Below are 72,089 nucleotides of genomic sequence, written 5' to 3'. Positions count from 1 at the left end.
GTGAAGCTGATCTGCTGATCTGTAGATCACTCTGAGTAGTGAGGGTAAGTTTTAGCAACCTTTATTTTTTTCTCTTTTAAAATGGTTAACCATTCTTCTCTTTCACTCACCTGGTTCTAAGGTACAGATGATATTTGTAAAAGCTGATACAGGTTTATGTCATCAAATTTTAGAAATGGTGTTTTCTGACTGGCTAGCCAGATTACAAGCATTTTTCATAACCAGAAGAGCACATATCTGTAAGAAGCTTTGAGCAAATAACTGTACCTCTGGCCCCAATAATTAGCGTGAGGATTGTTAGCACCCTCTTCCTATGGGAAGGGGCTGTAGTCTGGTGGGTTTTCCTGGTGAGGAATTTCAACAAGAATATAAGGCTGGAGTTGTGTAGCAAAAAGGGTTTTTTAATCCAACTGGATAACCACATCCCTCCCCCACCCTTAGGAAGGTCACAGGATCACAATAGAGGCTTTAAAAATGTTCTGTGTATTGTTCTCCGTTTAGCTAAGCATTGACTTGATCAGGCACATAGGCTTTATGTTTCCACATTTCCTATCATTGGAAACATTTGTGGAGAGGAAAGATCATTATCAAGGCAATCGACCATTGTCACAGGTTAGTGGTCCCCTGTGGCTTTTTCTAAACCTGTCCCTAAGGCTTTGGTTTCCCAAAGCAAATTGGGAAACATCTGGTCTATCCAACCCAATCACCCCATGTAGCATTCACAATTACACTCACTTTTGGCCTCAGCTAATCACTAATTTGTTCATGCAGCAGTCCTGGAAAAAGGGGCCCTGGGACTTCTCTTCCAATCCAGTCTCTGGACATCTCATTTCTCTGGTTGTTCATTAATGCTTTCTGAACTCACTCAACAGTCTAGTCTCATAGGTGGAAGCAGTTTGCCTCAAGCAAAAAATATCGGGTGGATTCAGAGTTGAAAACAAGATGGAATTAAACCCCAGAAAGTTAGGGATGGCCTGGGCAAGGGTAGCCATTTTCAAGAATTAACATGAATCATCATCAACTCCTTCTTTTATTCAACCATATCTTCAGTAACTCAAATCTTTTTTACCACCCCCTCAGCCCAAACGTCATGTCCCGCCACTGTCCATGTGAGCCTAAAGTACTCTCTGCTACATTCTCTGATTGTTCTAGAACCCTGCTTAAATCTTTCATAGTCCTCCATGGCCTCCATGAGTAGTTAAAGGCCCTCCCTTAATGGGCATCTAAGACCCTTGGTAATCCAACGTTTCTTACCATTTCTTCTGTTCTACAACTCCAGTCAACCCAAACTGCTCACAGTTCCCCAGATGCCACATGTTCCTACAATCATTTATATCTTTGTCTAGACTGTTCCCTTTGCCTGGAATGTCACCCATGTCCTTAGCTGCCTAAAAAAATATCTATATCTCTAAGTTAAGGGATGCTTGGTAAAAAAACCCTTGTTTTTTTAATTTCCTCATGGCCTTGTCTTATTTGCAATAGCCCTGTATCTCTTATCACAATGCCACACAGGTTGTTCCACTTATAGGACCACTTCGGTAAACCGAGCCACTAGAGCGCCTGGCTTGGGTTTTATTCCTCTTATCCCCATATTCTAGCACAGTGCCTTGCACACAAGAGCCACTGCATCAATGCCTGTTAAATAGTTGATTAATTACTTAGCTAATTTGTTTTCTCTCCTTATTTCTTTTAACTAACTGAAAAAAAATATAACTCAAAATAGAATGCAAAACGTTGGCATGGCTACAGCTTTATAAGATAAAAGTCTGAGTCACTGCTGACATAATGAAAAGGTGTAGAAGTGTTTGTCTGTAAAAGGACACCTGAGCAGTGATTTTTTACTCTCTGCCTGACGTTACTAGATAGAAAAATTTCACTTGATCCTCAAACATTATTTACTTTCCCTAAAGGTGGCTGGACTCTATGTGTAAATACGCATGTAGAGTTTTGGAGAAGTGAATCTTCTCAGATGATTATTACTTAAATGGTTTTACTCAATATTTTTCTCTATAGTCACAGATAAGAAAGGGTCCCAGAGATGAGGGATGGACTTACTGGAGACCAAGAAACCTAACTACCAATGCCAGTCAGAAATGTCCCTTCCTGTGGAGACAGCTCGTGGAATTTCCATATTTAAGGCCCCTCATCATTCTGAAAGGTCATTGTCTATTTTGTCTTTAACTTCTTCCTTCTCAGCGTATTGACTCTTTAAACCAGAGTTCACAGAAAGAAGAAAAGAAAGTTGAGTAAGGAGCGCCCTTTCCTATCGCATCTTTAGCTCAGGAGAAAAGCTCAGAAATTTTGTAAAACAGTGTTTTGATTTGAAACTTCATCTTCTTGGCTACTCTGCAGACATCTGGATTTTACATGGTTAGTTGACCCATGCCAAACCCATCACTTCACATATTCTCCTCCAGGCTCTTCTGGTGTTGCTATTTCGTTCCTTCTCTGTTGCTGTTTATTTATTTCCACAAACCAGTTCTGTAGAGTGTGTCACTTAATTGTCCCAATGAAATTACTGTGTGGCAGTAACAAAATGCCACCTAGACAACAAAGGAAATATGTTATCAAATCAACTATTTTAAGGAGTTTTCTCTGGGAGGGGCTGATTTTGCAAATACCTCAAAGGCTTTGAACGCCTATGGACCCTGTGCTAGTTTTGTTACTCAATACATTTTTAAAGAATGGTACCTGTATGCATATCCCACCACGCTTTCTCCTGAGGGATGAACTATTGTCTGTTTGGAGGACAGGAGTGACTATTAAGTTGTTACTTACTCATCTCCCCAGGAAAATAACGTTTGCCTTTATTGCCGTTGACCCTCCATGAGAGAGTCCGACAGCAAATTTTTAGCAATCCATTTTATGAAGAGCATAACTAGAGAGAACAGAATAGAAACAGAGTGGGTGGCATCATGACCATGAAGGCACTAGAAAGCAGGGCTTAGAAAGGAAGATCAAGGTAATTGGAGTTTCTTTTTCTGATGAACAGGCAAAAGAGAAGTGGAACACCATTCAAAGTGGTGCAACAGACTTCTTGGGAAATTGGAAACCTAGGGGAAGAAAATTGTTAATGTATCTAGAATTACTGACACTGAAGGAAAGCAGACTTGACAATTTTTAATTTGCTTACATGGCGATGCTAGGTTAGAGAGGAATGTAGATCACCCAGCCTCTGTTTTCACAGAGGATCCGATGAGAAGAATTTCATCTTGTGCTTCAGTGTAAGAGATTCAGGTCAACTCTTAAGATCTTTCAGGCACTTAGGTTTGCAAGCATCGGATTAAGGTGGTGAACCGTGGCTTTAGAGTTTACTATCATTTGCAGAGAACAGTATAGGAAAAAAGGTAAAAATACTCTGAAGTTTTGGGAAGAAGTAATGCTCTCTTTAGTCTGAGTTGATAAAATGTATCCTACTCAGTGATAAGAAGTGGGAAGAAAAGATATGAGTGTTCTTCTTGTTTGAGAATTCTAGGTAGTTGGTCAAGTGAGCGGTAAGAAGGGAGGGTCCCAAAAAACACCCAAGCTTTGGTCATGGTTGAGTTTCACATGATTCTAGAAATACCTAGAAGTTTGTCTGGAAGGACTTCTGAAATTCCATTTGCCTCTGAGAAATTATTTGAGAGAGAAAGAGAGAGAAACGCCTATAAATTTGACCCATCAGCCAAAACTGAGTCATTAGAAATGAAGAGAATATTCCATATAAAGCATGACAATTACCTCTACTAAGTGTTCCTAGGCCTAAACCTAAAAAGACTTAAGTCTAGAAAAGTGAGATAATATGGATAGGGTAGCAGACAGAGAGAGGACAAATATAAAGGTCTAAGATGTACTTTGATTAAAGTTCCTTTAAGATGTTGGGCCACTGGTAAACTACCTTCATATCCACATGCCTAAAATGATACAAAATAGGGAGAAACATGTGATCCCTGTTTCTGCACTAAACAGGCTGTGGCTTTAGCACCCTCAGGAATGCAGCACATAGCACCCTAGCATGCTGAGTGTTTTCACAACACCAGAGGTACTTGGTGGAGGTAAGAAGGTGGAGGGGGTCAGTACCAAGAGGGAGGTGATCATAGCATGTGGGTGATGTCAGTCGTTCCAGGCTGCTTATCAGGCAGCTGAAGTCCTCACAGCTGACACCGAGGAAGGTCAGAGTTTTGGGGGAAGCACATGTGAGACACCTGGGAAGGTGTCCAAAGTAATTTGAAAATTGTTGCCAATTTGTCAGTAGGTAGGATGGGAGTGAAGCAAAAAGAGTTTCCATTACTCCATTTGTGCCCTGATAGATATAGATATAGATATAGATATAGATATAGATATAGATACATAGATACATAGATATAGATAGATAGATATAGATATAGACATATATCACAAGTTCTAATAATGACAAGTCCATGAAATCTTAAGACAGATGATTCTGATGCGTCGCAACCAAGTCAGGAAAACAGTAGAGCCAATATTCATGGAGGAGGGAAATGATCAGGCTGGATCCTTTTTTTGTTATAAATATTATCCATTATCTATATCTATATATGTCAATCATTATATTTTAATGTACTGCATCTTAGATGAATTCTCTCCTCTAACCCTCGTAATAACCTTACAAATAATTATTGTATCTGTTATGATCCGTTCAGGTATAATTATAGAAGCCCTAGCTAAAAGTGGCATGACATTAAGAATGGTTATTGTGGGGGCGCCTGGGTGGCGCAGTCGGTTAAGCGTCCGACTTCAGCCAGGTCACAATCTCGCGGTCCGTGAGTTCGAGCCCCGCGTCAGGTTCTGGGCTGATGGCTCGGAGCCTGGAGCCTGTTTCCGATTCTGTGTCTCCCTCTCTCTCTGCCCCTCCCCCGTTCATGCTCTGTCTCTATCCCCAAAAAAATAAATAAATAAATAAATAAAAAACGTTGGAAAAAAAAAAAAAAAAGAATGGTTATTGTGTCATAATAGATGACTGAGAACCAGAAGCCGACTGGAGGAAGGGAGGGGCCAGAGCCGGTGCACTGATTTAAAAATACCATTAAGGACCCAGCGTCCTTCCATGTCTTCATTATGCCATCCTTTGTATATTTGCTTTTTTCTCAGCCTTGTCTGTCATAGTTGCAAGATGGCTGTGGTCCTGGCATCACCATATAGCTACAGTTACTGGCAAAGAACAGGAGAGTTTCCTTCCGTGTATCTCAGAGCTCTGTAAGCAGGCTTTCCCTCAGAGCCCACAGGATTTCAGTGGGTTGAATGACGTGCTCCGGTGCTAGGTGCAAAGAGAGCTGGGAAAGTGAATAATGACATTTTCAAGCTGTACTGCGGGAGCAAGAGTCTGCCGACAAAAAGGAGATTTGAAGGGACGGAGAAGATAAAAAATGTGCCCCAGATAAAAGACCTCCTAAGTGGCTAAGCAGGGTCTAAAGTCCAAGCTCTGTGCAACCATGCTGTATAATGTACTCACTACAGAAAGTCAGTATGGGATCCAACCGTCTCATGGAATATCTTGGGGATATAAGGTAACCAAGTATGGCCTAAGACTCGGTTATGCTCTCCTGGTATTTCTTTTTTAAAAAATTTTAAATGTTTATTTATTTTCGAGAGAGAGAGAGAGAGAATGAGAGAATGAGCAGGGAGTGGCAGAGAGAGAGGGAGACAGAATCTGAAGCAGGCTCCAGGCTCCGAGCTGTCGGCACAGAGAACTATGCGGGGCCCGGACCCACAAACCATGTGATCATGACCCGAGCCTAAGTTGGACGCTTAACCAACCGAGGCACCCAGGTGCCCCCTTCTGGTATTTCTACTATTACACTCTACCCTTGTAGGTCAGCACCAGGCAAGCTTATCAAGAAGGCAGAGAGTAGGGGCGCCTGGGTGGCGCAGTCGGTTAAGCGTCCGACCTCAGCCAGGTCACGATCTCGCGGTCCCTGAGTTCGAGCCCCGCGTCAGGCTCTGGGCTGATGGCTCGGAGCCTGGAGCCTGCTTCCGATTCTGTGTCTCCCTCTCTCTCTGCCCCTCCCCCGTTCATGCTCTGTCTCTCTCTGTCCCAAAAATAACAATAAAAAACGTTGAAAAAAAAATTAAAAAAAAAAAAAAAAAAGAAGGCAGAGAGTGAGTTTGCTGCCTGCCCTAACTTCTCTTCCCAGCTTTCTGCTTGACATTGGAATATTCCTTTGAGTAAATGGAAAAGTCCATCATTGCCATCATTGCCATTCTAAAAACACATTTTAAAAGTCCCTCTTCAACATCAAGGAAGCGTCTTTGATTTTAATATTTCTCCAAGTCTTTCAAAGGTTACAAAAAGGACATTTTGCTAAAGAACTGAAGAGCATCGAAAGCTACCAGAAGAATTTCCTTTGTGAGTGCCATTGTGGATTCCTTAAATCCTCATCACTGCACTTGGAGTGTCCTCTTAGTTTCCAAATGCTCTTTTTGAGCACTGACAATTTGCCAAGACATATCCAAGAGCCGAAAGAAAAAGACATGGAAAATCTGGCATCAGTGATAGGGTGTGTGCCACTGAGTACTGAGGCACATTCCAAAATCCAGCCCGCATTTAATTGGTAGCACTGCACTCACACCTCACCTTCTCCAACAGTATTATCATCACAAGGCTGAGTCCACTGACACAGTCCAAAAAACCAGGCAAATAAGGCTTCCAGTTTGGTCGGTGCTGCCATAAACACTCTGGCCATGGAGTAAAATATTGACAGTCAGTCAAAAGAATCAAACTTCTGGATTTGTTAACTGTCACCTGTATTTGGCATTTTAGCTTTAGTCCAGAAAGGTACTCTGACTTAGTAAAGTGAGCATGTGAGAGCTTTCAAGCCCCAAAGAAACCAGTTTCAGTCACTGATAACTCTATGCTGTTGGACCTATCACCCATTATCTCTGAGAATCAGTGTTCTCAGTTGACAAATGAAAATGTTCATGCATTCACAAGAGTTTTGTAAAAATTGAGTGAGATAAATAAATAAGCAAATATCAGTTTTTATGGCAATAACACAGTAAAAGTTACTTTTCTTTCCCCAGAACACTTTTCCTGTTTTTAAGATTTAACCATCATCCATTCATTTATTGCCTTCCCCTCATTCATTCACTGGATATTTATTAAACATCTGTTCTTGCCAAGTTCAAGGCTGATTTCTGGGTATACAAATAATACACAGTCAGTGCATCGAAGGTCATTTGGTATAGCCTGCAAACTGGAGAAGTAAACCAAGGGTTGCAAATTAGCAACCAGATTAGCAGACTTTTCTTTTTCCTTTTTTTTTAAGTACAATATTGTTGGGGTTTATATATATATATATATTATATATATGTATATATAATTAATACATAAATATTTATATTTTATATATTTTATATTATATTTTATATTATATTTTATATTATATATATTATATATTATTATTATTATATTATATTTTATATTATATATAATATTTGAATGCCTTATATAGGACACTTGATCTCCAACTAGCCAAAAGCCCACTATTTCCTATGTTTTACACCCTGGTTCATCTCCCATTTCTTTTATTTTTTTAGACTCTAAAGAGGTTTTTGTGTGTGGCCTGGATGTAAACAATTATTATGACAGAGTGGAAAAAGAATTAATGGACACAGGTTCAACTTCTTAAAGGAATATTGAGACAGTGTTGCTAACTTTAGAGTAAATGAAATAGTGGGAATGCTCCCAAGTGTATCTTACTGATGGGATTTATTTTGACTTCCTGACATCTAGATACAAATTCTACAAGAGAAAAAAGCAATCACATTCCACCATCTCTGTGAGAAACATCTGTCTGCCTCTAGTACGCAGACACAGGAAAACTTGGCTTGAAATCAAATTTTCAAGATGAATAATTCAAATGTAGTATATTTTGAATGATTTTAACTAGGAAATTCATTAACTGGAAAAGAATTTTAAAGCTATTCTAATATGGGCAGTTCAACCATCCAGCAGCTTTTGTTTACATTTGAATTTTCTTTCATCTGTCGTATATCTTATTTGAACTGCATAGTGATTTTTAAGTGGTTAAAAAAAAAAAAGGACAGAATTTGCCTGGGTGGGGGAAGAGTTTAAATAGGATTCCGAATTCAAAACAGAAATTCATACTGGTCCTGGGTGTCTGTTCTGGCTTAAATATCAATGGGGCCAATTCTGGGGCTGGCAGCCGACTAGCACATCCAGAACAGTGACAGCAATTGCCCTTTCAGGAGTTCCCTGTTCTCAGCTAGAATAATACTTGGGAAACAGGGGTCCCCTGCATTTCCTTACTTACCAGACCATTTCCCTGCCAGCTTTGCCAACTTCCTTATGTCCACTTTTGCTTATCCTCACATGTGAGTGTAGTTGCTACTTGGAAAGAAAGGGCCGATCGCCAATTATAGTATGTGAAAATTGTTATTATTATGGGGTATTATCACAGAACTTTGCTGTATGTATTTCATTTTTCTTTAAAAGTTAGGTAGGCCTTTGTATACTTAAGTTTCTGAGAAATGGCTAAGTTTCTAAGGTCAGGGATTCTACCTTACATCTCTTATCCTTTTCTTCTCCAATACATTAAATATAGTAGATATTCTGTAATACTGGTTTATAAATAAGTTGATGAATGGTAACATTGGAGAAAGCAATGACCAGTCTTACATTTTTAATTATAGCTGCATCTATGGTCATCTTAATGACCTAAGGGAAGCCACTAAAAGCCCAGATCTCTCACTTAAAAAGTCAGGATCAAAAAAGAAAAAACAGGGATCATAATGTCTACCCCATTCACCACAAAGAGCTGTTGTGAAGATAGAATCAAACAATTGGTGTAAAAGCACAATCACACTAACAGTGCTAGAGAAATGTCATGTGAGCTAGTAATTTTAATAATTATTGACAAAACATGAATTGTTGGCAAACTCTGGCAGAAAATGAGCAGAGAGCATCCTCTTTTACTGGGGCCACACCACAGGCATGACATTTATGCAATGACTTCCCCAGTGATTTGTCCTCTCTAGGGATAGATTATATAGGTGGTCCCTCCAGCTGGGTTAGCCCTTCAATATATGTTTTATTACGTTTTAAAAGTTGAAAGCTCAGCTTATTCCTGGAAGAATTATCTATAATAATACACAAATAGATCAGATACACAGATAGATCGGGAGGGAAGAAAGCCTTATAGGAGAGACAGACAAAGGCGATATGCCTCAATGGAGGATTACTATGAGGATGAAAAAGTGCCCTGAAAATTGACCCTGGAGCCACGTGGTGAGCCTCCTGCAGCTGTCTGCTCAGCCCCCACTGAGCCTGGTTCTCTGGGTCTCCGAGTGACCCACCTCCTTCCCACCAGCGCAAGAGCTCCTTCCCCTCTTGCTTCCGTGCTCTTTCTCTTTCCCTCCTCTTCTCTCATACTTGTTCACTCTTTCCTGTTCTTTGGGATCTAGAGGTAGAAAAAAGGTGTTGTCAGAGCACAGTACCTTGCCTCTTTCTCCTCATTTTCGGATCATTATTAACAAGCTGTCAGCTAAATTTCTACACTAGGTGTATCAGTTTCCCAGAGCCATCAGAGCAAATGACCACAAACTGGGTGGCTTAACACAACAAAGGTTTATTCTCTCATAGTTCTTGAGGCCAGAAGTCCAAAATCAAGTTGTCAACAGTGTGGCACCCCTCTGGGGCCCTCGGGGACAATCCCTTCTTTGTCTCTTCTAGCTTCTGGTGGCTCCAGGCATTCTGTGGCTCATGGCTGCATCACTCCAAACTCTGCCTCTCTATTACGTGTTTTTTCCCCTCTGTTTCTTCTTTATTTCTGACTCTCATTAGGACACTTATTGGGTTTTGGCCCATTTGGTAATCCAGGATGACTTCATCTCGAAATCCTTAACTTAATTTTATATGCAAAGACCCTTTTTCCAGAACCTATACTCGTAGGCTCCAGAGACTAGGGTATGGACTCTCTTTTGGGAGCCACCATTCATCCTCTATGTTGGCTAAATAACTTAGAAGTGGATTGGAATTCCTCAAAGCCAAGATAAACCTGTTAACTCCTCTATTGCGTATAATAGATAAAGTGCTCGGAACATATATATGGCGGGAAACTACTAACCTTCTTGTAATGAGTATAGATAATTCCTTTACCAACCCTTCTGATAATCTTATTTAGGGGATATTTTGCATATTCAGATATATTAAAAATGTTTTCTGGGACAATTAGTAAGGTAGAACCTTGAGTCTCCATGAGCCCATTGACATTAATAAGGTATTTAGAGAACACAGAGGATTCATTCACTAAAATGAATGCAATTACAGTCCAAGAAACAGCACTGGCTTTCCAAACTCCATTAAGTGGGCAGCATATTTTAGGCAGTAGGAAGGCTGGAAATATTTACACTCAGGTTGACCAGAGCTCAGATTCTTACTCTGCCACTTACTCCGTGTGGGCCCTCAAGGCAAGTTATTTAACCTCCCTGAATCTCAATTTCCTTGGCTATAAAAGTAATAATATTCATAGATAATATTTATAGAGGGCACACTATGTGCCAGACACTATTTTAAATGATTTCACACATGTTCATTTTAAATCTTCATAACAGCATTATGATGTAGTGGAGTGAACTTCTAGCTGCCCACCCGATATCTCTCCTTCTTTCTTCTCCAGTAATAAAGTTTTAAATGGGTTTATGGCCACCCAGACAGGAGCTACATTTCCCAGCCTGTTTTTCAGAAATAGGTGACCATGTGAGTAAGTTCCCTCCAAAGGAATGAGAGCTGAATTGATAGGTGCACATTCTACAGCACTTCCTTAAAACAATTTTATTTTTCTTTGAATGTTTACCAACATAACCTTGATGCAGTTTCCACCATGTGGATGGATAGAGGCAATACCCAATGGGATGGCTGAATCACACGTTGGAACTTGTGTTGTGGGTGGGAATGTGGAGCACAATTAGTCAGGAATGTCCACTTCAAGAATGCTATGGGAAGTAAATGAATACATCTCATTTAAGTCATATTTTAGAGTATCTTTTTACAACAATTTAACCTATATCCTAAGTACAGGTAATATAATTATTCTCATTTTGCAGATGAGAAAACCAGAGTCCAAGTAAGTACGTAACTTACCCAGTGTTATACAGCTGACAAGTGGCTTCGAACCCAGCCACACATATGTTACTCTAACCTTCAACTCATGTTTCTAACTTACTTAAAGTACTACTCTAATAACACCTTGAAGGTTAGTAAGGGTTAAGCAAAATAATATAAATAAATCACCTAGTTTGCTGTCTTCCTTATCTACTTCATAAATGTATTCATTCATTCACCTCTCTGTTACAGATAATTTTAAGCAGATCCCATGGTCTGAGCACTAGAAATGACTAAGAAATTATCCCTGTTTTTTCAGATAGATATGAGTGATAAAGGGACATTTTAGGCACAGAGATATTAGCAACCCATGCGAAATATGGAAGCATGAAAAAGCCTGGAGAGATGAGGAGGATACTAAATACTCCAGTAGAATGTGACCTCTATAATGTGTGTGTGTGTGTGTGTGTGTGTGTGTGTGTGTGCATGGTGTGTATGTGAGTGGGTGTGTGAGTGTGTGTTGTGGGAAGGGTGAAGAGATAAAGCTGGAGACACAGGGAGGCAAGATCATGAAAAGCTCTGTAGGCCAGAGTAAGTGGTTTGGGCGTTACCTTGTAGGTGATAAAGACTCAGTAAAGATTTTCAGGTAAACGAGACATGTTATCAGACTTATGCTGTGCAGATTTGAGAGATGGCATGGAGCAGAATGAGCCTAAAGGCAAAGGGCTTGGTAGGAAAACTCCCAGCCGTTTAGTCAAGAGTGATGAGAAGCCTCTCAATGGCAGTAATGGAAAAGTAGTAAGGTGAAGAAGAGTTGAAAAAAGTATTTTGACCTGGAATTGAAAAATATTATAGATTAATTGGATTTATGGGATCCAAGTGAGAATGGAGAAGGACTTTCAGAGTCTTGACTTAGGTGACTGGGTAGATAATAAGGAAAATAAGAAGGAACGCGGGCCTGGGCTGATAAGGAGTTCGCCAGAGGCTTCAAGTGGAGGAAAGAGTTGAGTGAAGATATTTGACTAGGGGTAGTTAAAGCCGCAGCAGTGAATAGGAGATGGTGTCTGGTTGAAAGATAAAGGACTATAGAAAGAAAACTAGGAAGTATGTGTTAGGAACAAATAGAAGAGGAGACTGAGGAGAAAAGACAGAATGGTAAGAATTACTGAAAAAAATCTAGAGACAATATGTCAAGGAAGTGAAGATCAGATTCTCCAAGTAAGTCAAGAAAGGTGGCAATGGCAGTAGAGGTTACAGAGAGTTCAAGACAGATAAAAACTGAGAAATCTTTTTATATCAAATATTTATTAAGAAATCAATATAAATTAGATTGGCAAGTAATAAAATTTTTGTGAACCTTGTTTAACCTGGTAAAAGCCAGATTGCTTGATATTCTAAGATCCTATAAATGGAAAAATATGTTTGCTCATAAAGTTTGTGTTCTTAGGCATGAGATAGAAAATAAATCTTGACATGTGGCTAAAATTATATCAACTGCTAAACTAGATCGTGCTATTGCATTTTTACTTTCCAACTCATCAGATTAGGAGCACTACCCCGTCCAGGTATCATATTGGGAGCATATCCCATCCATCAGTGCAATACTACCTGATCCTTTCTTATTTTCTTAGGGAAAACTTTAAAACAAATTACAAACTCAGTGTTGAAAGTTAATGTTAAATCTTCTCAGTTTTTTTTTTCGGAATCCAAAATAATTTCATATACATACATACATAATACACATACACACCCGCACACACCAAGTTTTCATGAGTTAACATGTGTTTGGAAAAAGATAATAGATCATCTGAGAACAAGATTTCATTTTATACATAATATCCATCATATTATCTCTCCTCCATTCAAGTAGATACATTTCCAACATGTTTGCTAAGCAAAGGAGTGGAAGGTATATCTAGTTGTGTGTAAAATTGTCTTCGCCATGATCGGTAGGTTCTGGTGTCCTTAGTAATGATGCAAGTATATATGTGAGAGCGCACACATATGTATGCTATAAACATTTCATTGTAGTGTGATCTAATTGTGCCTCATGGTGACTACTGCCAGTGGGATGCTTAATCTGTGATTGCAACTAAGTCATCAGCTAAAGATCCGATGTGAAAGTGACTGTTCTCAACTGAGGGTTGATGGGGGGTGGGAGGGAGGGGAGGGTGGGTGATAGGTATTGAGGAGGGCACCTTTTGGGATGAGCACTGGGTGTTGTATGGAAACCAATTTGACAATAAATTTCATATATTAAAAAAAATATATTATTTCCTAAAAAAAAAAAAAAAAAAAAAAAAAAGAAAGTGACTGTTCTCAACCAAGCAAAGGGAATATACCTTTATCTTTTAGTAGGCAGTAGAAAGACAACATATACAAAGATCAAATGTGATATAGAAGAGTCATTCTCTGAGTAATAATACTGGTCATTTGCCAGAATACATAGGAAAGATGTGATGATACCAGTTTACAGTAAGAGTACTAAAGCAAATTTTCAGTGACATATACCAATTCAAATAAGTTAGATATAACTCTTTTATTTAAAAATTATTTGTTGAGCACCTAATATTGGGAAGCGTCTATTGGTTAAATATCTTAAGGTGTCCATGAAGATTAGATTAGATTAGTTACCTATCAAATTAGCAAAGACATTTGACAGCCAGTGCTGGTGAGTGCACATAAAAATCACCATTAGTTGCTAAGCTAAAAAAAAAAAAAATAAGCAGGCTATTCTGTATAGCATAAGAGATGTTTTTACATTTTTTGTTGTGAAATATAAAACACATACTAAAAAAAACATAAAGGAAGAGTTTAACAAATTTCTAAATGGAATGTCCATTCCATCATCAACAGAAAATTACCTGTATCATGGAACCAACAAACTCAACTCCCCAACTCTCTTTTTGAAGTGAACACCATCTTGAATTGCACATCAATTACTTCCTTGCTTTTTATGATAACTTACCACCTAACATATATCCCCAAACAATATAGTTTAATTTTGTCTGTTTTTTAGTTATATGAGTCTATTCATGCTACGAATATCCTTTTGTGCCTTGCTTCTTTTCATTACATTTATTAGATTTATTTGTACTTGTTCATATCCAAAGCTGAAATACATTGCACAAAAAGGCCACAAGTACTGTATCCATTCTATTGTTAATGGGCATTTGCTTTGTTTCCTGATTGGGATCTACTGCAAATAATATTGCCATGCCCATTTTCTGCATAGATTATGTTGCATGTGTGCATGATTATCAAATTTGCTGAGTCCTGGAAATGCTTTTTCCAAAGTTGTTTAGTGAATTTTCTCTCCCACCAGCAGTGTATGATGATATTTACTATATAATATGTAGTGTGACTACACACATGTAAATCATTAGGGATTTTGATTGGATTGTATGAAATTAAGAGATAAATTTGTAGATATTACCTTATGGAAAACTTCATTTTTGTTTTATATTTACATCAAAGAAAAAAAAATATATATATATGATGGGAGTACTTTTATTTCTATTGTTGAAATGAACTTGAAGGAAGAAAAGAAAAGAAAACAAGTACTTAACCATGACATGAAGGAAGCAGCAGGTTTTGATGAAGGAAGTAGAGAAGTTGAGACTGATGAAGCAGGAAAGAGATGAAGGAACCCACAGCAAATCTGAAGATGAAAGTTCAAAGGGGAAAGAGAGGGAGCAGAGAGAAGGATCCAAATCCGTTCCCCAACAAAAGGAGCATGAGAAAATGAGAATGGAATAAAGTGTATACAGAGGTCACGAGCTACGGGTCTAGTGCTTGAATTCTTGAATGAAAGAGACCTGAGACCCAGAAAGGCAGCCAAAGACAAGCACACGTAATGCGTGTCGGGGAGAGCCACGCGTCCTGGAAGCATGCAGGAGAATCAGAGCACTGAACATCTGACCCTACCTTTCAGTGGTTTACAGTCTGAGAAAGTGAGACACGCAGCAACAGGGAACCCACAGGAAGCCATCTCTGGGTTACTCACAGTAGTTCTATGTGCTTATATCATAAGTTCCAATTGATAACCGAAACCTTATTTTGGGTAGAAGACAGAAATTCTATTATTATGATTGTCTCAAAGGATAGTCACTTGTTTTATGGCGCTTACAACAAGCTAACATTTTGGACCTATTCAAAAATGTTTGGGGCGCCTCGGTGGCTCAGTCAGTTAAGTGTCCGACTTCGGCTCAGGTCATGATCTTGCAGCTCTTGAGTTCGAGCCCTGTGTCGGGCTCTGTGCTGACAGCTCAGAGCCTGGAGACTGCTTCGGATTCTGTGTGTGTGTCTCTCTCTCTGCCCCTCCCCTGCTAGTGCTCTTTCTCTCTCTCAAAAATAAATAAACATTAAAAAACTTTTTAAAAATATTTAACAGTATTGTGGAGGTGTAGTTGACATAATAAACTGCTCAAATTTTTAAGTGTATGACATATGTACATACTAATGAAACTGTCAACGCAATCAAGACAAAGTGTAGGCTTCCTCATTGCCACTTCTAATCCTACCCTTCTGGCCCTCCTTGTCCCTTTCCCATCCTCAGACAACTGAGGTTATTAATAGTAAACACTTCTGTGTTACTATAGATTACTTGGCATTTCTAGAATGGGAAATATCAATGGGATCCTACAACATGTGCTATGTTTGGCTATTTTTACTCAGTATAATTAAAGATCCATCCTTGTTGCTGAATATCAGCACCGCATTCCTTTCTTATTGACTTTCGGTATATTGTATAGATATATCACAATTTTTTATCCACTCACCTCTTGATAGATGTTTAGGTTTCCAACTTGCATCTACTCAAGTAAAAATAGTATGAACATTTGTGTACAAACTAAGCATTCATTTCTCAGGAATAAATACCTAGAGGTGGAATGGCTGGGTTATATAGTAGGTACATGTTTAACTTAAGAACATTCCAAGCTATTTTCTTAAATAGTGGTACCATTTTTACATTTCTATCAGCAGTGTATGAGAACTGCAGGCATCCTACATCCTCACCAACATTTGCTATTATCCATTTTTTCGACTGTAGACATTTTGATCGATGGGTGGTATCTCATATGGTCTTACTTGCATTTCTCTAATGAACAAAGATGTTGAGCATATCTCTGTATATTTATATATGCTTATATAGCTGAAGTGTCCATTCAAATTGGCTATTTTTTTATTAGGCTCTTTGTGTTTTTATTGTTAAGTTGTGAGACATATTTATACATTCTGGATACAGTGCATTGTTAGATATGTGATTTGTGAATATGCTATTTCAGTATGCAGTTTCTCTTTCATTACCATCACAGTGTCCTTTGAAGTTTAGAAATTCTTAGTTTTGATAAAGTCTAATTTAAATTTTTATGAGCGGATCGTGTTTTTGGTGTGTCTAAGAAATCTTTGCCTAACTCAGGTCACAAAGTCTTCTCTGTTTTCTTCTGGAAGTTTTACAATTTTAAGTTTCACATCTATGCTTATGATCCATTTTGAGTTAATTTCCATATTTATTTTAAGGTATCGATCAAAGTCTTGTTTTATTTATTTATTTATTACATATGGGTATCCAGTTTTTTCAGTAACATTTGTTGAAAACACTATCGTTTTCTCCGTTTAATTTCCTTTGTAACTTCAATGAAAATCAATAGGCCATATATATATAATTTTATTTCTGGTCTCCATATTCTGTTCCATTAATTTATTTGTCCATGTTGACACAAAATTTACATTGTATTGATTACTATATATATATATTATATATTATTATATATTTTATATCTTGGAGAGTCAGGTAATATAATTTCTCCAAATTTATTTTTCTTTTTCAGAGTTATATTATTTTGCTATTCTAGGTCACTTACATTTTTGTATGGTTTTTAGAATCAATTTCTAGCAAAAATTGAAATTAAGTTGCTTGTCAATTTCTAGCAAAAAATATTTATTATGATTTTGATTGAGAATACATTAGGTCTATAGATCAATTTGGAAAATTGACATCTTAATGACAATGTCTTCTGATCCACAAACATGGCATATCTATCTATTTACTTCAGTCCCTGTTAATTTCTCTCAGTGATTTTTCATAGTTTTTAGTGTACAGGCGTTGCACATTTTTTTGCCAAACGTATTCCCTAGTACTTAATATTTTAGTGTTTTTGGAATAGTCATTTTTTTATTTCAATATCCAATTTGTTGTTATAGAAATAGAGTTCATTATTCATATTGGTATTGTACCCAGCAACACTGCTGAATTCACTATTAATTCTCATAGTGATTTTGTGTGTTTCATTACATTTTCTACGTAGTTGATCATGCTATCTTGCAAGTCAGACAGTTCCTTTCTTTTTAATCTGGATGTCTTATTTTTCTTCCTCATCTTCCTCTTCTTCTTTCCTCTCTTATCCCACTGGCTACAGCTGCAGTACAATGTTGAATGGAAGTGATGAGAGCAGGCATCCTTTGCTCCTGACTGTAGAGGGAAAGCATTCAATTCTGCTACTGAAAAGGATGTTACCTTTTTCACAGATGTTTTTCACAGATTTTATCAAGTATTTTTCACAGATTTTATCAAGTTAAAGAGTGTCGTTTCCATTCTTAGTTTCTTTGTTTTGTTTTGTTTTCTTCAATAATGGAATTTTAATCTTGGAGAATACACTTCGTAGATCTAATGATCATACTTTTCTTTCATAGTCTGATAATATGGTGAATTACATTCAAGTGTCAAATCAATCTCACATTCCTGGGATTAACCACATTTAGTTTTTGTAAAGTTAAGAAACTATCCACAGGACCACCCTCATTTCTGACATCAGTTGCAAGTCTGAGGGCTCCAAGACAACCCCCTAAAAGGACACCTCACTGAAAGCTGTTATATTCATGGTTATGGTTTGTTAGAAAGAAACGATGCAGACTAAAATCGGCCAGGGGAAGAGACACAAGGCACAGTCCAGGAAAATTTCAAGCATGAATCTTCCAGGTTCTGTCTAGCAATGGAGTAATGGAAAACGCTACTCTCCCAGCAACAATGTGCGGAAGTATGCATGGAGTACTGTCCACTATGGAAGCTCACCCCAGCCTTGGTGTCCAGACTCTTTATTAGGGCTCTGTCACATAGACATAATCAATTGCCCAAATGGCTGACCTTTGTCATCAGCCTCTCTAGAGGTTGATTTAATAGCATATAACCAAAAACCTCCACCCTAAATCATATCATCAGATTGTTTGGCATGACCCAAGGCCCCCAGGTAAGCAAGGGCATTTTTATCAGGTAGTATATTCCAGGGGCTTAAAGATGATCACTAAAGAGTCAAGGGTAGAGGCCAGATCTCTCTTTGGGCAAGGGTAAATTCTTTCCTACATAGCTGTGATATATTACACTTTTTATGTTGCTAAATTTGATTTGTTAAATTGTTAACAATCTTTGTATTTATGATAATGCATGTTATTAGGCTATATTTTTACTTTCTTGTAATATATTTATTACAAGAGTTATTTATTACAAGAGTTATTACAATATTACCAGAGTAATATTACTTACCTCATAAAATGAGTTGGAAAGAATTCTCAATTCCCCAATTATCTGGAGAAACTTGTGTACAATTGATACTATTTCTTCCTTGCATATTTTGAAGAACTCTCCAGTAAAGCCATCTGGGCCTGGAATTTTCTTTGTGGGAAGGTTTTTAAATACAAGTTCAACCCCTTAACAGATACAGAGCTATTCAGATTATGTCATCTTAACTGAGCATAGTACTTTGTGTTTTTCAAGGAATTCATCCATTTCATCCAAGTTGTTGAATGTATTGGCATAACATTGTTTATAATATTCCTTTATTGTCCTTTTTAACAATTCTGGAATCTATAAATTTACCTCTCTTATATGTGATACTGGTAAATTATGGTTTCTGTCTTTGTTTTCCTAATCAGTTTGGCTAGAAATTTTACCAATTTTTGATGTTCTCAGAGAAAGTATTTTTTTTTATTAATTTACTATTTTTACTACTATTTTTTCTGTTTTCTATTTTAGTGATATCTTCCTTGTTATTTCCTTTCTGTTCCTTACTTTGCACCTATTTTTATATTATTATTACAGTTTCTTAAGGTAGAAGATGAGATCATTGATTTGATAGTTTCATAATGCCAAATATAGGAATTTAGTGCTGTAAATTTCTATTACTGCCTTCATTGCAGCCCACATATTTTGAAATGCCTTGTTTTTATTTTTGTTCAGTTTGTTTATCTTTTAATTTAATTTTTGATGTCTCTTTTTTTAATTTTTTAAATGTTTATTTTTGAGAGAGAGAGACAGAGCGGGATGATGGGAAGAGAGAGAGAGAGAGAGACACAGAACTCAAGCAGGCTCTGTGCTGACAGAGTTGTGCTGATGTGGGGCTCGAACTTGAACAGTGAGATCATGACCTGAGCTAAAGATAGAGGCTTAACTAACTGAGTCACCCAGGTGCCCCTCATTTTTGATCTCTTATTTGACTTATGGATTATTTAAAAATTGTCTTTTCTAGTTTCAAAATATTTGAGGATTTTCTAGAAATCCTCTATTATTACTTCTAATTTAATTCTATTGTGTTTAAAGAGTATGCTCTATATGAGTAGAATAGTTTTACATTCATTGAGACTCTTTTCATGGTCCAGAATATGGTCTGTCATTAAATATTTGATGTGCACTTACAAAGTGTGTGTATTCTGTGATTTTGAGGATGGAGAGATCTATAAATATCAAATAGGTCATGATGGTTGATAGTTTTGTTAACATCCACACTCATACTGATTTTTTGACTTGTACTAATCACTAACCGGGAAAATGTTTTTGAACTGTCAAACTATAATTGTAGATTTACCTACTTCTATTTGAAGTTTTGTCAGTTTTCGTTTTACGTATTTTGAAGCTTTGTTATTAGTTGTATAAATACCTAAGGTTTTTATGTTTTTGATGAATTATCTTCTCTTTATGTGCTCTCTCCTGGTTTATTTTATTTTTTAATGTTTTATTTATTTTTGAGACAGAGACAGAGCATGAGCAGGGGAAGGGCAGAGAGAGAGGGAGCCACAGAATCTGCAGCAGGTTGAGGCTCTGAGCTGTCAGCACAGAGCCCGATGTGGGGCTCGAACTCACAAACCGTGAGATCATGACCTGAGCCGAAGTCGGACGCTTAACCGACTGAGCCACCCAGGCGCCCCTCTCCTGGTTTCTTTTAATTAATGTTAGCATGTCTTATCCCCTCCCCTCCCCCCATCTTTTTACTATAGAATTACTGTGTCTTTCCAGTTAAAGTGAGCTTCCAGTTAAAGTGGCAGCCTAGTGGGTCTTGATTTATATCTGATCTGATAGTCTCTACCTTTAACTGAGATATTTAGACCATTTTTATTTAATGTGATTATCGATATGGATATGCTAAAATATACCACCTTGCTATTTGTTTTCTTTTCCCCTGCCTGTTATTTATTACTTTAAAATAATCTGCCTTTCTTTGGATTAATTATGATTCTATTTAATCTCTGGTGTATTGCTTTTAGCTTGTGTTATTTTAGTGTTTACTTTAGGATTTATAATTTTCATCTTTAACTTACCCTTCAGTAATAATATCTTTCAGTAATAATACCATTTCATTTGTACTAGAACCTTTTGTATTCATTTCTCCTCTCCTGAATTTTGTGCTATTGTTGTCAGAAATTTAAAAAAAAAATTTTTTTAAATGTTTCTGGAAGAGAGACACAGAGCATGAGCAGGAGAGGGGTAGACAGAGAGGGAGACACAGAATATGAAGCAGGCTCCAGGCTCTGAGCTGACAGCACAGAGCCCAATGCGGGGCTTAAACTCAGGAGCTATGAGATCATGACCTGAGCTAAAGTCAGATTCTTAACTGACTAAGCCACCCAAGTGCCCCTTGTTGTCAGAAATTTTACTTCTACAAATATTATAAACCTTGTAAAGCATTATTATTTTGCTTAAAACCATTAATTTTCTTTTACAGAAATTTAAATGACAAAAATTTATATTACCTACATAGTTATTATTTTTGTATTCTTCAGCATAGATCCATATTTCTAATATCACTTTTCTTCTGCTTGAAGAACTTCCTTTGGCATTTTTTATAATTTAGGTCTGTTAGAAATGAATTCTTTCAGCTTTGATGTGATTGAAAAAAATCTTTATTTTACTTTCATTTTTTGCAAGGTATTTTTGGTGGATTAAGAATTCAAGTTTGACTTTTTTTTTTTTTTTGGTACTTAAAAAATGTTACTAACGGGCGCCTGGGTGGCTCAGTCGGTTAAGCGTCTGACTTCAGCTCAGGTCACCATCTCACGGTGTGTGAGTTTGAGCCCCGCGTAGGGCTCTGGGCTGATTGATGGCTCAGAGCCTGGAGCCTGCTTCTGATTCTGTGTCTCCCTCTCTCTCTGTCCCTCCCCCGTTCATGCTCTGTCTCTCTCTGTCTCAAAAATAAATAAACGTTAAAAAAAATTTTAAAAAATGTTACTAAAACAATGTTCTCTTCTATCTTGCATTGTCTTCAAGAAATATGCTGTCATCCATATCTCATACCTCTGCATATTGTGTTTGTTTGTTTTATAGTGACTTTTAATATTTTCTCTTTTGCACTGGCTTTAAGCAAATAAATTATGATATTCCTTGCTGCAGTTTTCTTCATATTTTTTTTTGCCCTTTGAGTTCATTGAGTTTTTGTATCTGTGGATTTATAATTTGTGTCACATTTAGAAAATGTTTAGTCTCTATGTCTTCAAATATTTTGTCTGTTTCCCTTCCCACAGTGAACTACAATTACATGTGTCTTAGGCTGCTAAAGTTGTCCTACGGCCCACTAATACTCTATTCATTCTTTTGTTTGTTTGTTTGTTTCTTCCTTTTTTAATTTTAGATAGTTTCTCTTGCTAGGCTTTTGTGTTCACTAATCTTTTCTTCTATAATTTCCAATTTGTCCTTAATGTAATTTTCATCTTTAGAAGTTTGATTTGGGTCTTTGTAAAATATATATCCTCATGTCTCTACTTAACACATTAAATCTTTCCTCTAGTTCCTTGAACATATTGATTATACTTATAATAATGCTTTTAATATTCTTTTTGTTAATTATTATTCATGTCATTTGGAACATTCTGGATCATTTTAATTGACTTATTTTTCTTCACATTTTAGGTGTATTATTCTGTTTCTGTACATACTTGGCAAGTGTTGACTGAATGCAGACATTATAAATTTTGCCTTTTAGATGCGGGATATTTTTGTATTTTGATAAATATTCTGGAACTTGTTCTCAGATGTAGTTAAGTTTCTTAAAAACAATTTGATCTATTTAGGCCTCACTTTCAAGCTTTGGTGGGTGAAATGAGGGGTAAAACTCTTCTCAGTATTATTCCTGATACCTCGTGAATTATGAGGTTCTCTACTCTGGTTGGTGGTAACAGACAGTATTCCTGGCTCTTGAAGAGCTCTGGGTATTGTTTCCTCTAATTCTGTTGAGTGGAGGATTCTTTTTTAAAAAAAATTAACGTTTTATTTTATTTTTTGAGAGACAGAGGGAGACAGAGTACGAGCAGGGGAGGGGCAGAGAGAGAGGGAGACACAGAAGCAGAAGCAGGCTCCAGGCTCTGAGCTGTCAGCACAGGGCCCGACGCGGGGCTCAAACCCACAAACGTGAGCCCATGACCTGAGCTGAAGTCAGATGTTCAACCCACTGAGACACCCAGGCACCCCTTGAGTAGAGGATTCTTCACAAAAATTTTCTAATCGATACTCAGCTGAAGACCCAAGGGGGTGATGCCTTTGCAGATCTCTGGAGATCTCTCTGTAAAACTCTCCTACTTGGTACTTTGTCCTGCACACTCTAGACATATCAGACTTCTTGTACACTCACCTCCACACGTCCATAATTCCAGTAGCGTATTTATTAACCCAAATACCTATCCAATGTTTACTCCTCCCATAAACATGTAGTGAGAATTCAGTGGCTGTCATGTCCTTGTGTGCAGTACACAGCTAACAAGTACATGGGGCAATGCATTCAAACTTTTTAAAGAAATGCACATAAAAAATGAAGCAATACACGTGACAATTAAGGTGATCATGTTGATGATGTCATCTGTTATATCCAATGACTAGGGCACTGGAAATAGCTATACATACAATATGTTTCACCACTGATTTTGGTATATGAGAAAATCAACGTTTTGCAGAGGGATGCAGCCAGAGTAGAGCACACAAACTTCTGTGCTCTCTGATTGTATACTTTGGACACAGAAAAGACAGACCTTGAGTGAGATCACTATGGATACCCTTCATAGCTAATCTTTGCATCTCTAGTATTTAGCAGTGATAGAAACATGCTTAATCTTCAGTGAACATTTGTGGACTTACACATGATAAAAATTTGAACTGTAAAAAATCTATTAGGATCTTATATTAGGAAACTCATGGTCTATGTAAGGAAGACTAAACTCTTCATAGAGTTACAATGCAATGAGCTTCAAGCTATAATACACATAAGTAATAAGGAAGCAGAGTATAAGTACATAGGGCAGAGAAACTCCTTGCCTGAAAACTTCAGAGACACCTCCTTAGGGACAGAGTTAATGGAAATGGCCCTTGAATGAGTAAGAATTTTCCTGGTGATGGAGCGAAGGACACAGCAGGATAGAACTGACGGTAAGTACACACAAAGATGCCAAAGTCAGACAAGTGTGTGGCAAAAAGGAGCTGGATTTTTAAGGGAACTGGAGGTGTTGAGCCAGAAAAGAAAGTTGAAAAAGAAATCTGAGCCAAATTGAGAAGACTTATGTACCCTGCTGAGAAGCTTTGACTTTGTCCTTGCTCAGTGGTTTCAAGCAGAGAGATGGCAGGGTTCGATTTGCATTTTAGGTAGATAAAGCTGGTGACAGTGTGGCAAATGGATGTGATGGGAAAGAGATTAGTTAGGAGACAGTTGCAGTGCAATATGTCACTTGTGCTAAGGGGTGATAGTGGGACTAGAGAGGGAAGAGCAGATTCAGAGATATTTTGGAAGTGGTGCAATTAACAGAGGTAAAAAGAGGGGGAGGGTTATTGACACCTGTCAGCCATCTAGTTTGGGTGGTGGACTGAATGGGGAATGAGATTGGGGATCCAACTTTGGGGATTTCCAATATCAAGTCCTTTAGACCACTGTGCCGGCACTTAGGAGGCAAGACCTCATCTCCCAAGTTCTGTCTCTCTTCACTACACTCAGGAGAGGAGAGTAACCAATATTTCCCTTTAAGGAACAATGTCCTTAAAAATTAAAAAAAAATAAGTGGAGGTCAGTTTCTTGCATGTTAGAAAACTACAGAGTTCTAAAAATTTTTATTCCCGAAGGCATTTCATTACTTCTGTCCCAGATGGTGTTTATGTGTCTGACCGGACTCTTGTGGTCTTCTTTGATCACTGAGGGTGCCACTCACTAAACTTTGTTCCCTAACACACCTTGTCTGTGTTGGGATCATCCATTTCTCACTTACTTTTCCATCCCCTTCTGACAGGTACAAATGATGTGATCAGATAGGAGAGCAGATTGGGAGTTGTCTCTGCATTTGCTCTTGGTTGTGTCAAGTGGGCAATTAGAATCTCGGAGAAGCACAACCTAGGGGTCAGAGGTCTCAAGGGAACACAGCCTTACTTCGGCAAAATAAACTAAATGGGAAGAAAATGAATGACTTGATGAGAAGGATGAGGAAGAAGAAAAGAAGTTGTTCTTTGGCAATTTTTGATTCCGTAAGCATCAGAACAATTAGTGAGTGTTTTTGATAGGCAGCTAGAAATAGGGGTTATTAGTGAAATTGCTTCCCTAATGGTGTGAATTTAAATAAGTAATGTTGTGAGAACTGCCTCTGGTTCTCACTAGCATTCTATTAAAAATAGAGAATGTGAGATCTCTTAAAATGCAGAGGACAATAAAAAGTTATCCAGAAAGAACCTGAACTAAACATCTGAATAAGTGAGTTAGAGTCCTAACACCCACACTACCAAGCTCATTAACTCTGGAATGCATAATGTCCTGGCATCTTGATTTCTTAATATCTACAATGAGAGGTTGTGCTATTATTTAAACACTTGTCCAGTCCTGAAATCCTGTCATTCTCTCTTTTCCTTTTCCTCTAGTGTTTCAAAGTGAATGGAAATTGGCAGTTACCGCATGGCCATCCAGAATTAGGTTGCGCCATCAACTTCCTAGGGGTGATTTTTTACTCTTCATCTCTAAGGGAGTTTAACTTCAATTTGATCTCCAGATACCCTGCTCCCTTGTTTTTAATTTTGGAAATCAGCTCTGTTTCTCTCTGGAAAGTTTAGGACTCTGTGGTGATTATTAACACAGCAGCCAACAGGTGGCACTGCGGGTCCGTGGAACTGAACTCCATGGTCCCGGCCTTCCCTGATTGTTTATGGCAATAGGATATCTGCTCCTCTGTATTTATTTTTTTCCTATTCAAAATACAAAGAGTCCAGTGAAATTGCCTAATAGGCCTCCAATGTGTATAAACCCCCAGGATCAATAATATGTGGTAGCTGCTTGCAAATGAATCTGACTATGGTAGAGAAGACATTCTCATAGGAATATACTACCAGAAAAGTTTGAGTCTTAACGATGCTTGTGTATATTAAAAGAGAGAAATCTGTGTGCATGAAAAGGTAGTATTCCAGCCCAGGAACCTACAGCATGATTCCATACGTGTCATGATGGTAACCAGGGAAGGTGTCACAACTATTCAGGTATTACCATTCAGCTGAGTTTTCAAGACTTTTTTTTTTTTTTAATTTTTTTTTTTTAACGTTTATTCATTTTTGAGACAGAGAGAGACAGAGCATGAACAGGGGAGGGGCAGAGAGAGAGGGAGACACAGAATCTGAAACAGGCTCCAGGCTCTGAGCTGTCAGCACAGAGCCCGACGCGGGGCTCGAACTCACGGACCGCGAGATCGTGACCTGAGCCGAAGTCGGCCGCCTAACCGACTGAGCCACCCAGGCGCCCCTCAAGACTACTATTTTTAATCAAAGAATCCTAACATTTTGATCTGGTAGTATCCTTGGTGACACTGAATCCAGGCGAACTCATGTTACAGGTGGGGAAGCGGAGACCTAGAAATGCTTTGTGACCTCCAGGAAACAATGACTATTTAATAGCATATCCCAAATGATAACTGATGTTAGGCCCAAGTCCAGGCAGTCTCTGGAGAATAACAGCGGGTTCAGGGTAATTTCTGGACTCAGGCAAATCCCCAAGCCTCAATTTCCCCATTCACTGAAATCTATCTATCTATCTATCTATCTATCTATCTATCATCTATCTAATATGTCTTTGTAATTTACCTGTCTCATGCATTTCATATTTACTAAGATAGGTTATGAAGTTACGAGCCTTGGAAACTCTTATTCTGTGGTTGTCAGAATAAAAAATCAGCTTGGTTTATAATTCAGTGAAACAATCTGGCAGACATCCTTTTATGACACACTCTATATCTCTTGGACAAGTTGTACCAAATACAGAACTTGCCTAGAATTCCTTTATTCAAGATCAATAAACTAACCAAGAGGGCAGCTGTTTCAGCTTTTAATCTATGGAGGAGCAGAGAGTGGTGTGGAGGGAGGGTGAGTGCACATCTGCTTTTCCTCTCTGTCATTAAGAATAGGGCCTCTTGAGGGAACTTCTGGGCTTTCACTTGCTACCTTTGGATTTGTAGCCCCAACTTCCAAAAGGGATTGGTTCTGACCTCCCCTCCACCTCTGACTTTCAGCCTTGCCAACGTCTTTGTCTCTGGACAGAGGGTAACAAAGATCATCTTCACTCAGATGAATATGTCTGTTTTCTAAATTGCTCTTGGTCAAAATGGCTTAAGCAGCTGCCTGGGAATGTCAGGAGCATGGACTGAAGCTCTGGCTCCATGGTTCCATTTATTCTCCTTCTTCCATCCATCCAGGATAGCGACCCGGTGGAAAGTTCCCGCAGAATGCAACGTAGAAAGAGAGAATATTTAATCTGCCAAGTGCTAATTCATAACGATAATAGCTGATATTATGTGTCAGGTATATTTCTCCACTTCTTACCACAACCTTGATGACAGGTGTTAGTAATTTTTTCCAGCTGAGAATGCTAAGATTTAAATAGACGAAATTACTTGTCCAAAGTTATGATCTTAACGAGTAATCAGTATACTAGCTGCTAGTGCCTCGTATAACTATAAATGGTAGACCTAGGATTCAATTTCAAGTTTGTTGGACTCCAAAGCTAGCACTCTTTGCTTGTGAGCAGACACAAATATAGAACCATAGCCTGGAAACATAATGACCTAGATGAATAGGAAAATTTTTAATATTAAGCCCAGCTGTCTTAGGCTAAACCAGAACTCGTTAAGATGAATCATTTCATTAATAGATTTCTTTCTTGGTAAATCTGCTGTGTTCTTAATGAAGACACATATACCAATTTAAATATGGAAAAGAAATAAAGTGCACAGCCCTGTTGTGGCAACAAAGCAGGTTTTCAAAATCAGACATCTGGGCCTGTGAAATCTGAGTGGTGAGCCAGCTTCATGGCTTGGGGCACTGGGCACAGAGGAAAGTCAGACACTTGAAATTTGAACCCCAGCCTTTTCTTCTCTATGGAGAATCATTTTTCTGTATTTGTTCCTGAACTCACAAGTAAAAATCCAGAGCAGCCTTACTCTTCATCTTCCCTGCCTTGAACACCTGGAGAAAGTATCATGCAGATGTGAATTATAAATGTTTATATTGCAGAAAGAAAAATGGTGATTACTTTCCAACTCAGATGTGAATTTCCACTGGGGTGATGTAGTTTCAAGATATTCCTCTGTTTCCTTACCAGATATATTCTATAAGAGTCAAGAATGTTAATGGCTCCACGTAATTGAAATCTCCTATTAGCTTAAGCTATGAGGGATTTATTTTTCTCATGTGGCGATAGGGATAGATGTAGGCAGTTCCCTGTATTGGTTTAGTGGCTTAAAGGTGTCAGTGCTGACATTCGTGACTGTCTCAGTCTTGGCTTCAGATAAGACGGCTGCCCAAGTAGTAGACAGAGTTCTGCATTCAAGGCAGGGAGAAGAGGGAGGGGTAGCATGACTTACATCTGTCCTTTGTATTAGTGGAGGAAAACCTCTTCAAAAACATGACAGCAGGCTCTTATTAGCCCTGAGTCATAGGGCTACCCTTAGAAGCAAGGCAGGCTGAGAAAGTGAGATTTTAGCTTTTGTGGCATTGAAGTGAAAGGGGGCATCACATGAGTGATGACCCAGGTGGTATGTGGCTGCAAATAAAAACAAGTCCTTGCAATTCACAATTCAGAAGCTCTTAAAGAATAGGCAATACATGCAGGTTAGTATTCATGCATTTTACTCAACAAATACTTATTATGCACTATGTTATACATTGAAAACTATGCATACAGTGTGCTGATATATAGGTCAAATGCTGCCACTAGTAATGTCCCTCCACCCAGGCCTTAACTCGTTGGCTCACTGGGGTAATGACATCAATAGCCTGGGGCTGAACAGGTAGAGTACAAGGAAGAATGATCTAAAGTGTGACGATGCCAGACGCTTGCTCAATACCTTCTCAATCAAAGGTCTCCTTCACCTTTCTAAGCAAATGCCCAAAACTCTGATAGGGAGAAAAGACATGTCAACCTCTTCTCCAGTTCCACTGCTCTCCTCTTTCCTAGTTCCTTGCAATGAGAGAAGAATTGCTAGCATAACTGTTCAGAACTTGGGATGTTAAGGGGTCATGATTTCTAGCAGGAAAAGAAAATATCTCTAAATAGGTCCTGCAGAGAAAGTGCAGGTTCCTCTTTATCCCACCTGGTGCATATCGGTGTGCAGGGAATTTTCAGCAAGATATTTAGTGTAGACATGACCATATTGTTCTCTGTATTTCAGTTCCTACCTCTGTATGACCATCCAAATAGCACAAGCATCCCAGGATGTAAATTTCAAAAGAGGCGACCTTCAGCCTAAATTGTATGTACCAATCCAGCTTTTTAATGTGGGGTTGTCCATTCTAGGTATTGGATTCTTAAACAGCTATTGATAAAGTAAATTTGGTTACCCTTCTTATATCATTCACTGTGGTTATAGCTCCTTTGGGAATCCCCTGGAGGGGAAGTTGATACACAGGGCAGGATTAGGGATTCCTAGGTCTCTTAGAAAATATCAATATAGACCCAAACCCACATTCTCATCCAAATTAAATTTGTACAGAGGATGGAAATAGAAGAACATAGGGCTCAGGGAACTTAGCAGGGTCCTATGTTCTTTTCATGCCTCTGCCCGCCATTTTCTTAGCTTCTTCCCAGAGCATGAGGGTAGATTGGATCACGATTGCCAGTGGGCAGTCACTGTGCTTTCAAACAAATCAAACAAAAAACAAAACACTGCGAACTCAGGCTTCATGCTGCTTTTGCCTAATTTCCTCTTCAAGTCCAATAGATAAAAATGTCAGTGAGGGTTCTCCTTAGGAGGGTTTGCAAACTAATTCTCTCCTCTGATACTATGTATATGAGTGGATAAACTTAAGTCTTCTTACTGTTTTCCTATTGTTCTTTTCTTTTCTTCTTTTTCTTTTCTTTTTTTTTCCCCATAGAATGGCCTAAGCTTCATGCTCCAAATGGGACATTAGACATAAAGCCTGCCATTGACCCACCAAGTTCATATGCAGCTATTAATAACATTGTGTTTCTTATTTCACTTCTGTTTGTGTTCAAAAGATTCAACTGTCCCTTACAATTCCACCAAAATCTCATCACTCTGACCACAATCTAATAATAATAATATCAACTATTATTTACTGAATGCCTTTTGTGTGCAAGAGACTGTGTTAAGTGACTTACTGTTTTTATTTTCTTTTTTTAAAGTATATATTTTTTTTATTTTGAGAGAGAGATTGCAAGTGGGGGAGGGGCAGAGAAAGAGGGAGACAGAATCCCAAGCAGGATCCATGCCATCAGTCAGCACAGAGCCCGATGCGGGGCTTAAACTCACGAAATCATGACCTGAGCTAAAATCAAGAGTCTGATGCTTAACTTACTGAGCCACCCAAGCACCCCAACAATAATATGCAGGCTTCCAGGGGCACCTGTTTTTCTTAATTATCCTGCAAGAGTCATCCCCACCCCACCCCACAACATGGCACTCTCTTCTTGTGATCCGAGGGGTGTTTGACAGCATGCAAGTAAGAGGAAGTCAGTGAACTTAGAGGTTCTTGGGAAGCCCCAATGACAAATATGTAAATAGGTGTTTAAGGACTCCTTAATTATACATTTGAGGCTCATCAAAATCTGGCTTTAATCTATTCACCAAAACTAAAAACCTTACACTCTCAAATACAGACCTTCTTCTCCTTTATTGTTCTTCACAAATGTCACCATTCATACCCCCATTCGTACTTCTCTTCCTTGCCAATTGTCTTGTTGCTTTTGTCCATTTTCCTATATTCTGCTCATTTGTCAAGGATCGCTTTAAGATATCATCTCCAAAAATAATTCTCTGATACTTCATTACACAGAGGTATTTCCTTGAATTTCTGGAACATTTAGGGGTATAGCTTGCAAAAGTAATTTTTTATTTAGGGTGAGTCTGAGTTTGGGTCTATGTGGTGAGCTCTGAGAACTTCTGTGTCAATATCACTTGCATAAGACTTTTGATCACCTATGTCAACATGACTTAGTGGTTTTTTCCAGGAAAACTTTGCCCAGGAAAGATAAAACTGTAAACTAATAAATAACTTCACTGTTTGCTTGAGGAAATTCCTACAGATCAATTTATCAGAGACAACAATCTTCTCACCTCAGCAAACAGCTTGCTTAGCAAACAAAAATGTGCCTATCAACACATATTTCAAGGGTATTGCCTGACTGACAGCCAGTTTTGAACTATTATAGCATTAATTTTACCCAATTCTAGCCAATTACCTACCTTGAAAAGCCCACCTTAGACTACCTAAGCCCAGACCCGAGGTGCTACAAATATCCTACTTCTACCTTTCCCTTGAGTTGCTTCTGAAATCCTACCATGGTGGTGTTCTCTCCAACTGCAGTAAATTCAAATAAGCATAGTTTTACTTTATTAGCAGATTTCTGATGACATTTTGAGGAGGGTAACACTGGAAGTGTATGTATCTGAGTATATATGACAAACTGGGAAGGGCTGTGTACCAGAGGTCCATGTGAATGAGGACCAAGAATCTGTAGGAAGGGAAGAAGGAGTTTCACATGACACACAGAACACAGTAACGAAGACTTCATCAGCAGAGAAGAATAATTTCAGGTCTCTGAAGAGACTCCCTGAGCTCATGACAACCACTCCTCAGCCTTTGTTCCAGGAGAGATTACTTTTAGACAATATGGGGACTTGACAGAGAAGAGAGGATACTGGAAAGTGACAGTATTCCAGCTATCCATACATATCCCTTCATGGTTCAGAAATGGGAAACAAGAAATATATTCTTGCTGCATCTCAGACGGGTCTGAGACAGACCCACTAAAACCTACTGAGGCAGCCAGCCTCATCAGAGAAGAGAGGATAATCATGTTTTCCATGGCACAAGAGATGGCCCTGATAGTGTGGGTCCAGAAGAGGTCTCGCAGACAGTGCAGTGAGGGGGGCAGGTTGAGCGGCAACCCCTGGAAGCTGGAGACCATATGGGAAAATACATATCTCTGGGGCATCAACACAGACGACAACGGAAGACTGGATGCCTCCGTCCTCAAAACTGTAACTGTTGTGCACACACATGCCCTGTGGAAAGCAGATGCAAACCCAAGTTAAAAAGGAAAAGAGGGGTGGGCACCTGGGTGGCTCACTCAGTTAAGCATCCAACTTTGGTTCAGGTCATGAGCTCATGATTCATGAGTTCGAGCCCCATGTCCAGCTCTGTGCTGACAGCTCAGATCCTGGAGCCTGCTTCGGATTCTGTGCCTCCCTCTCTCTCTGCCTCTCCTCCACCCACACTCTGTCTCTCTCTCTCCCTCTCTCTCTCAAAAGTAAATAAACATTAAAGAATTTTTTTAAAAAAGAAAAAGAACAGAGTGGGCAGGGTGAGTGGAACAGAATATTTAATTGTGAAAGCACTGAGTTGACTAAATTTAAGTTTCTGTCGTCAGGTGCAACGTGAGTCAATTAGACATTGGTTTCCGCTGTAGAATATTAGACCAACAGAAAAATAACTTTATGTTTCTTGTAAACTGAAATGTATGGCCTCGAATTTAATACCTACAACCTACATAAGGAAAAGAAAAAAACGACAACAACAACTTAAGAGGCTGTTTATTTAGAGCTCTGAAAGTTGGTTAGGTTTAGAAATTCTCAAGCAGACCATAATATTTCCCCACCTACAGGGAAGCGTCATGCAGCCTGGGCATCTTCAGGCCTCTAGTGCTGCAACTATGCTGGGCAGCTGCCTGTGAGCCACCACCAGTAGCTGATAGTGGGCGCAAGATGTTTAACTGAGACGGAATGTTCGTGAGTTCATCGAAGACACCGTCTGAAGACAGAGTGGCTAGAAAGGGGGGGATGTAGAATTTGGAGTCACTTTATGCATCAATAGAAGCACAGGCCAGATTCACCAGCATAATGACTGTAAATGTGACCCTTGGCCATTCTAAAACTTTGAGGCCTGGAGAGTTTGGATTCATATCATGTCTTCTCTGAAAAGATAAGCAAACTGTGATTTCCATATAGTGGAATTCTACTCACGAATAGAAAAGGAAAAAGGTTTTAATCCCGGAAACAATACAGCTGGGTTTCGAAATCTTTATGCTGAGTAAAAGAAGCTAGACTCTCTCCCCCCAAAAGAGAGAAGGCGGTGAGTCTATCTATATAAAATCCTTTAAAATGCAAACTAACCTATATAAAATTCCAGAGAATGCAAATTAAGTAGGTTCATGAGTACCTAGGGAGGGAAAAAAGGAGGGATAGATTATAAAGCAGCATGAGAGAACTTCAGGGGTGACACAATGCTTATCTTTTACATTTTTTTAACATGTATTTATTTTTGAAAGACAGAAAGAAAGAGCATGAGTGGGGAAGGGGCATAGAGAGGGAGACATAGAATCCAAAGCAGGCTCCTGGTCCCCAGCTGTCAGCACAGACCTCAATGCGAGCTCAAACCCTGCAAACTGTGAGATCATGACCTGAGCCGAAGTTGGATGATTAACCAACAGAACCACCCAGGCGCCCCACAAACGCTTATCTTGATTGTGGTACATATTTTACACATTAGATATTTGTAATTTATTGTGCATCAATTATCATCAATGAAGTTCTTTAAAAGTTATATGTGTGTATATATATATATATATATATATATATATATATATATATTTTTTTTTTTTTTTTTTTTTTTTTTTTTTTTTTTTTTGAGAGAGAGAGGGTGCAAGTAAGCAAGTGGCAGGGAGAGAGAAGGAGTGAGAATCCCATGAAGGGCACGGGTTGGGGGGGAAGCAGGGCTCACCCAAAGCTGTGCTCATGCTCACCCAAAGCAGGGCTCAAACTCATGAACTATGAGATCATGACCTGAGGCGAAGTCAGACGCTTAACTGACTGAGCCACCCAGATGCCCCCAGTTATTTTTTTGCACTTCAATTGTACCTACAGTTCAGTATTTTCTTACTATTTTTGACTGTTTTATGTAGTCCCATCAAATGTGGCTCCTGGGACAAAGATCTGGTATGATATTTGATACCTTAATACGTTGAAAGAAGAATTGTGGGTGTTGCTTCAGAAGGTCTTTGTTTGTTGATTGAATAAAAAACTGGAAATAGTCTTTCAGAATTGATTCTATCTAAAAATAGGAAAAGAAAGTAAGGATAGCAATAACAATTAAACAATAAGTTGAAGGGTGAGCATGAGTAACCAGGAGGGAGATCATGCCCAGCAAGGTGAAAGGGTGGGTAGGCAAGCACGTCGAATGTCTGGAAAGGCTTTGATGGGGACCTTCTCCTCTGGGGAATGTTTAGGACAAAGTTATGCTAAAGGTCAAGGGAACACCTTTTAAAATAAATATTGCAAATCTCGGGCATTGTTGTTCTCTCAAAACAACCTTTACCTGTCTATTTATAGCTTGGTAACAGGAACCAAGCTCCTCATGTGTTAACACAGGGCAGTTAATCTGAATGCCACTCAGAAACGAAATTTAATCAACCCAGCCCAGTTTCCCAGTTTACAAAGACATCAGAAAGTCCGTATGTGAAACCTTCCATTGGATAGCATAATACCTACTTTCTTTGTTGTTTATATTTTGAAATATATCACTTAGATAAGGTTATATATACCATGTATGTACAATTTAAACAATAATGATAAAATGGACACTGTGATCCAATCACCCAGCTTAAGAAAACATAGCCTTGAGGATCCCTGGGTATCTGTACTTGATTGGTTCCTCCTACTCTTTGCTTTTAGAGAAAATCAATATCCTGAATGCCATTAATCATTCTCATGTTTTCTTCATAGCTTTTTATGTGAGTACTTGTAAAAAATATATCATTTCATTTCACCTTTTTAAAACATTTTTAAAAGTATTAAATCATAGTGGCTATATTTTTTCTGTATTTTCTCATATAATATTATGTATTTGAGATTCATTTTTATTGATAAATATAGCTGTAGCTCCTCCATTTACATTGCTTTATAATAGTCCATAAGATTTTATAATAGTCCATAAGTGTATTTATTCATATTAAGTCTATAGAGATTTAGCCTGGTTCCATCTTTTTTGTCATAAAAAGTGCTATAAATCGTATTTTTACATGTCGTTTTGTAATGTGTGTCTAAGTTAAATCTGGAGGGAGAATTGCTGGGGTTATAGGAACTGCATATGTTCAAATTCACTAGATTATGTTAAATATTTTTCCGAAGTGATTTTCTCATTTACATTTCCACCACCAATGTACAATATTTCCTGTTGGATCACTGTCTTATCAGCAGTTGGTATAATTAGACTTTACTCCTTGCCAATCCAGTGATTTAATTTGGTGTATTGTTCTGATTTTAATTTTTCATTTTCTGACCATAAACAAAATTTAACACCTTTTTTTTAAATTGGTTGTATGTGTTATTTTTCCTGTGAAATATTTGTTTCTATCTTTTGCCTATTTTAGAATAAGTTGTCTTTTACTGATTTTAAGGGTCCAAAATATATTTTTAATTATAAAGCTTGGTCAATTCTATTTGTTTAAGTATCTTCTTGCACCTTGTCATTTATGGGATTTTTTTTTTTTTTTGGTTGTTGTTTTTTTGGGTTTTATTAAGCTGTCAATGTTAATGTAATTATATTCATCAATCTTCCTTCAATTTTATGTATTTTGTATCCTTTTATAAGATCTTCCTCTTCCTTGAGGTCATAAACTTTTTCATCTATATTTTTGTCTCTAAGTTTAACATTTGCCTTTCACTTTTTAGTAGTTAACCCATTTGGAATTAATTTTTTTGCTACTAATTAATTGATTGCATGAGATACGAACCCAATTTCTTTTTTGTTTGTTTTGGATATCTCATTGTCTCAACATAATTCATGAACATTTTATCCTTTTCGCAATCACCTGCAATGTCACTTCTGCCATTTATTCAGTTAACTTATATGGGTTAGTCTGTTTCAGGGCTCTCTGTTTTGTTAGTCTCTTATTTGTCCCTCCTTGCCCTGATATCAAGTTGTCTTAATTCAGATTAATAGTGAGTTTTTATTTCTGGTTAAACTTGTCATCCCACCTTTTTTTCTCCTACCTTCCTATTCTCCGTTTATCCTATTTCTATATTTCAAAATAATTCTTGCTTCAAGAAACTTTATTTCTTGAGGAAGCCATTGCCAATTTATAACCCCATTTCCCCAGAAAAGGGATTCTTTCTCAACTCTGAGAGACCACAGACTTAGAAGAAATTATCTTATATTGTTGTGAGTTATTTCACTAGCACCAATAAATCTTAAGTACCACTTACATCCATAAGATAGCATTTTGCTCCCAAGAGTAATTAACTCATTGTAGACCACATCTAAGACTTCATAAATCAAAAACACTTGGTCTGGAGTTCCTTGGTGAGTTTATGTGACACATATTCTGCTTTAATGGCGGACAGCCAACATAAAGAATGGTGCTTCTTCCTATAAAAACATATGCCTGATTATGAAGAGATTGGGCTGGTTCACAAACAGAACTGGGGTCTGGCGAATAGTGTTTGTGACTCTGCCTCCCAGGATGGTCTTTAAGGACATGTCAAAGTTATTTATTTTTTCACATCTTCATCCATACATAGTGATTCATTAGATATGAAATTATGTGAGGAAAAGGAGAAAATTGAAGTTGAGGTTGAAATCATCCAGTCAAGTTCAGGTATGAAAGGAGAGACTTATTTCACTACTAAGTACTGAAAGGCTAGGATCTATTTCAGTGATGAATGTGCTATTCAGTTACTGGTCCTTTCAGACGTAGAAGTCCAATTTGTTCAGCGATAGACAGTAGAGTTATCTCTAAGGAGCTGATTCATATTTAAGTTGTTTACAAAGACTGATAAATAAATACAGAATGCCAGTTTATTAATTGGCATTGTTATAGGGTTTGACTAGTTGCCAAACCAGATTTGGAACTTCTTTGTGAGCATGGAATAGATTAAATCATTATTAAATAATAATTATTGCAAATCTAGTGTGAACCAAGTATGATCACAAGAAGTTGTAGAATTCAAAAGTTTAATGATGCCAGGTGTTACAGTCATCTACTACTAAGTAACAAAGCACCCAAACTTAGTGGTTTAAAATCATCAATAATCATTTATTTTGTTCACAAAGTGGTAATTTGAGAAGGACTCAGCAGAAACTGCATGTCTGTGTTCTTCGGGGTATCAGCTCAGCTGGAACAGCCTGAATGCTGGAAGAGATTTGATGCCTGGGGATTGGACTTATCTGCAGGTTCATTCACTCGCATGTCTGACAGCTGATGCTGGCTTTCTATCATGACAGTAGCTGGGGGTTTTGGCTGAGATACCTGTAGGTGGTCCATTTACGTTGTTGTTTGGCTTCCTCATAGTATGATGGCTCTGTTCCAAGAAAGAATGAATATCCAAGAGCAAAAAGGCAGAAATGCATGGCATTTTTATGAAGTACCTTGGAAGTCACACACATCACTTACACCATACTCTATCAGACAAAGCGTTTGAGAAGGTCTTCCAGGTTGAAGGGGAGGAGACATAGATCTTATCATTGAAAAGAACACATAGGATGGGATATTGGTGGCAGCCATCTTTGTATAATACAATTTGCAACATCAGGCTGTCAAAATCTAATGCATCCGTCTCTCCCCATTGAGATATAACTGCTACTTGGGTAAACAGATGACATTCTTAGTCCCATTTGGGGAAAAACCCAAAAGAGCCATTAATTTCTAATGGTTAAACTTGACATTACTGAATTGGATCATTGGTTATTACTCACATTTGATAAAATAGATTGTCTAGTGGAAAGAGCAATGGGTATATAGTTAAGAGATATTCAATATTAGTCCCAACTCTGCCATTATCTGTAAGACCCTGGAAAATGTCAACCTCTGAATCAGTTTGACAATAAGGTTTCTCTTACCCTAAAATCATGACTTACACATACATGTTGATAACTGAGTAGTTTGTTCATTTGATACAGTTTCCTTTCTACTTTGTTTTAAGGAAGTATTTATTTAGGGGAAGGTTGTTAAGAGGGATGGTTTTGAAACTGCTGGGAGATGGAAATTTTAAAATATGTGATCCATTACAAGTCTGAAAACCCTCAAATGATGTTTCAGTGTCTTTGTATTGGTGTTTGGAGAAGAAACCGATTTTCTGTTAGCCAGCGGAAGAACAGATTGAAATAAATCTGTATCATCCCCACCTTTGCTAAAAACTCCTTAGAGTGAATGAGAATATGAAGATGATTTAAAGAACTCAGCAGTGTCACTCACTAATTACTCTAAAAAGAAATGTACTAAGCCTCCTTGGCCTTTGGGGAGCTTTGAATTTCAGTTCAGTAGATCTGACAGACAGGGTCCTGGTCAAAGGAGAAGGTCATCTTCTTTTAGAGCAGGTTTTCTCAACCTCAGCATTATTGGCAATTTGGGCCAGATAATTCTTTGTTGCAGGAAGCTGTTCTGTGCATTGTAGGCTGCTTAACATTTCTGCCCTGTACCCACTAGTTGCCAGGTGCTTCTTCTTCTCGTCTTGTGACAATCAAAAATGTCTTCAGACATTACCAAATGTCTGCTGCAAAAGCATCCCTTGTTTGGAAAACTACTGCTTTTGTATGTCATGCTGAAACTTTACAGGTTTGTTCTGCTGACTCATCTCAATAGACAATCCAACATTTGCTAATGCAGTGGGTCCTGTGTGTTGTGATTGTATGAAACTGTAGATTAGTGGTTTTCAGTAGTCATGGGCTCAGTCCTCAAGATTCTGACTTAGCTGATCTGGGATGTTACCTAGGCAGGGTGGTGTTCCTATTGTTATTCTTGTTTGTTGATGTGTCTTTAGCTCCCCAGGTGTTTCTAATACTCCACCAGGGATAAGAAACACTAGAGAAAAGCAAGCATCTCCCTCTGAGCCCACCTAGGTTTGGGGGCAAAGGACTGTCATCAAAGTACTGAGCAAGGGCAAGCTTTGGCAGAATTCCAATTCTTTTCAGGCCAGCAAGACTCGTTCCTGGCCAGTCTTAGGAGTCATCTGGCCTCTGTCCCCAACAGGAAAGGGTACAATTGGAAAGAATTATCTGTGGATTCAGAGATCAGTCCTAGGCCTGGGGGGAAGAAAAACGGAAAGAGATCTTTATAATTAATCTGACAAAGAGAACTAATGGGGGAATTGAAATGCATAACAAATAAGTGACAAAGATAAATAACTGATGGTGGTTGTTCTTTGTGTGAGAAGATGCTATTACTGACAGTGATATTGATATCTATTGTTATAGGCGCAGTTAAAAAGGCAGATGTGATGTGTGCTTAGTAACAGGGATTACTTTCAATGGGGCTATTAATAACACTGTGAATTTGTATGCCCATTATTATCAACTAAGACTAAGATGGATTTGATAAGAAGTGGCCTGGGAAAACCTCACAGATTTCCTAGTATTTAAACTTTCAAAACAAGCATTTTATTTGCCATAGATACTTGTAAGAATTTTTCAAGCACACATCAACAAAGGGACGTGTTGTTTTTACCATGATGTAAGTTAACCTAATGCCAGTTCTCCAACCAAATGGAAATCTCTAAGAACTGACCAGGTTCTGGCTCCCAGGGGCCACTAAGGAGGGGAAATTTTTGACCTTTAGAATTACAGAAATCTTAAGTGGAGTGTTGAACATAAGTTATGAAAGTAAGTGGCTCGCAGTGGCAGGAACAGCAGCATTTCAGAGGAAGAAACGGGCAAGGGCTTTCTTGAGAATAATGAAGTCGCTTCATATTTGTGTTTAGGTTGTCTGAAGTTCAAGGCAGTAAAACCATCCTAAGCAGGTCATTCCGCATTTTTCTCAATACTCTGCCCATCTGTGCATGACATGGTTCCCACTATAGTAATAGCAACACCGTGTTTTTCAGAAAAGCCTGAAACTCACAAATTCCTCGAAGAAACAGAAAATCTGTACGATAACAAAGCAAGCAGAAACACCTCCCCCTCTTCCACACTTCCCAAAGACTAAACATGACTCACACACCCCCTTCATCCCTGACAAGAACAAATAAGCCCCCGTGTGTGTACTTCCATGGGGGAGACACAAGTCAACAGAAGAGGGTCCCTGAAATCAGGATTCCAAAAATCAGTTCAATTATCCTAAATAGTAGACTGAAACTACTACTAGGTAGTTATCAAAGATTTAATGGCATGAAAGAATGGAGAATTGTATTGGGTTCAAGTTTCTTCTCTAGAAATTACAGGTTTGCAATTTTTGTATCAGACTCAAAGGATGCTCTATCTACTGATGAAAGATATCCTACACACCTACCTGATCCTCTTGTCTCGGGGGGGTTAGGTGGGGGAGCTTCTCCGCATCAGCCTGGTTTTGCTATATCGCCCTTGTCACTGGCCTGAGATGGAGAAAATTGTGTGATCCTCCAACTCTGTGGTCTAGGAAGCAAAATACCCAGAACCTTTCTCCTGCCTTGGCTCTGATTGTTCGTATGTCATTATCTAATTAGATTCATCTTGGTGACCTTCAGTTACCAAGTTTACCAGTTACCAGCTTACTAGAATTGGCAAGCCCCTCGCTGATGTGTTGTTTCTAAGGGTGCAGAGTTCCTAGGACTGAAAATATTTTTAAATTCAATGGGGTAGGCATCCAGGTACACTGAGAGTTTAAAATCCTGATTGCAGTAAATGTGATCCAAGGAATTTTTGTTTCAGTCTGTATGATTCCACTATCCTAATCAGATTATAGTCTTCAAAGATGCTTTAGAGAGCAGTCATTGTCATTTCTAATTTGATGTTTTAATATAATAATAATTACTAATATTCAGATGGTCATTTCTGAATACAAAGTACTTTTAGAGATATCTGATCCTTGCAGTCGCATGTGAGAGAGCAGGGACAGATTTTATGGTAAGTGACATCTGTGGCTTTTGCCACTTGGGGACACCTACCTAAGAATAAGGAAGGCATCATAGGGGAAAATTAGAGCCAAGAGATGGAGAGACTGATATTATTTTTTACCCATATCCAGTTGTGTCTGAAGGTCTACTTACTTTGCTACTCTAAATTAGATGAGACTGTAAAGTCCTCTCCTGCTTAGTCCAAATTACATTGGATTTCTGTGCAAGCCAAAGTATGACCAATACATTATCATCCCTACTTAAAATATAATAAGGAAAGAAAGTCACAAAAGTGAAACAATTTAAACAAGTCCACAAAGAGGAAGAAACAAGACTTGAATCTACTAACTCTTGTGTTCTTTTTACATGTACCCAATGGAGCCAATAATATCTGATACCATCCGATAAACATGTAACACATCTGTTCAGGAAGCTCTTCCATTCATCAACCACCAAGTATTTCCTGAGTTTCCTCCCATGATGATAAGCAGTTTTGCTAAATTTAAGGTAGGCTGTCTTTTCTCACATCACACAATCCAATTAGGAATAAAGCTGTTAGTCTGCAATGGGCCCGGGCAGAGATAAGTGCCAAAGGATGGTGTAGACAACACACAAAAAAATGAGGTTTGTGAAAAGAGGCCAGTGGATGCCAGGGCTCTTGTTTGTAAATGACAAACACTCCGTCCTAATTAGCATAAGGAAAAGCATTTCTTCAGTTAAACTACTGGAAGGGTGGCGTCAAGTTGGCCTCAGGAATGACTCTGTGTCTTAACCCCGCTTATCTCTTGTCTTTGCTTCTCAGTTCTATTTTCTACTACTGCAGATTGCCTTTCTGTGCAAAGCAGATTGACTTTTTCCAGCTAGTATCTGGCAACTAGAAGGGGCTTATTTGCTCAGCTGGTGACCAGGAAAGAAAAGGCGCACCATAGCAGTTTAGAATTCCTAGGGAAGAAATTGCCAGTGGCTAATCATTGTGATGAGGGGCATGTGCAGGTACTAAATGTTTCCAGTTAAGTCAAGTGTCATTCCCTGTGGTCAGGGAGCTGGAATCTTATTAGTTCTACTGATAACACAGTAGTGAGAGGCAGGAGGTGGAGAAACAGGGAGTTCCCCGAAAGGAGGAGATGATGAGGTCGCCCAAAGGGGGCTGTTAATGAAGAAGCTTCTGGGCCAGTCAGAAGAGTTTCATGCAGGGGGCAAGGAGCCATTGGAAATGTTCAATGACAGAAATGTCAGAACAAGATCAGTAGTACGTGCCTTTCAGACAGGGCAAGTCCTGGAGACTGTTGGATGGAGAAGCTGGTGTTGGAATCAGCAGCACCAAAACAGTAGGCATTAGTCATAAATCCTTTTTAGGGGAAGGGAGATAAATGTACAGGAACTCCCTAGGATTCTTTGCAAAGGCCATTTGAGGTCTCTTTGAGGAAAGAAAGGCCTTTTATTTCTCTATGGCATGATAAAATCATGTTCTCTAGCTTATGGATGGTAACTCTGTACTTGAAAACAGACAGTTTTCCCCCTTGAGTAGGGAAAAACACAAGCACAAACAGAAGCTTTCTGTTGGGGTCATGCTTCAGTCAAAAGCTTTAGAAGCTCAGTGGGCATTTGCTCATGCAGAAGTACAAACAGTGGCAGTTTGAGATGAAGCATATCTGTTCCATACAATCCGGCAGGAAATGGTTATTAATCATTCTTGGGTCCCTTAAAATTATTTTCTACCAGTTCTTGAAACATAATGGAGGCACCTGAAGCAAAAGAGGTTTTTTGTTTTTTTTTTTATCCCTTCAAAACTGTTTCTTTCGTAGTTAATTACAGGTGAGGGTCTCTTTCCTGTAAGTTCTAAGGGACGCTGGATTTTATTGTAAGGCACCAGGCCTCAGGGTTCCTACGGTCAGTGTGCTTTATTATTCTGAAATCAGCATATCAATAATTGAATCATGAATTTATGCATGTGTATGAGTTTCCCATTGCTGTTGTAACAAATTACTATAAAAATAATTACTTAATATAATACCAGTTTATTATCTTACAGTTCAGGAGGTAAAAATTCTGAAATGTGTCTGGAAGGATGCATTCCTTCTTAAAGCTCTAGGGGAGGATCAATTTCCTTTTCTTCTCCAGCTTCTAGAGAATGTCTGTGTTCTTTGGCTCCTGCCCCCTTCCTCTATTCTCAAAGCCAGCAGTGTAGCATCATAAGATCTCTCCATCTGACCTCCGCTTCTGTCATCCCATCTCCTTCTCCGACTCTGAACCTCTTTGATTGATTCTGCTGCCTCTTTCCCTTATAGGGACCCTGGTAGTTATATAGGGACCCAATGGTAATCCAGGATAATCACCCCATCTCAAGATCCTTAATCACATCTGCAAAGTTTACTTACCCCAGTGAAGGGATACTGGCTGAAGCGTATCTAAGTTCTCATTAGTGAAACAATCCATGTGATTTAAAAAAAATACTGTGATACTCAGAGAGTGAAACATACCCATAAGCAGTATGGGGTTTGGGATCATGACTTCAAAGAGAGGGTGGAGTGGGATGAGGTGTCTAGAGGGCATCAATTCTGTTATGCTGGGTTTTCTCAGCTCAGAAGGAATAAGGGAAGAGACTCTTTTGTCTTCCTCCTTTGTTGGAGGGTCCCCAACATCCCCCTTGCTTTACTCCATTCCTATGCAATACGGCTGAACATTTAGAGCTATTTTTTTGGACATTTTCAATCAGCTCTTAAAATTTACAAGGGCAGGAATCAGTTGGGTTTCTACTTTTATGACTAACAGTATGTGCTGAATTTTTTAAGAGACACAAACTTGGCAGTCTGTAAGCCAGTATAATTCCACAGTGAAAGAAAGGAATCTATTAACTAACAGAAGTGGGGGGAAATGCCCACACCTCTGTGCACACTAGTGTTTGATCATCCGGGGGAGACCGATGACTTGATGTTGGAAATTCACAGCCTGGGTCGGTGGTGGGCTTCTAGGAAGCCTCGCCAAGGTTCCCTGCCCCAGGTTCTGAGCAGTCGGGAGGTAAGTGTGGTGATTGTTTGTTTAATATATCTCGCCTAAGGAACATGTAAAAGATACAATCCTAGTGCTAACAGGAGCTCAAATGCTGCCTCTACAGCTGTCTGACCTTGAGCAAGATACTGCAATTGTGCATCTGTTTTCCTATTTGCAGAAAAGGGAAATGCCCACTGATAGCACCTCTAGAGCCTTTTGATACACTTACACTTAAATTGCCAGCGTGTTTGTTGCTCTAACAATAAATAGAATCACCTTAGACTCTCCAAGTCCTGTGTTAGAGGTTATAGCAACAACTATTAACCCAAAATCGGTTTTTATAACCAGTTTTTTACCTGCATACATATTGTTTTTTACAAACGAGGTTTCATTATTAGTCGGTGAAACCCAGCATTTCTGGAAGTTTGATGAAGACGACAAAGCTATCACTCAGAAGCATTAGAGAGGAATTAAGCCCGACTGTTGAGGGCTTTCAGGCAATGATGGGAAATTGAGTCCCCGCCACCTGATATTATCCAATGAGATATGTGAACGTCAAAATAAATTTTCAATCAACGAAGAGAAGGCAAACATTCAAATATGGTCACAGCCCAATATTGTAAATACCAAAAAGCACGGGCAAGGGAAGAAAGAGAAGACTCTGAAATGATTCAGCGTTGTTTGTACCCTGCACTCCAAATAGTACTAGTGAGCCAAGCAAACCTTAAAAGTACCAGGTTGCCCCAAAGTTGGAAATAAAGAGATATCCCTATATTTTTTCTATTGTGGCCCGAGGAATGGCAGGAGAAGCAGAAATGTGTACTAGTAAAGATGGGATAGAATTAGAAAACAGATAACCACAGTGAACTCTGACTTAAGTGCAGACTCTGCAACTCCATGATCAGTTGGTAGAATAACCTGAATCTTAAGATAACTCTCAACCATGGAAATAAGAGATATTTTTACTTCCAGTACCACTGCTATAAGGTAGAAAGTTAGTAACTTTTATTAAAGGAGACTAGTTCCAGTTGATCTTATCTTAACCCCATATCTCAGGGTGTGAAAAATGAATCGAACCTAAAACTCCATCCTCACATTGTAGATTACAGAGGAATACGGACATGTCTTGCATAAGGTGAGAATAAAGGAGGCCCAAGAAAATCCAAGCATGCTATATTAAAACAAAACAGCTGGAGAGTAGAACCTGTGTTAAACAGGAATCAGATGAAGAGTAGTCTTGTAGCAATGTATAAATATTTAGCAGGAAAATGGAATAAAATGAGAAAAAAGAGAGGAAAAGAAGGAATAAATGGATGAAGAAACCATTCTAGAAGAAAAAAAAGTCCAAAAAACAGAAGTAAGTTTTCACGAGTATTTTATGGTTTGGAATAATAACATGAATTCAACAAAGACACAGGTAACAAAACAATGGAATGAAATAAAAATGGAGATTGCAAAATTGAGGCCACAAATTGAGAAGAAAAACGATTCCATTATAGACCTAATAAATTAATTGAACATAACAAAACACAGCAAACATGGTTCACAGTAGAGTAACATAAAGAAAGTCTTGAGAAACTCACAAAGGAAATGACAGGATGATCAAACCAATTCCAGAAAGAAAATATTGTGGGAGACGGAGGAACTGATTGAGCGTAAGGAAAATCACTACCCCTGAATGTTCTTGGTGAAGTAAGAAGCATGATAAATGAGACAGAAAGGCATTCAAAGAAATGCCTTGAAAAGGAGGACTTGACCTGCAAGTTGAAAAAAAAGTTTTTTTTAGAAGAAAAAAATGGATTCACCATTTGAATGTGACTGACATTCAAGCAAACTTGGCTAAGCTTTCAAAATTTATTGAAAATGAGTTCTTCAAGCATTCAGATAGAGAAAGGGGGAGATGTTAGCCTGGCTTTAAACCTTTCTACTTCAACATTCAAAGCCAGAATACAGGAGTGAGGTCTATAGAATTCCTAGAGAAAAAAAAACTGTGTCCCACGAATGCTGTGTCCAATCAAGTTGTCACTGTAAAGGTCATATTCATTTTTTTAAATATTTATTTTTTATTTTGAGAGAGACAGACAGAGTGTGAGTGGGGGAGGGGCAGAGAGAGAGAGGGAGACACAGAATCCGAAGCAGGCTCCAGGCTCTGAGCTGTCAGCACACAGGCCAGTGTGGGGCTCAAACCCATAGACCATGAGATCATGACCTGAGCTGAAGTCAGATGCTTCACTGACTGAGCCACCCAGGCGCCTCGGTCATATTCATTTTCAAACATGCAAGAACTATAGCCGTGCAGTACTTACAAATTCCTCACGGAATAGAAGTACTTTGTGAGTTTCCAATAGCTAAGAGAATTTTGTTTTTGATGAAGTTGGAAATGCAGAAGACAAAGCAAAAAGACTGTTGGTGAACAATAAATTCATAGAGAATGGATCTAAGAAGCAGTGGAAATTATGATCAGAATAGAATACATATGTGCACACATGCACATAACAAAAACTAAGTGTTTGGAAGAGGAATTAGTAATTATGGGAGCTTAATCCCATCATCATTTGTAGCAAGGAATTTAAAATAGAAACACATTGAAAAGACAAGAAAGAAAGAAACACATTTTAAAAATACAAAAATGACATCAAAGTCTTAATTGTCCTTATAATCTTTTTTATAATCTTCTGCTACATTAAGTAGAGTGTAATTGCAGTTTAATTTATAGATGACTATAGAACTTAATATCTTTGTAAAAACCCGCTCCATTAGACAACCGCCTAGGGGCGTCAGAGCAGAAGTTGTGCAATAGGACGCCAACACAAAATGCCTAACTGGGAAGACAGGTGGCCATTCTTTTCTACAGTTGTTCAGAAAATAGAATACTTGTGGCCCTGATTAAGTAAGATGTAGTTCTAATTCAACAAACATTTAGTGAGTCTCCACTATGATCGGCTATTATGGTTCTATGTTAGATGCCGTCGTACATAGTGTTTGGTTTAGTAATCAAAACAAGACACCACTTATAAGCTTATAGAGACTCTATTAAAGCAGACAGAAGTGACTCTTGCAAGTAACTACAAACACTTCATAATTTTTCACCCTTTCTTTTACATCTACTGGATGGTTTAAATGACTTGACATACACACAGTTTCTCCTTTTTTTTTCTTTCCTCTAGTCTAGTTTAGAAAGCCTCAAGTATGATGTTCATAAGAATTAGTGAGGCATCATTTATGCATGAAAATAAATATCCTGTATGGGCAATGTAAAAATCATTAGAAAAAACAATAACTTACACGCACTTGCTTTATTTATTTATTTTTTCAATAAATGAAATTTATTGTCAAATTGGTTTCCATACAACACCCAGTGCTCATCCCAAAAGGTGCCCTCCTCAATACCCATCACTTATTCTCCCCTCCCTACCACCCCCATCAGCCCTCAGTTTGTTCTCAGTTTTGTTTTTTTTTTAATCATGGGAAGACTCGGAACGTTATTTTTTTTTAATATATGAAATTTATTGTCAAATTGGTTTCCATACAACACCCAGTGCTCATCCCAAAAGATGCCCTCTTCAATGCCCATCACCCACCCTCCCCTCCCTCCCACCTCCCATCAGCCTTCAATTTGTTCTCATTTTTTAAGAGTCTCTTATGCTTTGGCTCTCTCCCACTCTAACATCTTTTTTTTTTTTCCTTCCCCTCCCCCATGGGTTCCTGTTAAGTTTCCCAGGATCCACATAAGAATGAACACATATGGTATCTGTCTTTCTCTGTATGGCTTATTTCACTTAGCATCACACTCTCCAGTTCCATCCACGTTGCTACAAAGGCCATATTTCATTCTTTCTCATTGCCACGTAGTACTCCATTGTGTATATAAAGCACAATTTCTTTATCCATTCATCAGTTGATGGACATTTAGGCTCTTTCCATAATTTGGCTATTGTTGAGAGTCACGCACTTGCTTTAGAATCAATTGCAAGGTAAAGTTTAACATCACTAAAAATTCAAATTATTAATTAAAATGTAAATTATATACTATAAATCCATTTACATAGATTGGAATCTACTCCCCTTGTTTACAATCTATGAAACCAGTGATTCATCCAAATGATTGGAGAAATGGGTAGAATGACCCTCACCTAAAGGCTAGAGTTTTTATTTCTGAGCGATAGGGAGTTAGATGATTTTTTAAGTTTTACCCTCTTTTTCATACTTTGATATTTTGTTAGAATGATCTATGATGATCATGTATTGTTATGGATTGAACTGTGTCCCCTAGAAATCCATATATCCCTAGTCCCCATTGTGACTGTACTTGAAGACAGACCCTTTAAAAAGTAATTAAGGTTAAATGAAGTCATAAGAATGGGTCTTAATCCAATGGGATTGGCATCCTCTAAGAAGAGGAAGAGATCCAAGGAGTGTGTGCTCACATAGGAATGATCATGTAAGAGAGCAGCCATGTGCAAGTCAAGGAGAGAGGCTTCAGAAAAATCCAGCCCTGCTGGTACCTTGATCATGTACTTCAGGATTCTAAAACTTTGAGAAAATACTTTCCTGTTATTTTAGCCACCTGGTCTGAGGTATTTTGTTATGGCAGCCCAAGAGGACTAATACAAAAAGCTCATTTTACAAAAGCTCCTTCTCTCTCTCTCTCTTTCTCTCTCTCTCTCTCTCTCTCTCTCTCTCTCTCTCTCTCTCTCACACACACACACACACACACACACACACACACAGCTGATAAAATGCCTGAAGGCTTTTTGAGAAAAAAATGCTCTGTAAATGTAAAGATATAATCACACTAAAATCCTAAAGAGCTGAAAGGGACTTCACTTTATCCACACTTACCAGGACTGCAAAATTGGTCTGAAAGTTTCTTAAGAACAGGCTCTCTCCTGAGAGCGTTCTGAGCTGTCAATCCCCAGTCAGGGCACAGATCACCAAAACAACTACTCCTTTTACAATAGGCTGACACTTTCGCCATGGGTCCTCTCAGGACTCAGAGTACAGCGATCTGTTTCTTATTTCCCAAGTTTAAAAATGTTTTGGACTGTGTGAAGGTGATGGTTCGACTTAAGATTGAAGGGCTTTCCCTTAGTATCCTGAGTATATAAACTCCAGGCGAGGCTATTTCTTCCAAAGTATGTTGCCACTGGCTGCTCCAAAACTACATGGTTTTAAAGTCAAAAGCATTTGAAAAAATATTGTCTGTTAATTATTCACAAATGGATTCCTCAGGATCCTTGGACATAACGGCAGAGCTCTGGGAGTTCTCCATAAGGATTTTTTAACTTTATGTTTATATTTTTTAATTTTATTAATCATCGACAAATTCACCTTTTCTAGATTATGTATATGACCGTCTTATAGAGACTTTGTCGCAAGATTTCAGTGCCAGTGTTTCCATTTGTGTTTATTAATCCAGGCCTTTGCCAAGATTGCATGACACTCTGGGATCAAAACAAATTACATTTTAGCAGCATTTCCAGAACAGGAAAATAATCAGAGAATTGAGTCATTGTAAGACACATGATAGTAGGTGATGCTAACCTTGAATGAATCCGCCCGTAGCAAAGTGCACCTTACACATCTTGAGAGATTTGATGGGAGCTTCTCATTTTAGTTTACCACTGTGATTGGTGTATTAGCAGTATCAATATGGGTTTGCTCATATTCAGTCTGCCACATAGTAATAGTATTAAATACACCATGAAGAATTTTCTGTTCCTGTTTCCGGCAATAATTGGATTGGATACCCAGAAAAGAAATAAGTAATTAAGGGCTTGCATTTTGAGAATTACCTTGCCAATTTTCTCTTATAATATCATTTATCTTTTTAAGACGTCTGTTGTTTCTGGAGCTCACATATGCCCTCATTTGCTCTTGCGATCTCCTTTTTTTTTTTTTTTTTCTATTCTGGGAATTATAAACATTGAACAAGAACTGTGGAAAAGTGGTAGACTTGTGGCTATCTTTGAAGCCTAAGGCCGTTGTGTTTCAGAAAAGAAAGGCAAAATTTTGGGAGGGACGCTCTCTTGGCCATTGTTTTATGCTTCCGTTTCTGAGAGTTGCTCAATTCTTTGCATGCTGTGAAGCTCAAAAGCTAACGTAATGAAATTATAGGCAAGGAGATCATCTGTACCCATTCAAGGTTAGCTTGGTTCCTCTTCAATCTCTCTTCCTATTGAAAATTTCTTTTTAATAAGCATCTAGAGGAAGTATATTGAATATCTGCTATGAGGATAAATGGTCTGCCACATTTCTTGGAATTCCAGGAAATACAGATCAACCAAAGGTGTTTTACCCTTCTTTGTGGTTGTTCTGAAAGTGTTCTAAGATCTTTCTCACAACAGCTTCTCAGCTTTGTGAAAGACCTGTTTTCTTTGACTGAAAATATGGGCCCCAGCCTTCCGTTTATTTTTTTCCTGCTGTCCTTTTGGGCCAGAAGTTGGCAAACTTCTTCTGTAAATAGCCACATGGTAAATATTTCCCACTTTGTGAGTCAAATGTCCTGAGTCACAGTTAACTCTGATGTTGTAGCAGAAATGTAGACATAGATAATATGTAAAAGAACGGACATGACTGTATTCCAATAAACATTTGCTGACGAAAATGAATGGGGGGAGAATTGGCCAGAGGGCCAGAGTTTTCAATCCCTGTTCTAAATTTAAGAACATAATGAAAATACTGATATTGCAGGATAAGCCTACACGGATGTCTGTAGCTCTTTCATTATCAATAACACAAAAACTGAGTAAATACTCTTCCAGTATTGGAAAACTATTATTCAATTTGGCAAAGAACTCGCTCACATTATTGATGAATAATAAACAGGGATTGCGGGTGGAGGGAAGCAATCAAAACCCCAGAATCCCTGAGGGCTTTAGAGAAACAAAGCATTGTGGGTATTCAGAAGATCATTTTTTTAAAGGTGAAGCGGGAGCCTTAGGAATTGTAAAGAAGGGGCTCACAGGAAGTTGGGGAAGAGACTTACTACCTGTGTAAAGTGTACAAAGTCAGACGGAAATCAGAGAGCATGTTTTCTAATAGATACTTCAAGGGGTACATGGGCCTTGATCAAGGATCTTTCAAAGATACCACAGCACAATATCAAGCAGCTTCTGAGATGTATGGCTTTTTCGGCTCTGTGACTATGATGCATACTCTGGAGTAGGAGGAAAATCCTCAAACTCAGGATAGCACCCCCCCAACCTGGCCTCGCTGCACCTTTTCTCCAACACATAACATTTTTATTGGCTTCATAAATAATTCAGGAGCTCTGGGGAAATACTGCTTATAAGAATTGTTATATATGAAAACTACCAGATTGAACCATGTGAAATTTTCTTTTTTATAGGTCAAAACATTTTTAGTGGAAATTTTGCAATTTCACATGGTCTAACTTACTGTAAGTTAGGGAATTACTTTTATTATTCATAATTCACATAAGTTTACAACTTGGACTGTCTAAGATAGAGACAGGTAAGGGTGTTAGCTCATAAATGTTAGCTTTAATTTGGGTACTGAGCTAATTCCTAAGGGAGAAAAAATATGTATTTGCAATGTCAAGAACTTTGTATTTATTCTTTGTGTGTTTTTAAGTAGCCACAGAACAAAAATAACTATTGGGTAAGAAAAACCAGAGGGACTCAAGTAAGATTTTTAAAACTCAAAATTAATACACCGAGAAGGAATACGTTAGGGATAAAGACAATTCTTCAAAGTGATGTGAGCTAAGCAAATGATGGCATAATGCAAAATATTAGTATTAAAATCTGGACATATCATTTACACACAGACCCAGAGCCTCCCTCCCACCCCCCACCAAAATAATGTTGTGTCAAGGTAGCAGAGCTCCGAAAAGTGTATCAGTGGGAATGTCTTAGTCGTTTGGGCTGCCATAACAATTAACATACATTGGGTGGCTTAAACAAGAGAATTTATTTCTGAAGGTTCTGGAGGCATTCAGTCTCAGGTTAGAATTCAGGTATGATGAGGTTGTGATGGGAGCACACTTTTTGGTTTACAGGGATTTCTTCTTCGCGGAGTCTTCAAGAGAAGGGGCTCTGGTCTCTTCACCCCCTTATTATGGCACTGATCCCATCAAGGCGGCTCCACCCGCATGACCTCATCTAAACCTAATGACGTCTCAAAGGCCCGCCCTCCAAAGAACGTCACACTGGGGATTAGGGCTTCAATATATGGGTTTTGAGGGGACATAAACATCCAGTCTATAGCAGTGAGTAGTTTTAGTTTGATATATAGAGAGACTGAAGGCCCATCGTGGGATAATATCTTTATACATCTGATAAGCTTTCAGTCAATCTCTGTAACTCTGCATGTAGTAGGAGGTGGACAGGAGTAGTAATGCTTCCTAAAAACACAAAAACAAACAAAAAACCCAAAAGATATCAAAGAAAGATAATCATCTTAGAATAAAACCTTTACATCAATCTTTATGGGTCAGAATAGAAATGTGTAAAGATTTCCTGAAAATGGAGAATGTTTTTTAGTCCAGGAGAACTCTGATGGAAGGTATTAATCACATCCATCAGAAAAGAAAGATATGGGGTACCTGGGTGGCTCAGTTGGTTGAGCGTCTGACATCGGCTCAGGTGGTGGTCTTGTGTTCATGGTTTCGAGCCCTGTGTTGGGCTCTGTGCTGACAACTCAGTGCCTGGAGTCTGCTTTGGATTCTGTGTCTCCCTCTCTCTCTGCCCCTCCCCCACTCACACTCTGTCACTCTCTCTCCCAAAAATAAATAAACATGAAAAATTTTTTAAAAAAGAAAGAAAGCAGTTAAAAAAAGAGATTCTTTGTTTCTGTTTTTGATTTTTTTTTTACCCTGGTGGCCAATAAAAGATGCATAGATATAAATACTTGCAATATCCACTCAAGCATCATCAAGAGAAAGGATTCCCTGACATGTCTATCTTCTTCCCAGTGGTGAGCTGCCAGAAGTTATCAACCATTCAAATCTTGGAATCCCGGAGCCAACCTCAAGTGGTTGAAAAAACTTACTTGCTCACTGGCCCCTCCCTGTTGTAATTTGGCACCAAGGAGGGTATAAGTTCAGGGAGAAGCAGTTCTGAACTTAATTATCTCATCTCTTCTGCAGTTAGAATCCAAACTTTAATTTAATCAATTGATATTTTTGTTGTATGTGTACTGTTGCATTTTACAGGTTCATCTTGATTCATGCGAGTCTACCCCAAGTGAAGTAACTACTAACTCACACTTGGTGTAATTTCTGAGACTACAAGGCTTGAAGCCAGAATCTGAACTATGGCAACATCAACATGGTTTTGCTTTCTGAGATTTTCTAGAATGATTCAGGCTTGGCTTTTATAAGAAAATTAATCCCTAAGCAAGCAAGCAAGCAAACAAACAAACAAACAAGGAAGCAAATAAGGAACCGACACAGGGTCGCCCACTTGTCTTTTACGTGGTAAAAACATTAAGGAGAAAATAAGAGACAAAAACATCTACGTTGCACACACACAACAATGTATGTTAACATGAAAGAAAGTAGGACATAATTTTGGAATAAAGGAGAGTCTCAGGAAAATATTATTGACCACCTTACACCTTTATATAAAAAAACAGAAACCAAGATATGTTGATAAAAGTTAAAGGTAAAACAATCTCAACATAAAAATGTCTTTCATGATATGGCATTAGATGAAAACCTGTTTTGTTTGAGTTAACACACAGTGTTACAGTAGTTTCGTGTGTACAACATAGTGATTTGACAAGTCTGTATATTATAATGTGCTCACCACAAGTTCAGGTGTCATCTGTCACCATACAACACTATTACAATGCCATTAACTATATTCCTTATGTAGTATCTTTTATTCCCATGACGTATCCATTCCATAGTTGGAAGCCTGTGTCTCCCACTTCCCTTCACTTATTTTGCCCACCCTACCAACACCTTCCCCTTTGGCAACCATCAGTTTGTTCTCTGGGTTTATAGGTCTGGTTCTGCTTTTGTTTATTCATTTGTTTTGTTTTTTTAGATTCCACAAAGAAGTGAAATCATATGGTATTTGTCTTTGTCTAACTTATTTCACTTAGCATAATATTGTGTAGGTCCATCCATGTTGTCACAAATGGTACCATACTGTCTTTTTTTATGGCTGCATAATATTCGTGTGTGTGTGTGTGTGTGTGTGTGTGTGTTTATATATATTCCAATGTGTGTATACATACCACATCTTCCTTATCCATTTGTCTATTGTTGGACACTTAGATTTCCTCCATAACTTAGCTATTATAAATAATATTGCAATAAACACGGAGAATATATCTTTTTGAATGAGCATCTATATTTTCTTTGGTTAAATACCCAGTAGTAGAATTATTGGATCATATGGTATTTCTGTTTTTGATTTTTAGAGAATCGTCCATACTGTTTTCCACAGTGGTTGTACCAATTTACACTCCCACCAGCAGTGTACAAGGGTTCCTTTTTTCCTTTGCATCCTTACCAACACTTGTTATTTCTTGTCTTTTTTATATTAGCCATTCTGACAGGTGTAAGGTGATATTTCATTGTGATTTTGATTTGCATTTCCCTGGTGATTAGTGAGGTTTAGCATCTTTTCATGTGTCTGTTGGTCATCCATATGTCTTCTGTGGAAAAATGTCTATTCAGGTCCTCTGCCCATTTTTTAACTGAATTGTTTGGTTTTTTGATGTTTAGTTATATAAGTTCTTTATATATTTTGGATATTAACACCTTATTAGATATATGATTTTATATAAACCTTTTTAAAAACAAAGATGTTGATTTGTATGTTCATATTTGACTGTATAAAATAAAGTGGAGATTGACTATCCAATTTATTCGTGTAATTTATCTTTATTACAATCACTGCTAAAAATCCAGCTTTATCAATTGCAAGTTGACAAATTGAAATCAATATACCTAACATGATTTCACTCAATTTGGTAAATTTTGGGCGAAGTAAGCAAAGTTGAGAAACAGGAATCCCCATCCTTCTAGCTCGTTCCTGAGCCACTTGCACAGCCTTGGACTGAAGCCACCTGGGAGTGGGACGGTCTCTCACTAACAAGGTGACCGGTCCTGAAATAACGAGGATAGAGTCAGGGGAAGGGGATTTCTCAGAAAAATGTGAATGGTAGGGAGGGAAGACACCATGTGTCCCATGAAGAAATTATCCAAAGTTTGGAAATAAAACAGAAAGATTATTATGACCTGTAATTTCATGCTAGGACATTAAGCTTGCCTAAGGATCATCTGATTCTCCAGAAGAATGTAGCTGACTGATACTATTAATTAGGGCATATACATATTACAACTGCAAAATTACAGTTCTATAAAAATGTTAATTTCAAAAAAAAAGAAAGCAAATTATTTCTATCTCATAGGTATGCAAAAGAGTTTTCTTGATAGCAATGCAAATGACTTGTGTCTATTAGGGAAGATAACCACAGAGGCTGTTTTATTGTGTTGTGCGACATTAATCAGCTTAGTATTTAACATATAAATATTACTTGAACGTTTTTTTCATTCAATGACTATACATTTATTTTCTCTTTTGAAGTAACGCATGAATTCATTTCCTTTCATCTGCGTTCGAACTGGCTTTGTCATCCTGCTGGTTCCCTCGTTAAAACTTTGACACATGTTCCTTATCTATTTGTATAATTGTGTGGGTTTTAAGAAAAATTTTGGAAATTATATTTTTGAGAGTCACAAGAGGTGTGTATCTCTCTTGATGACAGCTAAACCCGGGGCTATGAAGATTGGAGCCATGAGCACTCAACAAAGGAACAAATGACTTGGTCTGAGCAGGATGACATAAATTAATAAAAAAAAGTTATCTTGGCATCGAACCTGGAACTTATTTTTCCAGAAGACAGCTTGCACCCATATGAACCATTATTACATTTTCAATTTGTTCACTAACCCAGGCTCTTAATTGTGAGTTACCCTAATTTCCTCCATCTCCAGTCAACAAGTCACTACACTCTGTCTTTTTAGGTTTAGTTATTTCTCTCCCATCTATTCCTTTTTCATTCTCTTTGCTATTTGCTTTCTGCTTAGGCTTCCTTCTCTTTACCTCTTTCCTACTTCCAATTATTTCCCAAACTACTCCCAGATCCATATTTTTTTAAATTTTTTTTTTTTAACGTTTATTTTATTTTTGAGACAGAGAGAGACAGAGCATGAACAGGGGAGGAGCAGAGAGAGAGGGAGACACAGAATCTGAAACAGGCTCCAGGCTCCGAGCTGTCAGCACAGAGCCCGACGCGGGGCTCGAACTCACGGACCGTGAGATCATGACCTGAGCCGAAGTCGGATGCTTAACCGACCAAGCCACCCAGGCGCCCCAGCTCCAGATCCATATTTTTTTAAAGCATAGCTTGAATTAGGTCACTATTCTACCAAAAATAGAAAAAAAATCTTTGATGAACCACTCCCTACCTATAAAATAAAGCATATGGTCCTCAGATAAATCAAATCCATTTTTCCAAATTATCTTCTTCATCATTCTCGTGGTCTAATGCTGTAACAAATCAAACTTGTTACTTGTGTCAAATACACCATGGACTTCCTCCCATAGCTCAGTGCGCGTGGGAGGTACACCTGTGCTATAGGAGGAATATGGACTTTGGTAGCAGATGGACTTTGGTTAGAACACCGGGTCCTCTATTTGTAAGTGGATAGACCTTGAGAAGTTTTCTGAACCTCTCTAGGTGTCAGTTTTCTAATCTATAATCTGGTGATAATGTCCCACTGGGGTGTGGTGGTAAGGATTAAAATGTGTCACAGGTTCATTCACGCATTGTTTTTCATGCAGTTGTTTGTTAGTTAATTTCAACAACTAGAGAATGGGCAACCCACTGTGTGACAATGTGCAAAGCCCTGGGGTTATAAAGTCCAATGAACTGAGGTCCCTGTAGCCAGGTTCAAGATATGTATAATTGTCTTTAAAATAGTTTAGCATGAGAAGAATGACATTCTCTGAATGTTAGTTGGATAAAGCTTCAACCCAGGTACAGAATGCATTCTACTCAACAATGCTCACTCCAGGGGGCACCTGGGTGGCTCAGTCAGTTAAGCATATGATTCTTGGTTTCAGCTCAGGTCGTGGGTTCAAGCCCTCAAGTCAGGCTCTGAACTGCCGCTGCCTGTACAGAGCCTGCTTGGGATTCCCTCTCTCCTCTGTTTCTCTTCCCCACCCCTGCTTGTGTTCTCTCTCTCTCTCTCTCTCTCTCTCTCTCTCTCTCTCTCTCTCTCTCAAAATAAATAACTAAATTTAAAAAAATAAAAAAAGAATTCTTACTCCAAGGTTGCTCAGCTAAGCTGTTAATCTGATAGCCTATTATCAGAAACCATTTTTATTAAAGTACATCTGTTATCTTTACCTCAACCAACAACAAAGGTTTTCCAATTAGCATGGTGACTATCAGCAATGAGTTTCTATTCATGAAATTAGTACCTTGATGCTGTGATACATGTTGGGAATTGGTTTGCATTGGTGAAACTAAAAGTGTTCAGGATCTATGGTTTGGCTGTTGAGAACTGTTCCCCAGGCTTATGTGAATAGATGTGGGAATAGAGTGATGTGTGTACCCTTTATACTGAGGAATGATATCAAGAGTTAACCTCTACACGGTTCTGTGAAATTGGAGGATTCTTGTTGCCCGATGCCCACTGAAAGGGTACCATCACCCTGAGTCTGACACATTGGCAGGTTTCCTCAGTTGAATCTTCCCCACACAAGGTTAGAATACCTAAACAGACTAAAAGGTGAGCCACTGGAATGATTTATGTGGCTTATTTAGGGGATTACGTATTTATCAATAGATTTCCAGTTAATAACCATATATATGCCTATTACAATATTATGAGTGAAGATGGGGAATATGATGTAGCTAAATCTCATCCATTTCATACTTTTAGCTGTCTACCTTGTTTACCAAAAAGCACCCAACGCATGTGCACCTATGAAACTGGCTGATCATTTTGCCTCATCAGGATACTCGTGGTCAAGAGGAGGAGACAGGTGAGTAAGCCCATAATCACAGTGAAATATTACAGGTGTACATACAGGGAGTTATGAGAGCATAGATAAGGAATATTTGAATCAGAGAAGGAAGGGTCTTGTTATGAGCTAATGCAGCCCTATTCAGTTATTCACAATTATTAAGTTCTTTTTTGGTAAATATTTATAGTCAGTCTCCAAGAGTCAGAGCAGGGGAAGGCTGTAGGATTTTGCCTTTTTTCATTTTTGCCTTTTGTTTGTTTGTTTTTTTGTTTGTGTGTTTTGTGCCTACAATTCCATTACCAATTGGCATGTTAAAAAGATAGCAAGTGTGAAACCCAATTCTCTGCCAAACAGTTAGCCATTTATTAAAAAGGCAGCACAAAAAACTGGTCACACGGATGTTTTACAAGCTCTATGAAGTCCCAGTTCTCCATTGTTTCAGGCCTTCAGACAAGCTCCATTGTGTGAAGGAATCAGTCAATGACATTCCAATACTGGAATTCAGCTAACCTTGATCTGTTCAGGCAACAGAATTCCCGGAAAAGCGGTGACATATGTTACAAGACCTGTAGGCCTCAGAGTATAATTTGCAAGGTCAGAAGTGCCTGTGCAACATTTTTAATCAGTCTGCATATTTAGAACACCAGTTTTTTTTCACTGATGAAAAATAATTTCTAACATCCATTAAGCAAATTAACAATCCCCAGCCTCCATGGTATTGATCTGAGATAGTCGACAACAGCAATCCCTAAAAAGTAGGTTTCTGAATCGAACCTAACCACCCACCCCTTGAGAGTCTGTTTCCCTGATGAAAGCACCTCAATTGGTAAATAACCATGCCTAATTAGATTAACTAACAAATTAATATGGCACCAGTTGTGATTAAGTGTTTAAAATAAAATACATACAATATAACAAAGCCGGAGGACAAAAAGGTAGTGGCAGCATTTTAAGAGGGGGCTTCGCTTAAAATGACTTTTTTTTTATTTTATTTTTTATTTTTTAAAATTTACATCCAAATTAGTTAGCATATAGTGAAACAATAATTTCAGGAGTAGATTCCGTAACGCCCCTTACCCATTCAGCCCATCCGCCCTCCCACAACCCCTCCAGCCACCCTCAGTCTGTTCTCCGTATTTATGAGTCTCTTCTGTTTTGTCCCCCTCCCTGTTTTTAGATTATTTTTAAAATAATATAAAATGACTTTTAAATGCGAAAAGATCACTTGGAAATACTGTGGTGACTGGAACTTTGCGGAGGGCACCTCATAAAGTTGCTTGCCCCCCGTTTTTTCTTTGCTCGTGTTTGTTCTTTCTCTCCAAGACATCCTTCCCATTCCTACTGCTCCAGATCCTTTCCCTCTCTGACAGCCTGGCATGGATGCTGTTCCTTCAGCTGAGCCCCCATGATGCCCAACAGCAGGACTGCCTTGATCCACTAACTCCCCACTCCTGTCCCAGAGCCAGAACTGACCCATTCTCTACCATGGGCCCCACAGCACATGCTTACTTCATATCAGAGTTGTTGTTCATGGCCTTTTCCAGTAAGGACCTCATGTCATATTTTCAGGGTGCCTTCTAGGTACTGGGTGCTCCACAAATGTCTGTAGAGTAAATAAATACATGTACAAGGAATTGTTGTTACACTGACAGCTTCTCCTTCAGTATCTTTCCCTGTGCCTTTCAAGCTTTCCACCCAAAGCCCTTTTTTTTTTTTTTTATTTTATTTTTTAACGTTTATTTATTTTTGAGACAGAGAGAGACAGAGAATGAACAGGGGAAGGGCAGAGAGAGAGGGACACAGAATCGGAAGCAGGGTCCAGGCTCTGAGCCATCAGCCCAGAGCCCGACGCGGGGCTTGAACTCAAAGACCATGAGATCGTGACCTGAGCTGAAGTCGGATGCTTAACCGACAGAGCCACCCAGGCGCCCCTCACCCAAAGCCCTTTAAAGGAAGTGTGGAGTGCAAAAGAAACTTGAAAGTACACCTGAAAATAGCTTCATACAAGCAAAGATGATTTTTGCAGGTTCTGGTTTTATCTGAAAAAGTCATGCTACTATTGCATTCTATTGAATATTTTTAAGTAGACATTCTTTTTTTTTTTTTTTTTTTCAACTTTTTTTTTTTTTTTTTTTTTTATTTTTGGGACAGAGAGAGACAGAGCATGAACGGGGGAGGGGCAGAGAGAGAGGGAGACACAGAATCGGAAACAGGCTCCAGGCTCCGAGCCATCAGCCCAGAGCCTGACGCGGGGCTTGAACTCACGGACCGCGAGATCGTGACCTGGCTGAAGTCGGACGCCTAACCGACTGCGCCACCCAGGCGCCCCTTAAGTAGACATTCTTAATGGTACCAAGTTAGACCACTTTAAAAGAGAAGAAAAATGGGATGATGCTCCATGCTTATTTTGCAGTCGAATGCACCTTGGGAGATGAGAACCAGGTTTGTGAAACATGACTTAGGGCAGTTCCTGTTTAAATCATGGTTTTCATGGTTCTCATCTTTATCATGGTTCTTCCAACGTTGTCTTTTAATATCAGCTGAGGGACTGTTTAAAATTAAAGTTGCAGGTGGGGCCTTTGAAATTCCAAGTCAAGATGTCCCCAGGAGGCCCCCAAATAGCACTTTTGATACGCAGTTTAGGTGATTCTGATGCAGGTTTATGTTTTTACATACGTCTCTCTGTGAAGGGAGACGGCTGGTCAATTAACACTGAAATTACCAGACACAGATAGATTGATACTTTCCTACCTGTTGTGCTCTTTGAAAAACAGAACCCTAAGGTATAATTTTGCACTGAGCTTTAGGTAATTTTGTACTGACTAAGGCTTCTTGAAAACACAGGGATCTTAAAACTTCGATAAAAGCAAACATGCACTATGGGCTCATGTAGATTATACATTGTATGGCTCAGACTTCTCTATAAATGCTAAATAATTGTCCATTTCAGTCACTTTCTTCTTGCTTTTTTGCTTCTTATCATGGGAAAAAAAGAGACTCCAAGAAGTTGTGACATTTGCCTTGTGTGGCACTGTGGGTGTGGGGGAGAGTATGTGCAGGTCAGGGAACTAATTTTATTCATCTGGGAGCCACCTCCCCACATTCTCACCTAAGGATTGCCATGTATGCCATTTCAGTGACTCAGTGACCTCGATGCTACCTTTCCATGGCCAGTCAAGCTCCTTTATCCCCTGCACTTCATTCAACCTTGGTTTTGACACAGTAAATCCCACAGGATCTTATTGCGACTATGGCAAGATTTCTACTTAAAATCATCCTGAGACCACCAGTTCATTTCATGACTGTCAGAAACTGAAGGATTGCCATCCTTCTGTACAGATTTGAAACCACATGTGAGCTGAAGCTGTACCTTCTCCTGCTTATTACAAATCTCTTGAATCACTCAGCAGACAAAGCCATGGCGAAGAATCAAGGAGAGGCTTTTGTTCCATTTATAGAACAATATGGGCTTCCTCTAGGGCCAAAGTCACACTTGTATATTCACTTAAAAAAAATGGCTTATGACCAAAGAGTCAATTGTGCCCCCCAAAAAATGCATTGCAATTTCACATGTTTTCTCCATCATGTTGAAAAGTAAATAAAGAAAGACATAATTAGCCTTATAGTGTAAGTAGCAACTCAAGGCATAGAGAGATCAAGAGATATGCAAAGGTCACATGTATATTCCAAGGAAATGATTAGACTGTAAATATTCTACCTTCCTATCCACTATTCTTTGCATTATTCATGATCTTTCCTCCTTCTGTATCTCTATTTTCAAAAAAAAATATTTGTGAATTTTGCAATAAAGGCACAAAGAGAATAAGGCAGATACATATAAAGATTTTATGAAGAGCTTACAATCCTGCAGAGGGGGGAGAAACATGCAAGAAACCTAGAACATCATGGCTCTCTCAAGTGAGCAATACAATCAGCTTTGAGCTTGGCTACTGTGAAAATGGGTAAAGGAACCCTCCTAACGATGGAGTCGGGAAGCCCTGAAGGGGGAGCTCTCGTGCACGTAGCCCTCACTGCAGCCTGCCTGTCCTGCAGGAAGAAGAAAATTCTTACTTTGACAAGGGTGGACACTTTTCTCATAGCAGTGTCATCTCTTGCCTTTTTTTCCCTTCCTGTATTTATGGGAGATATTTTGTAAGATCTTATCTTATTTTTATTTATTTAAATCCAAGTTATTTAACATTCAGCGTAGCATGGGTCTCAGGGGTAGAATGTAGTGATTCATCACTTATGTATGACACCCAGTGCTCATCTCAGCAAGTGCCCTCTTCAATCCCCATCACCCATTTAACTCATCCCCCTACCCACCTCCTCTCCAGTAACCCTCAGTTTATTCTCTGTAGTTAAGAGTCTCTTATGGTTTGCCTCCCTCTCTGTTGTAATCTTATTTTTCTTTCCTTTTCCCTATGTTCATCTGTTGTGTTTCTCAAATTCCACATATGAGTGAAATCATACGATATTTGTCTTTCCCTGATTGGCTTATTTCTCCTAGCAAAATACACTCTAGTTCCATCCATGTTGTTGCAAATGGCAAGATTTCATTCTTTTTGATCACCAAGTAATATTGTATTGAATATATATATATATTTAATACATATATACATATATATGTATATATATAATATATATATACACACCATAAATTTTTTATCTATTCATCAGTCGATGGACATTTGGGCTCTTTCCATAATTTGGCTATTGTTGATAGCACTGCTATAAACATTGGGGTGCATGTGCCCCTTAGAATCAGCATTTTTGTATCCCTTGTGTAAATTCCTAGTAGTGCAATGGCTGGGTCATAGCGTAGTTCTATTTTTAATTTTTTGAGGGAACTCCACACTGTTTTCCAGAGTGACTGCACCTGTTTGCATTCCCACCAGCAGTGCAAGTGGGTTCCTGTTTCTCCACATCCTCGCCATACTCTACGGTCTCTGGATTTGTTCATTTTAGCCACTCTGACTGGCGTGGGGTGGTATCTCAGTGTGGTTTTGATTTGTATTTCCCTGATGATGATTGACGTTGAACATCTTTTCATGCGTCTGTTGCCATCTGGATGTCTTCTTTGGAAAAGTGTCTATTTATGACTTTTGCTCATTTCTTAACTGGATTATTTGATTTTGTGGTGTTGAATTTGATTAGTGCTTTATAGATTTTGGATACTAACCCTTTATCTGATGTGTAATTTGCAAATATCTTCTCCCATTCCATTGGTTACCTTTTAGTTTTGTTGATTGTTTCCCTCACTGTGCAGATTTTATCTTGGTGAGGTCCCAATAGTTCATTTTTGCTTTGTTTCCCTTGCCCCTGGAGACAAGTCTAGTAAGTTGCTACAGCCGATGTTAGAGTTTGCTGCCTGTTTTCTCCTCTAGGATTTTGATGGTTTCTTGTCTTGCATTTAGGTCTTTCCTCCATTTTGAGTTTATTTTTGTGTATGGTGTAAGAAAGTGGTCCAGGTTCATTTTCTACATGTTGCTGTGCTGTTTTCCCAACACCATTTGCTGAAGAGATAGTCTTTTGTCCATTGGATACTCTTTCCTGCTTTGTCAAAGCTTAGTTGGCCATACATTTGTGGGTCCATTTCTGGGTTCTCTATTTTGTTCCATCGATCTATGTATCTGTTTTTGTGCCAGTACCATACTGTCTTGATGATTATGGCTCTGTAATACAGCTTGAAGTCTGGAATTGTAATGTCTCCCACCTTTGGTTATCTCTTGCTTTTAAGAAACAGAAATATCTCTCCCAGCCCCTGCAGGAACCACTAACCACCACTTGCAGGCAATGAAAAACCATCATAACCTCCAACTTTTGTTTTTCTCCAGTGAACTTTTGTTCAAAACAATCTTTCTAAATTTCCCCCTGAAATGTAACCAAAACTGACCTTTCCTTTGTCTCTTTGGACTCACCTATGATTTGCCATAATTTGCTCGTCCCAAATTGCCATCCCTCTGCTATTCCTGAATAAACTCATTTTGCTAGTAAAATAATTGACTTTTATTTTTAAAATTGACGTTACCAACATGAAGTGGAATCAAGATGAATTAGAGATGGGGAGCCTGGGTGGTTCAGTCTGTTAAGTGTCCAACTCTTGATTTTGGCTCCGGTCATGATCTTGGAGATTGGAAGATTGGGGCCGAATTGGGGCTCTGTGCTAGAGCCTGCTTGGGATTCTCTCTCTCCCCCTCTCTTTCTTTCTGCCCCTCCCCCCACCCTTGCTGGTGCTTCCTCTCTCTCTCAAAATAAATAAATAAAAAAGATGAATTATAGATGTCTAATGTCTAATAAAACAGACCCTATTTTTTTTTCAGAACACAGTATAAATGTCTGGTCTAAATTCTAAGAATTGATAGAAAGGATCCTCAGTAAAATGAAAATAGAGTAAGTTAAAAAAAAAACACATCTTTAACAGTGATAAGGCAGAAAAAGCAAACATTATCTTCATAGGACCATTTTTTAATACCACCCTTATAGAAGCATGGGGCATACTACTAAATTGTGGTTCAATAAAGAGCTTTGCAAAAGATGGGATTATTGTTCCAACACTTAATTCCCACGTTTGCTACATAGTTCTTCCCACCGGAAGTGTTTCTTTCTCAGCCTCTTGAATTTGGGCTAAATCATTGACATTCTTTTGCCAAGGGGAATTTAATAAATGGAATAAAAGCAAATAACTTGAAATATTCTTCTATAGTTGGAACTTCTGTAGTTGCTGTTGTGCCCCTACTATCAGCACGAAAACAACATGCCCCAGCTATTCTGAAGGCTCAAGGGGGATGAGAAACTTACTGTTTGGACTGAGACCTACAGACCACCAGCAAGAAAAGCTGAGACGGCTGCGTCCAGCCAAGTCCACGGTCCACAACCACACTGCCAACCCACAGGGCCTTGACAATAAGTGGTATTTTTTAAGCCCGAGTTTTGGTGTGGTTCATCGTGTAGTGCAATGTTATTAATATACGAGTTCTATGCAGTATAATTTGCCGTTTTTAGGTATACCATTCTATAAATTGTGAAAGATGCATATTGGCATGAAACCACCACCACATCAAGATACAACATTTTCATCACCCCCCAAAAAGTTTCATTCCTCTTGGTAGTCCATCCTCTCCGCCCCTCCCAGCCCATGTTAATCACCGATCTGTTCTGTCTCTATAATTTTGCCTTTTCTCAGATTGTCATATAAATAGAATCATAGAGTAGTTGTACTTTGTGTCCTTCTCTACTTAGAATGAAGAATTTGAGGTTAGTCCACATAGTTGCATGCATCGGTAATTTGTCTTTCCTATTTCTGAGCTGTATGCCCCTATGTTGTTATGCCGGTTTATCCATCCAGTGATGGACGTTGAGTTATTTCCGGTTTTAGTGATTATGAATAAAAGCGCTACAAACATTCATATAGAAGTTTTGATATGGACGTATATTTTCGCTTAAGTTGGAGTAAATACCAAGGGGTAGGATCATGGGGTTATATGGAGGTTTACATGATAAGAAACTGCCAAGTTGTTCCCCAAAGTGGCTGTCCCATTTTCTATCATCTCCAGGATTGTATGAGCGTTCCAGTTGCTCCACATCTTGCTAAGACTTAACAGTGTCAGATTTTATGATTTTTAGCCATTTAAATTAACATGCCATGGCATCTAACTATAATTTGAGCAACATTTTTGTGCCAAGGCTTAAGTGATACAAAAGAATTAAGCCAATATGATCCAGGTACAGTGTTCCCTGGTGCTCTGGACTCCACAGCTACTATTGCTATTCAAATAAAGACAGCAGAAATTTATCTATGCCCTAATTATTCAGTCTTTCAGAGACCTTTGAAAACCTGTTAGGACTTCCAGAATGTCCAGTGGTATTTCCCATAGCCGCCAATATTATACGGACAACGTGTCAGCCCTTTGAAATGCAGTAAGTGCTGTAGATTTTTGTTCTGTCTCTTTTTTCCTTCATTTTGTTTTTATAGCTATAGCTCATGCCTGTGTGTTTCACTGATTGTATTTTTTTTCTTTTTTAAAAACAATCTATCATTGTTTCACTACTTATCCTTTCTTTTTTTTAAAGTTCATCTATTTTGAGAGAGGGGAAGAGAGAGAATGCAAGCAGGGGAGGGGCAGAGAGAGAAAAAGGGAGATAAAGAATCCCAAGCAGGCTCCCACTATTAGCCTGACATGGGGCTTGAGCTCATGAACCGTGAGATCATGACCTGAGCCAAAATCAAGAGTCAGACACTTAACTGACTGAGCCACCCAGGTGCCCCCCCTCCACTTCTCCTTTCTAAGAAGGAATAAAATCCCAGCTAGAATCAAGCCTTTTGGACCAGAGGCATAAAACCTGAGGTAGAAGGAAGAGACATCTTCTATGTTCTAGTGCTTAATTTCTCCTTCACAGCTCCAGGGAACTGAAGTTTCGTAAAGGTTGTCTTTTCATTTAAAATGGTTGTAAAGGGAAGGTATTTAGTGTTTCCATAAACTCCCTGCAGGATGTAGTATTTTAAATGAAAACTCTAATTATCTACCACAAGGTACCATTTAGCATATCTGTTTTAATTATTGTCAATTCTAAAGGAAATGAACCTAGGGGAAAAAATTAAGTGGGATTTATGCATTACCAATTAGTTTCTAGTTTAGTAGGTGCAAGAGTCAGGTAACCAATATCTGAAATCACAACAGTGCAATGACCTCTTCTTTCTGGTGAAAGACCGTCAGAGATCTATGATCATTTCTCTCTCTCTCTCTCTCTCTCTCTCTCTCTCTCTCTCTTTCCCTCTCCCTCTCCCTCTCCCTCTCCCTCTCCCTCTCCCTCTCTCCCTTCCTCCCTCCCTACCCTTTTCTCTCTCTCTTTCTTTTTTCACATGATAGACTCCAATCAGCCTTGCAACACTTTAACACAGTATTGGTCTGACCTTAAGCAAACGTTCTTTCCACCAACCCTGATGGCTGTCTCATATCCTAAAGTTTATCTCTCAGTAATATCTAATGGAATGCTTCTGGTAGGGCTGTTGGTCCCAAGGAAGAAAGGACTTACAAGGAAATAAAAACCTTGTTCAAATATTATAATCCTCTTACATGAATAGGAAGGAAACTGATAATTTTCTAGAAGGAAGGGCTAGGAATGCTGAGGAGACATCATTAAGTCTGATTTGCTTCAATATGAGGCAGAACTTCATCATTACAGATATTGATCACTTCAGGAGAAATGGCTTCACTGGGTCCAGTGAAGTCTAGGCAAAGTCTGCAATCATACCATGTGAATGAGATCTGAGAGGAAATGCTCAGCCCTGGCACCCTGTGATTCTGTGACTTGCCTTGTTCAGACTAAGAAGTAACCTAAGATTACATTTCTTCAGGTGTCTTTTTAAAATTACTTCTACTTGGGGCGCCTGGGTGGCTCAGTCGGTTGAGCGTCCGACTTCGGCTCAGGTCATGATCTCACAGCTCGTGAGTTCGAGCCCCGCGTCGGGCTCTGTGCTGACAGCCCAGAGCCTGGAGCCTGCTTCTGCTTCTGTGTCTCCCTCTCTGTCTGCCCCTAACCCACTCACATTCTGTCTCTGTCTCTCTCAAAAATAAATAAACATTTAAAAAATAAATAAATAAAATAAAATAAAATTACTTCTACCTTCCTTACACCCCATGGTCGATCGATGTCTCTCTCTCTCTCTTTTTCTCTCTGTCTAGCACAAGTTGGAGAGGAAGAGGGTAGGGGCACAGGGAGTTATATTTTCTAGTGAATGTTGGTCTTTTTCCAGTAAAATTAGTTTTTGCTTTTGTTTTGTTGTTGTTGTTGTTGTTATTGTGAGTGACATAAACCTAATATGAACTGGTTGTGCCCTTCCTCCTGTCCCAGAAAGGGAGCATCTTAATTCATGTAAACAAACTGCAGAAAGGGCATGGACATGGCTGTCTTAGAAACTTAGAAAACTCGGAATGGGAACACTGCTTAGAACTTTGCATCTCTTGTCTCTGCTTGTCTCTGCACTGGGTTCATCTCTTCTATGGGTAACCGGCTTTCTCCACAAAGCAGGTCACATGGCTTCTGTTAGTATCTGGATTCATAACTCACAGCATTAACCTTAAGAGACTGACCATCTTTCCTTTGTACCCATTCGAAAAATTCAAAAGAAGAACTTGGATTGATAATGTATCTCCTGTGGTGTGAGGGGCAAGAATGTTCCTATAATTGGCAATCTATCAAACCCCATGGGAAGACTGAGCAATTAATGCTCACTGCAAGTTTGAGTGTCTTTATATCAAAACAGACACCTTTTATATGGAAGGGACTGTCGTAAGTGTTTTGTAAATATTAATTCATTTGCTCTTCATATCAATCCTTCAATATCCTATTAGTATTTTCATTCTTAATATGGGGAAACTGAGGCAGGGGGCATGTACATAATTGAGCAAGGAAGAACTGGACAGAAGGGGCATATCATGTGCTCACATAGCATGGCCTGCTTGGTATTCACAGAGGACACGGCACTCAGTGCTACTTTCTTACTCCTTTTCCATCTCCCCTTCCTTTTTCTTCACACATTTTCACCCTCTTACTGTGTTGCTTTCCCATATAACATCCAGCATGGCAGTCTTTTTTGCCCATTTCCCTGCCCCTATCCCCCAAATGACAGATGAATAACCTCTATCTGGCTGTGATGTCAAATGCTAAATATATTGGCATTCCTTAAAGAAGCAATTTGTTTTCTTTTCTCAAATGTATCACATGCAGTTAAGTGGCACTGACTTGTGCCCTCGCTGACCAAATTTCACAGAGATGGCCTGTCAGAGGCTAGAGAATCTTTTGAGGAATGGGTATCTTCTCTATGGAAATATCCCAATTACCATTTCTTGTGGGAAACCCAGCATCACCCTAGAGATCTGTGGCCATCAGAAAAAGTAACCAAGCTGAAGGGACATCCATCTTCATTCCCAGTGGGGATACCACCATTTTCTCTAACGTGTTCATCTTGAGCGATAGAAAACTCTAACTAAATAAACGAAAAAAGATGGCAGAAAATAATCCACAGTGACTTATGCATCTTTCTCCATCCATAAATAACTTTATATTTCACTTCTGGCAGCTGAGCTGAGCCAGAAGGTAATGAGCCATTGTGGAAAACCCATCTGTTGCTCATAAGGGGAAAGGCCGGATTTATTGAGGAAGAATCTGGAGCGTAAGTCCTGTTATTGTTAATGGGAGTTGCACATCTAATTGGTCATGCTGAAAATATGCCCTATTATATTCTTTCACTGGCCAGATGGATGTGCTCAGCTGCAATTCTGAGAAGAAAAATGTACCTAAAGAATTTGAGAGTGGGAGTGGACACCACAGCCTGTAGGGAACTGACAGTTCTAATGAGGATAGATAGCACTTGTCCATGGGCCTGATTTAAAGATGTTTTCCAAAGAACTCAAAGGGCCCAATACAGGTATTTCTAAATGGGGTCACATAGTCCAGTCCCCTGGAGTGGATAGCGTTGAATCATTTCAGCTGGGCCCCACTCGCCCCGTAATTTGAAACACCTTTACCTCCCATTCCTTTGTAACATTACCCACTGGTACTTAATAATTGCTTTGAGCCTTTCTTAAAATGGTGCTGGATAGTGGCAATTGAAAGCTGTTCCTCCCAGTGTCCTCTTTACCACGGTGGTGGGAAGAAAGTCTGAGAAATCAAAGGCAGGTTTTGCCTTATACACGGAATTTCCCCCAATCACGTTTAAATCAGATTTGGGGCAATAAGTCTTCTGACAGAAATGAGGCACTGTATCTTGACCCCGTTTGTGGTACATTGCAGGTGCTTAAGAATTGTTGAGTGAAGGAAAATAAAATAAACGAACGACAGTAAGCAAAACCTTAGCACATTGTGGCTGAAAGGGATCTGAGAGATTTGGTTAGTCAGGGTACACGCACTACTGTAACTAACGATCCCTGATTCTCAGTAAATTAACAAAGGTTTGGTGCTTTCATGTCATGTTCCAACATCCTAGATGTGGAGAAGGAAGGGCCTGGTGCTCGGGGGGGAAGAGCAAAGTACTCCATGCTGTCATTCTCCACCTTGGTATGGAGAGCATGGAGAGCTCGGAGGAGGCTGGATTCCGACCGAGCCTTGGGTGAACTGCATTACCGCCAACCCCTGCCCTGGCCCAAACTCAGTCATCTGGTCCGAAGCAAGAGAGCAGAAGCTGGAAAATGCCGTCTTCCTATATGCCCAGAGGGAAAATGAGTGGGATTTGGTGAACGCATGGAATTGTCACTGTCCCTGAAATGCTTTAATTTGATCCTTCGTTTTGAGGATGGAGTCACTGAAGGTCTAAGACTGGGTGATGTTCAGCAAGTCACATGGTGGTTTGGGAACAGTCAGGAAAAGAACTCTGATTTCCTACTCTGTGACATCTTTGTTGGGGGGAAAGAGTGAAGAGGTGAAAGAACGGAGGAGCAGGAGAGTTTATTAGGAGCCCTAGAGAGGACTCAGAACATCCAAATCCTTGTTCCTGGCTCTGCCATCAGGCTGGGGAGTCACTTACTCCCTGATTCCCGTTCTATGAAGTGAGCAATTTGAACAGATGATTGCTCAAATCCCTTCAAGCTCTAACAAACTCTATGTCCGCTGAGACATTACAAAAAAGAAATAACAATTACAAGAAAAGCAAGGCTGCCAAAGATAGGCAAGTCTGTGTGAGGTGAGGGGTGGCAATAAGGCAGCAGAACGAGGCAGAGGGAGCCCTATGGACATTGCAGCTTATGAAGACTGAAGACGGGCCTGTCATCCTGCAGTGACCAAGGATCGTGAGCACCTTCCTGGAGTCCATTTATTTCTCCTCCCCATCGTGTCTCCCTAGCCCCACCCAACCTAAGCTGGTTGCTATCCTGTCAGAGCCCCATGGTGTGGACACCCGCTGTCTCATTGTCACAGGTTTGAATGCAGCCAGACAAGAGGCAGGGCCAAGGGGCTGTTGGACAGTGTGCTGTTGGACAGCCGCCCCTTTTCCTCCTTTCTCAGGAGCTCATCTCTCAAACTCACCTTCAAGTGTGCAGGCTGTAGCAGGAAAGAGATTAAGGTGACACTACCGGAGCCTTCATTAGCTGCTCGAGGCCAGCCAAGCCTGGAACACTGTCCCCATGCAGGGTGATAACAGGCCTCCACAACAAAGCCGCCAGCAGCAGTCTCAAATCCTTTTCAATTCTGCCCACTTTGGTTCGCTCAAAGGGTAAAGGGATCAATTTCTGAAATCAGCCTTTCCCTTAAACACGACCAAGTAGCAGCCAAAGCGTAAACAGAGGTAATCCTTCAAGGAGCGGCACTTCAGGCTCACCAAGCACTTTCATCTCAGGATTCTAAAGTCCTTTTCAATCATGAATCGCTTTCTCTAAGCCCCCTGCTCTCAGAACCAGGCAGAAGCGATGTGGATGCTGAGCATTGGAGTGGGGGTGGGTAGGGAGTAGGGGGTGGGCAGGGCTCTAAAAGGCACCAGGGAGCTCCACTGCATTGCCACATTCCACCAGGTTTCCATAAATACCATGAGCAGAAATAAAACCTTGCTTGAAGTAATGGGTATCATATTAAGGCAGCATTTTTCAAATCTGGAGAGGGAGCAATTATGAGGTAGGCAATCTAGAATTACGGGTTTCACACACCTCGACCCCACTGACGGTGGTACCCTGGCTGGATCCATTGCTTAGTATCTCTCAGGGTCTCTCTGTCTTCACTTTTGTCTGGCTTACTGTGGCAACATTTTCTCAGCCTTATGGGAAACCCAAATACTATGACTTTGGACTGGAAACTCTCAAATGGGTTTATGTTTGTGGAAGGTAGAAATTGGTAGCTACACAGTCAGGCATGTTGGGCATCATCATAATTTCTTATTTTGTAGCAATCAGCCTAAATCAGACTTCAGCCCTGATGTCATCAAGCTGATGGAAAGCTGGCTTTTAGCCCTTAGGGATGCTGCCCTCCATCAGAGTTCAGGAATTCCTAGAGTCTTAATGCAGTACGGAAGGGACCTACCAGTCACTGTCCTGGGTCAGTGGGTTTTGCTGACTCACAGTGAGATGCCCATTGGCAGGGCTTGCTCTGTTCCTCCAGGACTGCTGACTGCTGCTTCTACTCATGGTGCCACTGGCTGATTTCAGAGACCTCACTTCTGCAGGTTGTCCATCAGGCAGCTCCCTCTGGGACCTCACTGTCTCCCCAGGGCTGCTCCCAGCAGAGGGCGGGGGTATGTCTCCTCTGCTTACAGGATCAGTGCCGTCTCACCCCTTCCCAGACTGGAAGACACCTTTCTTCTTTCTTTTATTACCTTCAAAGCCATGCCACTATTTCCCATGTGCCTTCACATTTCATTACCTTTTGCTCGGCTAACGTCTAAGGAAAGGAAAGGCAGAGTCTCCAGCTCCTGGTTTGAAAAGGAGAAATGAAAATTATAGAAT

The sequence above is a fragment of the Panthera pardus genome, unplaced genomic scaffold, assembly GCF_024362965.1.
Source record: "Panthera pardus isolate Hobbes unplaced genomic scaffold, ASM2436296v1 HiC_scaffold_16, whole genome shotgun sequence".
NCBI lineage: Eukaryota > Metazoa > Chordata > Mammalia > Carnivora > Felidae > Panthera > Panthera pardus.
Note: the sequence above shows the minus strand (reverse complement) of the source record.